This window comes from Gymnodraco acuticeps, unplaced genomic scaffold (assembly GCF_902827175.1).
Source record: "Gymnodraco acuticeps unplaced genomic scaffold, fGymAcu1.1, whole genome shotgun sequence".
Classification (NCBI taxonomy): domain Eukaryota; kingdom Metazoa; phylum Chordata; class Actinopteri; order Perciformes; family Bathydraconidae; genus Gymnodraco; species Gymnodraco acuticeps.
In genome coordinates, this window is record NW_022990682.1 from 1,296,316 (window position 1) to 1,361,337 (window position 65,022).

General features: G+C 40.0%; 4 protein-coding genes across 5 annotated transcripts; 3 read left to right on the forward strand and 1 right to left on the reverse strand.

Moving 5' to 3' along the window:
* Positions 1-16,063: 16,063 nt before the first annotated feature.
* papss1 (3'-phosphoadenosine 5'-phosphosulfate synthase 1) lies at positions 16,064-35,141 on the reverse strand. Its single transcript, XM_034230170.1, has 12 exons — positions 34,869-35,141; positions 33,684-33,798; positions 33,365-33,600; positions 32,783-32,921; positions 31,915-32,033; positions 29,308-29,421; positions 29,057-29,168; positions 26,193-26,398; positions 23,764-23,899; positions 22,687-22,955; positions 21,100-21,329; positions 16,064-17,191 (listed from the first exon to the last, which is right to left on the reverse strand). The coding sequence occupies exons 1-12, from the start codon at positions 34,926-34,928 to the stop codon at positions 17,053-17,055; spliced, it is 1,875 nt and encodes a 624-aa protein (XP_034086061.1). The 5' UTR covers positions 34,929-35,141; the 3' UTR covers positions 16,064-17,052.
* A 496-nt stretch (positions 35,142-35,637) lies between these two features.
* On the forward strand, positions 35,638-46,116 carry sgms2a (sphingomyelin synthase 2a). 2 transcript variants are annotated; one of them, XM_034230196.1, is made up of 6 exons: positions 35,638-35,910; positions 40,967-41,471; positions 42,280-42,397; positions 43,312-43,465; positions 43,977-44,143; positions 45,357-46,116. In XM_034230196.1, exons 2-6 carry the CDS (start codon positions 41,023-41,025, stop codon positions 45,540-45,542), a joined length of 1,074 nt encoding a protein of 357 aa, XP_034086087.1. In that variant the 5' UTR covers positions 35,638-35,910; positions 40,967-41,022; the 3' UTR covers positions 45,543-46,116. The 2 variants fall into 2 exon arrangements, with proteins under 2 accessions (XP_034086087.1, XP_034086088.1); XM_034230197.1 differs by having other exon boundaries at positions 35,638-35,906.
* A 330-nt stretch (positions 46,117-46,446) lies between these two features.
* Positions 46,447-52,846, forward strand: LOC117555302 (cytochrome P450 2U1). The gene is made up of 5 exons (XM_034230152.1): positions 46,447-47,114; positions 48,780-49,433; positions 50,191-50,352; positions 50,937-51,104; positions 51,216-52,846. Exons 1-5 carry the CDS (start codon positions 46,688-46,690, stop codon positions 51,395-51,397), a joined length of 1,593 nt encoding a protein of 530 aa, XP_034086043.1. The 5' UTR covers positions 46,447-46,687; the 3' UTR covers positions 51,398-52,846.
* A 585-nt stretch (positions 52,847-53,431) lies between these two features.
* On the forward strand, positions 53,432-57,462 carry hadh (hydroxyacyl-CoA dehydrogenase). The gene is made up of 8 exons (XM_034230177.1): positions 53,432-53,632; positions 54,831-54,959; positions 55,050-55,207; positions 55,483-55,609; positions 56,025-56,114; positions 56,202-56,274; positions 56,898-57,014; positions 57,196-57,462. The coding sequence occupies exons 1-8, from the start codon at positions 53,516-53,518 to the stop codon at positions 57,312-57,314; spliced, it is 930 nt and encodes a 309-aa protein (XP_034086068.1). The 5' UTR covers positions 53,432-53,515; the 3' UTR covers positions 57,315-57,462.
* Positions 57,463-65,022: the final 7,560 nt, after the last annotated feature.

Consider the following 65,022-nt stretch of genomic DNA (forward strand, 5'->3'; position numbering starts at 1 on the left):
ATGGGGAACAGTAAACACAATTACAAAACTGTCCATTAACTTCGTTGTTTTATTTTCAGAAACCGCAGAATATGGATAAACACTGAGCTGTTTAGAGTGAGGATCAGTTTCAAAGAAGTGCAATGTGTTTGTATAGACTAAAAGTGAAAATTATTTAGATGTGTCCGATGTATAACAGCCTTGCGGTTACTATATTTGTCATCTGGCACCATCTTTAAAGCTGCACTTATCGCCGTCTTTTTGACAAATTGTTTTGTTTTTCAGGCCCAAATAATCCTGTCTCCCAATAAATTATTTTTCCATACAACTGGACTCCACCGTCAATTACAAAGCCCTAAAACACTTCCATAGGAGAAACATGCTGCCGTTTCGAAAAAAGTTTCAAATATAAAAACCCAAATGTGCCAAAAAACAAGTCACAAGGACAGAGACAGGAAAACATTCCTGCACTGCAATAACTCTCTATAACAAATCACATCTGGCTGGAAGATAACTGCCTGCTCCATAGTTTCTCTTGGAATAAAATCACAATTTTACATTTATATATTCAGTTTAATATTCCACCTGTCACATACTTATGTAAATATAATACCTTGCTTTATATCTTATTGTTAATTTGTAAATTCAACATGTATATTTTCTACTTTCTTGTTTATTTCTCGTCTTTTAATTTGTATTGTATAATGCCATGTCTTTTTATGCTGCAGCAGCACAAACACTTCTCAAATTGGGACCAATAAATTACTATCTTATCTTATTTGTTATATAGAATAGAAAAGATACATTGCTATGTGAGTGTTTGTCAGCAGGAAACAGATGTATTAACCCTCTATCCGCAACGTCTTCAAACCCCTCGGTCCAATTGACAAATTTAACAATAACTTATTTTAGTCGCGGTGGGACATTGTGAGCCAATGCCTGTCCAAAAGAGCCTTGGCGCCCCCTACAAACGCTAGCTTCATCTTACTACATCTGAATAATGCCCTTTAAAAAGCAGGAAAACACTGCACCACTGACCGAAGACAAGGTTATTTTGGAGAATGGGGCAATCAAGTACTATCTTATCTTATCTTATCTCTTTAAACATAAGCAGCAGGTATTATACAAAACGCTGCAAGAAGCTCAAAACACATCAGAAAAAAGCAATGCACACAGCTGGGACCGGAGCGCTTATTGACGATAGGGGATTATAAAATTGGATGCTCACATGCTTGTTAAGGAACATTGTACAATATTAAAAATAGATGTTCCCATAACTTGCAACTAATTTCTATCTGCAAGCCTGTGGTAGGGGGTGTCAGTGATTCAGAGAGACAAATCATTATTGTGACATATATAGAGACAAAGATCTAACTGTTGGTGTTATAACAAGGTGTGATCTGATTGCATACAGATGAGTTAACAATATTCAAAGTTTAACAAAACACTGCTTTGTATTCAGCACTGAAATGGAAACATGATTTCTGTCTTCGGCACTCATGTGGTAACAGATAATAGTCAAATTCATATTTATATTCAAACCTGGCCCTGGAGAAGCTCACGTTCAAAAGCAGCGTTCATTTGTAAATGACAGTGAACCAACTGTCTTGAGGTGGTTAATTACACGTTTGGCACCTGAACACACCACATCATAAAGTAATGGCCACCCCCGGGATACACATCTGATACTGATGGTGGGTGCATATTTCCCTCACTGTGAACTATGGATGTTTTCCAATAAGAAAGGTTATGGAAAACAGCAGATCCAAAGTGTTGCACAATTCACTCTAAAGCTGGGGGCTAATTTGGAAATCACATTCAGTCTTGTTTTTGTTAAAAAAAACAAGCTCTCTTAGATTTATTTAAAAGCACTGCATTTCGTTAGGGTTTGGAGTTCCCGAAAACTTCATTAGATGCTCCGATAGTACAAAAAGGGTTTTATCTGAAACTAATGAACAGATGGAAATTGGTTAGAAATTCCTGGAAGTATGACATTCCCTAGATCAACATGCTGGGCCTGGCTCCGGGGCCAATGGTCACATCCCAATCATATTTCGGACATTAGCTCAGAGTATGTCTCAACTTATGGCTTTGAAGTATCTGAATGACAAATATGTGTGAATATAAAGGGAGGATGATGTTCCTTGGCAACAGAGAACATTCAAAGGGATGTGGAAGTAGAAACATTTATATGGAAAAATATAACTGAAATAGAGGCAAATCTGTAACTCAGGGGACAACCAAAACTAAACTAATGCTGCAGCCTCACAGCACGACAACACCTCCTTCCTTGCTACTACTGCACTGAGGGCCTATCCTAACTGGAACATACCATCTATCCAGGTATGTATGGGTTGATCTAAACATAAAGCAAGAAAACAAATACTAAAACTACATTTACTAAACATTGATTTTACTTTTATTTTACTCCTGAAATCACAATTTCTCCATCCACATCCATCCTATCAATGAGCAACCAAATGTAACAGAATGTAATTTAAGGCAGAAATACAGTATCTTACCTATCGTCCTACATCTTATCAGTGCCCAGCCCCCGCCCTGCTTATATGATATAATGAAGCAGACTTGTTTTCACTATCCCTGAGTGAGCATCTGATCCACCCCAAAGATCCATAAAATAAATAAAATACAGACACGAAAGGGTAGACTCCTTTCAACAGACCTTAATACTCTAAAACATTGATATAAATAAACATATTAAACAAGCTTGTGTTATTTATAACCTGATTAATAAAATCAGGAAAACTAAAACATCGTGCTGAATTGAATAACCAAGCAAACACAATAACAACATTGAGGGAACAGGGCCTATAGGGAAAAGGGAGAAAAGCAACCTCTTCAAAAATATTTTCATCACAGCAAGTTGACAAAGCATTCTCAGCTCAAGGTAGATTTAGTAGCTGATTTAGAGCTTTCAGAAAAATGTCACAACCCCTTGTTTTCCATGCCACACATGGCCACCCCACTATCCACTATCAGACACATTGTCATAACATTTACGACTGTTCCTTGACTGGTTCTGCAATCTGTTTGTATCTACAGAACAGGTATCAATTGACACAACGTTATGTGTTGGCTTTGTGTATTTACCAAGAGTTCAAATCAGGTCATATAAATGTAAGGAAACCAAATTCCTGGCCACAATTCAATGTCATTGGACCAATTGTTTTTGGGTAGGTTGTAAGGATAACTGTCAACTAGGCAGATTATCATATGTTTTAATACCAGTTGTACAGTTTCTCCTTATATGCAGCCATGTAACAAAACATAGTTTATCCCCTCAGTGGCGATAGTGACGCACATGCATTCACTTGGTCACACATCAACTACAACCTCACAAACAATACTCATTGCCAAATAGTAGCCTTTTAAGGGGGAAACAGTGGCTGGAAAAGGGTGGGAAAATGTTTGTGGTCTGAATGATGGTCAATATGGAAGTCCTTTTGTTGGACTTGTGCCTTTGTCGGACTTGGATTGGTTTTAGTCTTGCGAATGAAGGGTGACACAAAGGAGTAACTATCATGAACCAGTAATGTACTTAAAACCTTGCTGCAAATCTGCAAATTCCCCATTTGTAAAATGAGTCTATATCTTCTGGCTATCTATCTAACTATCTTCTCCATTAACCACATTGAGATGGATGTAAATGGTTTTGTTTTGAGGCTTTTGCTTAAACATTATTTTAAAGATTGAAAAACTAAAAGAAGAACATCTCGCACACTGCAAGAGCCTTTTCACAAAACTCAAGTCATACTTTATATTGTACAGACAAAAATGACCATTTACCTGATAAAGCAAAATGTCCCATGTTCAGCTCCAGTTTGACCAAAATGTAAAACTGGAGCGCTTTAGGATGATCAGCTCTCGCACAACCTCTTTTCCTGAAAACAAAAAAACATGTCATGACACCACAGGAAGTCAGATCTCACATCATTAAAGGGTTTTATGGGTATAAATAGAGAATTTTTGGAATCTCTGTAACCATATTTTTGGATAACCTCACTGAGGTTTTACCACGAAGTTCCTGATATTCCAGGAAGTCTCAGTGTTGTATGACAGGAATTATAATTACAAAATGTTATCATGGTATGCACGCAGCACTTACAATTCAAACATGTTTGTTTCCTGTTGAGGGGAGGCTACGAAAGACACCATTTTTGTGTGAATGAGATGAAAGGCCATGTGGCAAGTGGGGGGTTAATTATGTGGCCCCTGTACTATTCAAGGACCAAAATGACTCACAGAGGCTGTTAGTCCTGATTACTGCTGTTTTCCAGAATCCATAAAGAACAATTCCCTGTAGTCACGTCTCAGGTTCTGCTCGTTTATTTATTTGTGCTCAGAGACGTAAGGATAAAAGGGAAAGGAAGGCGGAGGAGGCAGAAAGAGATCTGGTTCAATTACAGAACAGCCTGTTTCGTTAGCACATCCGGATTTAAGTGATCCGCTGCTAAGTGGCTGCACGCTGGTAGCTGAGCTGTGAAGTTCATTGTGGATGAAAAACATAAATGCTGCATTTAATCAGGCTATTTATCCTCTCACCGGCGCTCCCACATACTGCAGGCCTGTGTGTTGTTCCTTGTGTACGCACTGGTCTCCTATTCCACGCATTGTTTCCAGAGGGAAGGATAAGGCCCAGAGTAATTACCGCAATTTGTGATCAAAGCTAGAACAATGTCCAAGACAAATACAATTGTGGCATCGGATAGCAGTTCATCTGATGATATGGGGGAACTTGAGATTGCCTGAGTGAGCCGTGCCAGGCTGAGGCTGAAACCACACCACACTGTTTTGCAGGCAAAAGCGGCTCAAAGTCAATCACAGGTACTCATTATGTCTTCATGTATAAGTAGACCTCGTGAACTCAGAGTGAACTGCAGCAAATGATTTATGATTCACTGAAAGTAATACGGGTCAACAGCCAATGGATGCTGGATGATACAAACCGGCTGCCATATAGTCTTTGAGTATAGAAAATATGAAACTGCTATAGGCTACTAGGTCATTACTAAAAAAGAATGGCGGAATATTTTTACTGGTGTCCACTCTTTTGAAACAAACGGGACACAAACATGGCATAAATAACATCATAAAAAACACGCATGTCAATCCAGACATAAACACAGTCTCAGGTTTATGCAGCTGAGGAAAACAAAAGCAGGTGGAGGCTGTGGTGAAGGAGGCTCCTGCCAGCAGCAGCGAGCAAACATCATTATACAGAGTTAGTGACAGAGTGCCAGGTCAGCACCGAGCTGAAGGCTGTGGTAGCCCAGCTGTCGGCTGACTCAGCACAATTTGATAAATGTAATGTAATGTATCTTAAACCAAAACTCATTAGTTTAGTGCTGATTCATGTAATGTAATAAAATGCCCTCCTACCAAAGCAATGATTTCAAATGTGGAAGCTACTGAACATTACTCCTTGTCTACGTTGGCAAATCTTTTATCTCCACTAGACGACAATGGTGCTACTTGGTGATTTTAACTGGGACTGGTTAACTACAGAGGATTTAAAAAACCTTTGTATCTCATTGAATGTAACTCAGATTGTTGACAGTGCTACTCGCCCTAACATTAAGTCCCCTAATAAATCCTCCTTACTTGATCTCATTCTAACTAATGTTCCCTATAAATACTCATCTGTGGGAGAATTTGCTAATGATTTGAGTGACCACTGTGTTGTAGCCACAATTAGAGACACACAAGTCCAAAAGGGTAAACCTTGCATTGTCATAAAGAGAGACACAAAACATTGTGTGGAGCAGGGTTTTGTACATGATCTGTTTGATCGGGGAAAAATCGATCTGTGTGCTGTTGTTGAAACCGCATGGTCTTATTTGTATCTTGGTTTTATGGAAATTATTGATAGACATGCACCCCTGCGTACATTTAGAGTGAAGGGACGAGACAATGCTTGGTTTTCTGCTGAGCTGTCTAGTCTCCTACATGAGAGAAACAAGGCCTGGGCAAAGGAAATCAGGCTCAGAGGTAGAATGGCTGCGATTTAGGCAGCTAAGGAATAGCTTCACATCACATATTAAAAGTGCTAAGTCGAAGTATTATTTGTCAGTTACCACAAAGAACCTGAATAATCCTAGATAATTTTGGAAAGCCATAAAATCGATATCCACCTGTGAAATCCGTAATGAGCTTCCTCCGTGCCTTACCACAGCATCTGGCACTATATCGGACAGGGCCACTATGCTAAATTGTTTAAATGAGCATTTTGTGTCCTGCGGTTCTATGTTTGATTCTGTGACTAACTCTGCTTCTGTGAACACCCCAATCCGTGACTCTGAACAATGTGATCTGGAAAACCCTTTCAGTTTTACTCCTTTTACTGTTGATGTTGTTCATGAAGCCTTATCCAAGCTAGATCCTAAGAAACCGGCTGGCCCGGACAACGTAGAACCTTTCTTTTTAAAGATAGCTGCAGATTTTATTGCTCTTCCTCTTACTTCTCTTTTTAACCTCTCCCTCAGCACAAACACAATTCCAAAAATATGGAAGTCAGCTTATGTCTTGCCTTTACTAAAAGGAGGGGAGGCAACTATTTTAAATAATTATAGGCCAATCTCTAAATTGTCAGTTCTGGCTAAGGTTCTTGAACGCCTAGTGAGTGAACAGGTAAAGGAGTTTTTATGTATAAATGATATCCTGTCTAAACATCAGTCAGGCTTCAGAAAGAAACACAGCACCATCACTGCCACAATGAAAGTGGTGAATGATATTGCGAGTATTTGAGACAATAAGCAGAGTTGTGCAGCTCTGTTTATTGACCTTTCCAAAGCGTTTGATACCGTCGATCATCGCATCTTGAAGCAGAGGCTGGCCAGTATTGGCATATCCAGCCATGCAGTGAGGTGGTTTGTAAACGACCTCGCTCCATATATATTAACAGCGTAGGTGAAAATGTGGATGAAGCTACTTTACATTTATATGCGGATGATACCGTGATGTATTGTGCAGGTCCCTCCATTAAAGAGGCTGGTGTTAAATTACAGGCTGTTTTTAACACTATTCAGACTCAGCTCTCTGAACTAAAGCTTCTTTTAAATGTTGAGAAAACCAAGGTAATGCTCTTTTCAAAAGCAAAAAAGACACCAGAGCCTGTTTTAGATATTGTAACTACGCAAGGAATAAAACTTGAAGTTGTTGCCTGTTACAAATACCTTGGTATCTGGTTTGATGATTGTCTCACTTTTAAACTTCATGTCAATAACCTGCTTAAAAAACTAAGGGTTAGGCTAGGTTTCTTCTACAGGAACAAGTCCTGTTTCTCGCTTGAGGCCAGGAAAAGGCTAGTCACTGTGACCTTTTTACCTGTGCTGGACTATGGTGATTTGTTGTATATGAATGCACCTGCCAATTACCTGAGCAAGTTAGATGCTGCGTATCACAGTGCTCTGAGATTTGTCACAAATTGTAAAGCGCTTACTCATCACTGTACACTGTATACCAAGGCAGGTTTACCATCACTCTCTGTACGGAGGCTCAGTCACTGGTACACTTTTATTTATAAAGCTATGTTGGGCAAACTCCCGTATTACAGCTGTTCTCTGGTAAAGCAGAAAGTTGCAAGCAGCTATTGTCTGAGATCGCAGGATGTGGTCTTGTTAGATGTACCAAGAGTAAGGACTGTTTTAGGTAAGACAGCTTTTATGTGCGCAGCTCCACTTGCTTGGAACGGCCTACAGTCCAAATTGAAATTGAGCAATTTTATTTCTCTGAATGTTTTTAAGGCACGTCTGCACGAGATGCTTTCTGACACTATGGGTGTTTGTAAGTGTTGGTGAATATGTAAATATGATGTCCTCTATTGTTTGTTTTTATGTTGTTTTTATGTTTCATGTGGAACTAAATTGATGCAGGTCTCCCTTGTAAAAGAGATCCATGATCTCAAGGGACCTATCTGTCTAAATAAAGGTTTGAAATGAAATGAAATGAAAGGTCCCAATGTGTTCAATTTGATGGACTCAATTCTGAGTGGTTAAACATTACAAATGGTGTTCCACAAGGTTCTGTTTTAGGTCCACTTTTATTCTCCATCTATATCAACAGTTTAGGTGAAAATGTCAATGGAGCAACCTTACATTTTTATGCGGACGATACCGTGATGTCCCTCCATTAAGGAGGCTGTTGTTAAATTACAGGTTGTTTTTAACATTATTCAGACACAGCTCGCGGAGCTTAAGCTTATTTTAAATGTTCATAAAACTAAAGTAATGCTCTTTTCAAAAGCTAAAAAGACACCAGAGACTGCTTTGGATATTGTAACTGCGCAAGGAATAATACTTGAAGTGGTTGCCTGTTACAAATACCTTGGTATCTGGCTTGATGATTGTCTCTCTTTTAAACTTCAGGTCAATAACCTGCTTAAAAAGCTGAGGGTTAGGCTAGGTTTCTTTTTCAGAAACAAGTCCTGTTTCTCATTTGAAGCCATGAGGCTAGTCACTGTGACCTTTTTACCTGTGCTGGACTATGGTGATCTGGTCTATATGAATGCACCTGCCCATTGCCTGAACAAGTTAGATGCCGCCTATCACAGCGCACTGAGATGTGTCACTAATTGTAAAGCACTTACACATCACTGTACCCTGTATGCCAAGGCAGGTTTGCCATCACTTACTGTACGGAGGCTCAGTCACTGGTACACGTTTATTTATAAAGCCATGTTGGGTAAACTCCCGTATTATGAAACTGAGACATTTCATTCCTCTGCATGTTTTTAAAGCTAGTCTAAGTGAAATGCTCTTTGAAACTATGGGTATTTGTAAATGTCGATAAGTATGTAAATGTAGCTTGTAAATATGTTGTATGATGTCCTTTGAGGCAATTGTTTTATGTTGTTATATGTTTCATGCGGAACCTATTCGCTGCAGGTCTCCCTTGAAAAAGAGATCTATGATCTCAAGGGACCAATCTGGTTAAAAAAAGGTTTGAAATGAAATGAAATTACTGAGTAAAAAAAAAGGTTCTTGAAAACGAAATTCATACATGTCTGTTTTAGGAGCTGCCTAGTACACACAGCTCTCAACGTCAGAATCATCCGTAATTCGTCCCGCTGCGATTACATTTACAGTGCGGATAAAAGTCAAAAGTAAGAGGCAAGCACTCGTTGATTAAAAAAAAAAAATGTAAAAATACACCATGTATATAAGTAGTACATTTTAATGGTAAGATGAATGGCGACGGCTGAGCCGAAGCTAACAGTGTTGTTTGTTTAAGCAACAGCAACAGTGGTGACAAAGCTAACAGTGTTCGGATTTCAACAAACAAAATGTGACTTTATTCCGTAAACATTTCTCCACTGTATCTTAATATCTATTTAAAAGCAAAATGTTGCCTTTATAAAAACGTCTAGGGTTCTGAGCGCTTTTTCACTTCATGCTAACATTGACCTTTTCCCACCTGTATCATACTGATGGTAGTCGTCTTCCCAAACACACGTAGGTCGGAGGCGCACCCTGAAGCCGTTTGGGAAAACATGCTCTTGTTTCCATGTCTAGATGCCGCAAGGCACTCCCTTCATCTAAACCTATACATTTGAACTAAACTGTGTATTTGTGATTCATCTGTTCAGCAGCTTACTCTCGTCTCTCTTGTTTTCAAACGGACAAACAACCCTAAGTTGTATTTGTTGCATCTCGACATAGGGCGGTTATTTTCAGTTTGCCCACATGAATCCGAAAAAATAATTATCTCAACGTTATAATTAACTTCCTTTATTGTGTGGACACTATTTGCCCATGTGCTATGTAAAGAGACTGTTTGGATGCACAAGAAGAAACTGTAAAAACCTCACTGTAACCTGAATACTAAACACATAGCAGCTGAGTCCTATTTCCATATGGATGTAAAGAGTTTGAAGTAAAATGCTTACCAGATTCTGCAACTGCACAAAGAATCTTACTGTGAAGAATACAAAACTGGATCATCTTACTTGAGTGTTTGTAAAGAACAGAAGTATTTTCAAGAACTTTTTATGTAAATGTGAATACGAATAATTATGAGAATCAACTGTTTCTTCACTTGTGACCTCCAAAGGTTTCTATAACTATTGCACAAAACTATATTAAATAAACTTTTAAATCATTGTTAGGGGGCTAGAAAATGATATAAACACACCCACCTCAAATGTTAATGTTTTTGTATTTGCATTTATTTATTTAAGAAGGGACCATGCATATTATAAAAATTTACTTTTGAGTCCATCATGTAAATGTGCCAGATTTGGCCATTTAAACTAATTTGTATTCACAGTCCCTGGCAGGATAATGGCCTTAAAAGAAAACAAGAGCACATAATAGAATAGAATTGGGAGGGATGAAACCCTCTTTAATGGTCACACATGTAGAGTGCATGTTAAATGTACTTTTGTCATCTGTATACAACAATATTCTAATTAACTTTATGTTGCTTACAGTGTAATTAGTTGTTATTCAATAAAGTTCATCAAAATTAAATCTGCTCTGCATACCAACCAAATAAAACATTTTGGTGTTCCGATCAATGTTGCTCTTTAATGCCAGGAGGGTCACATGGTAATGAAAGTGTGAGCCACAACAAAGACATTTCCCAATTGTTTCAATGTGCCTGTGGTGGATTTGCACAGCGTGTGTCCTATATTTCATTTACTTTGAGACATTACAGGTTTACCACATTTCTGACATGGCACATTTCCTCCCTGGACTTAAATCTCCAGTGTGGCTCTACTAGCTTGTGCCTTGTAGTGGTCAGGGTTCGGTTCTTTGGCAACACGTGAGGGGTCACCAATCAAAGAATATTCTGCTGCAATCAAACAATTACAGTGACTTCAATTTAAACTGCTGAGTGGGCTGATATATGCCAGCTGTGCACTCCTTCTACCATTGAATTCAAACTGTGAAGAGACATATTGTGGGAGAATGCTTTCAAAAAAAGAAGATTGTAGCAAAAACATGCTGACGGTCCAGATTCAATAAACCATTGAATACAACCATTGAAAAAATCAAAAAGACTAATGTTGAAGGGCTGCAGAAGTTTATTCAGTTTTAAATATCTCCAAAAACCTACGCTTCCAATATTCAATCCAATCAAGTCTGATCCAGTATTTGTTAAATGTTAAACACTCTGTCTTAAAGATGGAACCCAGAGTAACTGAGATGGCAGTCTATGACAGAGTCAAGAGACAAAACCTTAAACGGTTTTAAAACAATGAATTTGGGGCACAATAAAATGTCTGGATAAATAAATTAAGAATATTACTTTGACTCCCTGCAAAGATCATTAAATTATGTATAATCCCAAATCTTTGAAGTAAATCTGCCATTTATCAGCCATGTTGCAGTGTCTGTCTTAAAAATCTACACGTTGCAATCATTTATATTTTAAGAAACAGTTATTGATTTAGTTTGATTTGTAATTCGGTGTTCTTTAATCAGCGCACATAGACATATCTTGTACCTCCTCCTCTATATACTTATAGTCCTGCTTATTTAGCCGTTTAGGTTTGTAAATTGATACACAGACTTATGGGAATCTCCTCTTGTTTAATTTAAGTAACTTGCGGAGTTCTTCAAGGTTCAGTTTTAGTTGAGTTTTAACTCAACTTTACTCATGCCCTGTCATGTCCTCTGTAATTTGTATCTGTTGACATTGTACGTGTGTATCCTCTATGTTGGTGACAGGTACAGATACTGTTTCCTCTTTCTCAGGTGTTGCATCCCATTCTTTACGAGAGACCCTCACTGAGGATGTGATGAGCTTACAGCCCACCGTTCGTGCCTGACAGTGTATCTGTTGTCTAATAGCCTTGAATTCTTCTTTCCCAGAGTCCTCCAAGGTTACGAAACAGATGCTTTCCTTTGATGTGCTCACGAATCATCATTTGATGCATAATCTCTCTCTGTCTGTGATCTCTTTATGTTGAGCCTCTGGCTCCGAGACTGTCTAGCCTCATCCTGACATGGTGCTTTGACAAGAGAATCATAAAGCAGAGGGACTTATCCGGCTCTGGTGATCTTGTAGTAATGAGTGTCTCCTGAATCCTATATCAAAGGCATGTGTTATTAAGGAGTACAACATTATGATGGTAGCATGACTATTGGTTAGTAGCTATTCTCTGGCTACCATATTGTACTGTATGTAAACATTAAAGGAGTGTTTGTCATACAAGCTGTTCATCAATCAGACAGCATTTTGTTATAATGAAATACATTAGTAGGCAAACAATATCGTAATTGTATGTAAAGTCAGTGAACTATCATACTACGTAAATGTATATTTCCAAGCAGCTAAGGCAATACACGGTAACACTTTATATTAAGATACACACATTAACCATCAACTAGTTGTTCATTAACATGCATAATAGCAGTATATTGTCTCTTTATTAGTCATTATAAAACACTTATTAATGCCTTATTCTACATGACCATATTCTACAAGTAATAAGCCATTAGTTGACAGTTTTTCCTCAATAACCCTCTAATTAGTTCTTATTTATTGCAAGTAAGGAAGTTGTTGTACATGAGTTTGGGTCTTAATATGCGCTGCACAATATGGGCCTAATAAGGCAGTAGTACCACAAGAATAGTAATTCTCCCATAATAACACTTAAAGGTGGGGTAGGTAAGTTTGAGAAAACGGCTCGAGATACACTTTTTGTTATATTCCATGGAATGCTCTTAACATCCCGATAGCAATGAATATCTGAAGTGCTTTGACAAAAAATCCATTAAAAAACGTCATCTGTGGAAGGCGTGGTACTGTAAAAAGCACGACCAATCATTTTTTAAGTTTGTGCACAGATGGAAGAGAGGCAGGTAGGCCATCCAGTTATTTTAGCCGGGCCGGCTCAGATGATTGGTCGTGCTTTTTACAGAACCACGCCTTCCACAGATGACGTTTTTTAATGGATTTCTTGTCAAAGCACTTAAGATATTCATTGCTATCGGGATGTTAAGAGCATTCCATGGAATATAACAAAAAGTGTATCTCGAGCCGGTTTCTCAAACTTACCTACCCCACCTTTATGTGCTTTGACAACAAATCCATAACAAAATATCATCTGAGCCGGCCCGGCTAAAGTAACTGGATGGCCTACCTGCCTGTCAGCCTTCCATCTGTGCACAAACTTATCTCGAGCCCTCATTGGTCATGTGCGCGTTCGTGTGTGTTGGAGGAGGGGCTCTGTGAGGAAGTCTGAAGGAAGGGGCAGATTTTTTTCGGGTGCATATAGTTTCAAATTCTAGCGCACTCAAGCTGGTTTCTCCATTCTTACCTACCCTAACTTTAACACTTATAGTTTCATGTCTTGTTACATAAGAATAGATCATATTTGTTAAGTGTTTATGGGAGAATTACTATTCTTGTGGTACTACTGCCTTATTAGGCCCATATTGAGCATATTAAGACCAAAACTAATGTATAACAACTTCCTTACTAGCAATAAATAAGCACTAATTAGAGCGTTATTGAGGAAAAACTCTCAACTAATGGCTTATTACTTGTAGAATATGGTCATGTAGAATAAGGCATTAATAAGTGTTGTATAATGACTAATAAAGAGCCAATATACTGCTAATATGCATGTTAATGAACAACTAGTTGATGGTTAATTTGTGTACCTTAATATAAAGTGTTACCAAATGTCCTTATAATTACATGTTAGCGAAGGACTCATTCACCAGATGGGAACCAAATAAGTATTCCACTTTCGGTAAACATACATTTTTAATATATTTTAATCTTGCCAATCTAACATACCCATAAGCAGCTGAACTTCTTTATAGGAGCTATGTATTTCAGGATAAAATTGCCCTTAACCGTACAGTATGTTTAACCATATGTCCTGAAAACTCCAAAGTGTCCACAGTAGCTCATGAAACAGTTTAAAGGTCCAGCAGTCATGCAATAGCATACTGCTGATGAGCAGTGACTCTGTCCTGCACACGCCTCAGAGACTGAGGGACATTGCCTCTGTTGAATTGTAAGCATGTCCTGTATCACTGTATTGCGTTTTGCAAAGTAAAGCCTGTTTTTATCAGGACTGGCTTTGAATGAAACTCAAACCAGATGGAAGGATATTGGAGATAAAGGGAGCTGGAGTCCATGTAGGATCAGAACCTTTTGGTAGTATGGGATGAGACACGATGATGTCATTACACGTACGAAGCAGCATGCATGTAGAGCAGTTTAGACAATAAAGGCTACACTGATGAAACCTTTAATGGCTTTCTTTCATTAATTATTGTAATTTCCTCAAAGAGGCCCCATTATGCTCATTTGTAGGTTCATATAAGTATTTTTGAGCCTCTATTCTGACATGTCTCCATGCTTTAATGTTCAAAAAGCTCTTTTGGTCAGCTTTCTGTCCCCAGAGTCAGAACTAAACATGGAGAAGCAGCGTTCAGTTATTATGCTCCAAATATCTGGAACAAACTCCCAGAAACCTGCAGGTCCGCTGCAACTCTGACTACTTTTAAATCCAGGCTGAAGACTTTTCTTTTTGTCGCTGCTTTTAATTGAACTATTCATATCTTAGACTGCACTGTAACTTTTATCCATGTACTTTTTTCTTTTAATGTTTAATTTATTATCTTTTCTTTTTAATGACTGATTTTAAATGCCATTTTCTTAATCTCTTTCATTTTTTGTAAAGCACTTTGAATTGCCTTGTGTTGAAAAGTGCTATATAAATAAACTTGCCTTGCCTTTATTTTTTCTCATACTGCCTGTGCTGCTGCTCCTCTTTTCACCCTCTGTCTGAAACCAGAGCCCAGTCTGCTCTGATTGGTTAGCTGGCCGGCTCTGTTGTGATTGGTCAACCGCTTAGAGATGTCCCGCCCCTTAGCCTATCACAATACAAATAGGGGTTGTTTGGGAGACTTTGGGATTTTAGCTGTAATTTTCAATATTGATATGTCATGTATCATTATTTATCCTTTATTGTTAACCTATAGGCTTAACATTGAGTTACAGACAACATCTGCATTATTAAGACCTATTTAACTTGGCATTAAGCTCAGGATCCTATAAAAACATCCTTCACTTTCAATACCTGTTTATGACTAATGTCTAGATTCCTTACGCTCCAGATTAAATGAAGTGGTGCAGCAGGTGAGAAAAGGCATACATTTTGTAAACAGCAGTCAGAATTATATAAATGATTCTGGTCTCTTTTTACTCTGGCATGAAGCCACAGTGTAACACACTCTCAGACGGATCACACGTTTCAAAGCAAGATCAGATTATGGAGCGAACAAGCTGAAAAGCACCCAGAACTAAAAATAATGTGTGCATGCAACACGTGAGATAGCATCAGGAGGTTACAGATAAACATAGTAACAGACACCTGCATTTCCCAGAGAGCATCTGATCTCCTCCAGACAGTTTAAAGAACAACACAACCTCTCCAACCTCATTTGATCATTTTGTGTGTGAAAAAACAGCTCTTCTTTTGAAGTTGTACAGAGGACCCAGCTTGATTACCATTTGAGATTGAACACGATCTGGTGAAAGGTAGAAAAGACCGCTGCTGGCAGGTCTCTTCATTAGATCTTGGAGTTGGACTAGATTAAGTATCCAGGGTATTTCTGACAGCGCCACTCTTCTCTGTCCCATTTAACCCCGTATGTTCCACTTTCACTGCATCTGGGAGCCAGCTGCAGCTCTCTGTATACAGTGCAGTGTGTCTGAGTCTGATTGGGGTCACTAGCAGGTCTGTCTCATCCAATATGCAGCTGATTGACCAACTAGGAGGTCACCAAAGGTCCAACAAGCAGAGTCCACAAAATCCTAGAAAATGAAGTTTTGAATCTCTGTTCTCGATTGGAAAAAAGCACTTGAAGAAAGTTAGTCACAAAGACAAAGAGATTCAGAGCTATTACGTTGGCTTAAAGTTGACGACATCTCATCAATGCTGTTGAGTTTTCCAAAAAACATGAAATGATTTGCTGCCATTTCAAATCAAGTGGAGTTGTTTGAGAATGTGTTCTGCATTTAAAACGCTTTGGTGAAAATAAAAAACATTCCACAAGCAACAAACTCAAAGATTACAAAAAGGAAAAGTAAACAATCATTCTTTTGCTAAAAATGGTTTATTGGACAAGGAAGATTACAAATCTGATCCCTTGGTGGCAACCATCAACCATCTGATTATACAGTGAAACTCTTAAAAGAGAATCACCATACGGAAAATATTAGCAACCCACGAGAGAAAAAAAACACAATCATGATAATGATGAAAATGTAACAAAATAGCAGGACTGTAGAGAGATTTAAAAGCACCACAACTACATGCACAAGGGTTAAAAAGAAAAATGTACTGTTAGAACGGAATAAATAGACTAACTCTGACAAATATAAAGGTTAAAAAATGTTTCCTAGAAGCTTGGGAAGGTTCGGGTTGCATATCCTTATAAAACATATTTAATACTGATTTGTTTTGCAGACCATTACATGAACTAATGGACCATTTCAGTGCAGCATAAAGTCAAGTGTGACAAGAAGCAGGTGTGTGTGTGTCCTAATTCAAACAAGACATCATGTGAAGTCACTTTCAGAAGACCAAGGCACTCGACTTTTACATTAGATACACTGCCACATGCAAACATACAGTACAAAGCAACTTTTCTTTTTAATTTGGACATCATTAATACTCAACATTCATCCCCTTTCTATTCAAATACTGGTCAACAGTACTTTCCATACAGGTCTTGATCTTTGAATTTTTACAGAATGCTTTTCTAACCAGTCATCAGAATATACAAAGTTAGTGAGAAACACAAACATCTATTGTAAAGAAATGTTTAGTTTTTTTTAATTACTAATTCAGCAGAATACTGACCTCTCCTACTATATTTCACCATCAGAGGGAGTTTAGTTGATTAAAAAAAGTACATATTTAAAACAGTAATGTCGTAAGACTAAAAACAACTGAGCGAAGTAACATGATAGACAGTTGATGTGAAAGTGACACAGACAGAAGAGCGTGGTCTTTGACAGAAGATCAGTGGTCCCCACATGAATCCTGGTAAACATCACTGTTTATTTATGTTTGATCCACCTTTAATCCTTCTCCAGTGATTTATAGTAATCCTTCAGCACAGCCCAGGCCTTCGGGGCCATGAAGCCGTCGGGAGGATTCTCTCCCTCGCGAGCCATCTTACGCATTCGTGTGCCTGAGATGAAATCGTAATCTTGCTTGCTGCAATACGACAAAGAAGAAAAGAGTTTTGAGTAACAGACATATTTCAATCAATAAAAAGATGCTTATCAACAACAAAAAGGAGCCAACAATAACCGCCGGCTGCCTTTGAATCAAGTGCAACCAGGCACTAGGCTAGCTAGCATTTCTGCAAATGCAATCCTAAAATGTTTGGCGGGTTATAAGAAAAAAAATGTACTTGGGGAATGTGACAGCTGAAATTGATGTGGAGCAGCTACTTATCCCACTATTGAATTTGTTGAATCTGCAAAGACCCAACAATATGCTTGTAGAGGGGCACTTCTATAAGCATACACACACAAACCTGTCAACAGACCTAGTACCGTTACTACCAGGAACATTATTACATTATTTAGCTAAGTCCTAGCTGCTGTAAAGTAGAGCCGCGTTACAAGCAGACCGAGGAAACCGTCAAATTGAGTTAAGGTCGGCATGATTTAAGCTGATCCCTTCAAATTTGCCTAGTTACGCCCCAAATACCGATACTTTGGAGATCTCTACATCCAACCCAGTGAAAACAGACACGATGACTGTTTTCGTGTGAGAATATTTATGACTTAACTTTTTTTATATGCTAAACCATTTCTGGCAGCTGCTTTAATAGTCCTCAGAAATCAGTCTGTGGCTGGAGATATACTGTGAGAATACAGTACACACACACACACACACACACACACACACACACACACACACACACACACACACACACACACACACACACACACACACACACACACACACACACACACACACACACACACACACACACACACACACACACACACACACACACACACACACACACACACACACACACACACACACACACCAATAAAACGTATATAATTCATGTCTTAAAAACCCGTCAAATTCCTGTGTTCATTCAAAATACCTTGTTTGTTTTTGAGATATTCATGCCAGCATATTTTCTAAATTGTTGGGAGAAGATAAAACCAATAACAAACATCTCAAACAACTTGAAATCAACCATGAAGAAACTAATGATAACATGAGAGCTTAAAGCGTCAGCTACTCTCACTGGTGCCCTTTGAGGATGTTTAAAGAAAGAACTTATTGACTGCAGGAATTAGAAATATCTATACCTCACCCTACTGATAGACATTCGTTTGTATTCCTTATTACATACATTTTGTGTCATTCTCTATGAAAGAAAACTTCCAAAAATGCAATTCAGTGACTAAAGAAAAAACCCTGAACGTTAGTATCACACACTACTGTAAAACATTCCCACCCTCCAACTGTCTGTCTGAATGAAGGGACGAAGCTGTGATCGGTTATTAAAAAGTACTGACGGAAGAATTGTCCGAAAGCTTCTTTTCAAAATCAGAGCACAGATTTTTCCCGTCCAAACATTTCTCAAACCTTCCGATGGTTTCTTCTCCCTCCCTCTGACAGACGGCTTCTCACTGCATGTTAAGCTCAGAAACAATATGAACAACTTTGTTTGAAGCGAGCAGCCAAGGACAGACTTCATCCAAGAGCCGGGTGAAGAACTGGCACGACTTCATCACATCTTCACTAGCGTTGTTGATAAATGGCTGTCAGAGATAATCAGGACCGTTTCAGACATCTTGTTAGCAGATACGTACATTTAGCTCCGTGGAGCTGACGTTCAGAGAGGGTCCCTGGCGTTCGTGAAGTCACATTTCTAATTGCTATCACATGACAGAGCACATTGTGTTGCTCGGATACAATAAGAAGTCGTGAAGAAGATCTAGCGTGAGGTAAAAGAGCTGCAGGCAAATTCTTTTGGGAGCGTTTTTTCTACAGTGTCAAATGAGAAACAGCTTGCAGCGATACGAGCCATTACACTTTGGAGCGATATTGAGGAGTATTGCTGGTGATTAGCATTTATATTCCTCCTGATATTTGGCAAAGTGCTGTAAGCGTGCATGAGAGAAAGGAATGCCATCAATCTAACGGAGTGATGACTACAGAGTACAGACTGTGGGAATCCAGTAACCATCTTGCATTTCTTCCTCCAGCTCTAGCCCTAAGAGGATATCAAGCCGTTGGATCAATGAGATTCGGATGTAAAATACAGAATCGTGTATTTTACTGGAGGGCGGGATTTAGTGATTTAACGTGACGTTCTGAAATGCTTTTAGTTTAGTTCATTGAAGAACAACGAGGCTTTTTTCCAAGTTTTTCTTTCGCACTTGATATACTGTACAACATGAGTATAGTTTACATACATCTTGTGACATATACACATTTAAAAATATTGTTTCTTTATTATATTATTATATTTGGGGATACTTTTTGACTAGTATTAAGCGTAGCTAAGGAGGTAGACCGGGTCTTCCGAAAATCGTTCCTCCAGTCTGCATGTATGCTACTGTTTGGGAAAGCCAGCGTTTAGATTAGACGAGGACATTGGCAGCCTCTTTGTGTAGTGAAGTAGTAAAAGTTGACATGTGTTGCAAAGTGCTTTGAGGGTTCCAAAGACTACAAAGGTGTTAAAGGTGTTATAACAGGGTGTATGCATTTCCCTATAACGATGTTGCTTAACAACCGGCGTAAACGGAGCTTCGCACGCTATCAAGCAGTGAGCGCGCGATGTCCTGTTCAGATGACGTCCAATCCAACGGGATGCCATAAATAAACTACACAGAATCACACTACACACCTACGCAATGATTACATTCAGGCAGACTGTAGAACACGACCTCTTTGGACAATTTATATACTCATTGAAAACAAGCTACACAATGTAATGTACCTTGGAAAACGCCCGTTAATACTTTTTAATAGCCTTGATTTTCGCTAAATGTATTTATCAACTTTGAATCCTTTTAAGACCCCGCGGACCCCCTGATGTATGCTACTGTTTGGGAAAGCCAGCGAACCTGAAATTGCTCCAGTTTGTAAGTATGTGTAAATGACCATTTAGATTAGACGAGGACATTGGCAGCCTCTTTGTGTAGTGAAGTAGTAAAAGTTGATATGTGTTGCAAAGTGCTTTGAAAGAAAGACTACAAAGGTGTTATAAATACAAGTACATAAACCACTAGTTCTTTAAGCGCTGCCTCGCTAATTAACTCAATAATAATTTCGACTGAGAGTTACAGATGTGTAACAGAAGACAACCAAACGCTACACGATTGATTGATTTTTTAATCCCAGGAGGAAAAAAGTGGCAAAGCACGAAACAGTTTTTCTCCTTACCTGGTCGTGTCAAAATGAAAAGTGAAGCGTAGCTAAACAAAGCCTTGGTGGTGCTTCTAACCAAACTATTCTTAGCACCACTAAGAGCACGAGATGTTTCCAATCAACTGTTAATTTGCACTAAACGTGCATCATGGAAAACAGAGCAAATCTTTGATTAGTTTGGCAATATTTAGTTTTCACATTCCTCACCAAACACTTCCTCCCTATAGTTGCATAACTTGCATCAAGGCAGTGAGATTGCATGATTGTAGTTAGTCGTCGTGGGCAGTGTCTGTACACAGACTTTAATTCATGTCAGGGCTCTGTCATTTCTGAGCAACATCAAAGATTGGGATAATCTAGAAAACCTTTAAACTGGAAAAGAAAGAAAAACTATTCCTGTTACTCTTGGCTTGATGTTTTACTGTTGAAAGAGACGAAGAGAAATGGATGAAAGCTTTTAAACAAGACAAGCCTAATTAGTTATTTATCTAGATCATTTAATTTAGGTTAAGGCTGCTTCTAATTGGCCTAAATGTGACGTATTACTCTGGAGTAAGTCTACTAATAGGCTATTTAATTGAACATGAGTGAGCACTTCCGCTTTACACTCAAACGGTTCCTGGATTTCATCACCCTAATAAAACGTACAGACTATGGGAAACAAGACGTCAGGCATTTTACAGATGATAGTTATAACACAAACAAGGACTCACTTTTTGGGGTCGTAAAAGTCCATTGCTCTTTTGACCTTGTTGTAAGCGGCGACCTTAAAGGGAACGATCTCCAGGGTGATGAGGCCCGGAGCCATGGTGAGCACCTTGGCGCCATGAGTGGGCTCGTACAGATCCTTCCCCGTGTCGGGGTGCGGCATGCCGGCGGGGTCGCGGCCCACGATGTAGAAGTTGGCTCCGGCCACCATCCGAGATCTGCAATGCCACTGAACCTGTGGGAAAGAAGAAAAGATAGCAAACATCAAAATACAGCTGGGAAAGGTTTTGTATTTATGTGTTGTTTCAAAGGCTAGTAGAGAAATACTTTCTTTTTTCTACAATGTATTTTGAATGGTTTGTCCGATAGCGTCTTTTTTTTAAATAATGTTTGGATCCAGCTTGCTGTGGCTGCTTTCATATCTAATGGTGCCATTTTTAATAAGTACTCAGTAAGCAGAGCTGGAAGAGTTGGGACAGACAAGTCGGGAATCTAAGTTTTAACGTTAGCTGTGTCAGTCATTGTTAGCAATAGTAGCTGATTAGCTGTTATTTTACACACAAACAAACACTATAGGAACATGCCAAAAGATAGGGCTTGGAAAGCACTGAGTATGAGAGATGTGCAAGTAGCTCAAGTCTGTAGGGATTTGGCTTGGGAACCGGAGGATGGCCGGTTCAAGTCCCGATCAGACAAAATGTGAGTGTGGACAGGTAGCTAGAGAGGGGCCAGTTCACCTCCTGCCAAGGTGTCCTTGAGCAGGGCACTAAAACGGCACTCTGTATTTGTACTGTGTACATATGCTCACACAGTAAAACTGAATGTAATGTACCTACACTTACCATTCTCACTTGTTAGTAGTACTCAGCCACCTCTAGCCAGCCAAACTCCCTCCGGAGCTTTCCTTTAGTATAGGCACTGATGTTTTGTGTTTATCATTAATAACGGCTACATCTCTAAATTACTCTTTACCAGCTACTAATACTACTTCCATTACAGTCTTGCCCATGCAATCAGTTAAATCATGTCTTTCGATTCTGAGATTATGCTATAAAAAAAGTGGTTTTAGCTCATTGTGGATGTGGCAGGTTTCGGTGTGTCAGTAAAAAATAGGTAATTTTATTGATTCGTTTTTGACGGGTAGAACAGGTTCATAAGCATCATACCAACACTGAGTCTGGCTCTCTAAAGCTCCCATTCGGAGCAACAAATGGAATAAATTGAGGGCCTGACATCCACCAGCCTCAAAATCTGCTCCCAATAATTTGGGCTGTAACTTTCAAATGATCCTAAGTGAATGATTAAAAGATTCCCAGCCACACAGCTACGCTCTGTCACACGAAGAGGTTTTCGTACGGCAAGGGAACACTTAACAGAGCGCCTAGAGACAATTGCAAATCCCCTTTTCCTGTACACTCTCAGAAATGTGCAGACACCAAGTATATGACAGCCCCTCCCCCTGTGTGTATCTGGTATCATTACTCAGAGCTGCAGCCACATAGTGTTCCCTGTCAGTTTTGAGGAACATATTATTATTTTTAAAGAAATCTCAAGCATGTAACCGCAAACACAACACTCCGTTAAACCGTTACCTCAGTTGGCCCGGCATACATCATGGGTGAAGGGAAGATGGCCACGATGGTAGAGTCTGGGTTCAGGACGCCCTCCTCCAGCACCGCGGCGTGCTGCTTCATCCTCCAGGGCAGCGGCACGTCGTCGTCCTTGGTCCAACCTCCCAGCGGGTGCAGAAGCAGAACGGGCCGGCGGTAGCCTCGCTCGAGCAGGCGCTTGTGGGTGTCCTGCATCAGAAGAGCATGACCGTTGTGGACTGGGTTGCGGAGCTGGAAGGCGAATACAGCATCTAGAAGAAGCAAAAAGGAATGTGAGTTTGTTCAACTTTGACCATCTGTGAAAAAACAAACAAAAGGCCACAGTGTACTCGGAGATAATCAAGCAGCCGAACTACTGTAACCACATGAAGTGAAAGAACTGAATCACACCAGAGACTTTCCTACTCTGTGTCCCTTCATTTCCCCCAAGAATTAAACAAATCTTATAAGAACAATAAAAGGTAGCAGCTTAAAAATGCTGTTACTATGTAGCAGACTCAAGGGACATAATTCACCATTGTCTGTAGTGGTCAAACGGTGGTACTACAACTTTGGTATCAGTCCGTGACATCGTCGGGCCAAAAAATACTTTGCCATTCACTAACATTGGAAAAGAGATGTCTGTAAATCAGTGGACATTTATTTTAACTGAATCAACCACCCAGGACAGACACTTGGATATCCCTTTTTGAATCATTAGGGTCTAAAAGTTCATTTCAAAGTCCATTCATTTGACTGAGCCGAGACAGGAGATCGGAAAACGCTTCCTGCTCCAATGAGCAACTTTCCTAGGAATCAACGGGGGCCCGTCCATCCATACCTCCAGGGTTTTTACCGTCACACTAACACAGTAACAGTTGGACAGTGTCAGTTTGTCGCTATGGAAACATACTGAACTTGTTTTCCAACGGTTTTCTTTAATAAACGACACGCATATAGTTTCGTTAAAAAGTTTTTCGTCTGTATTTTCTCACAACTTCTACACCACTACTGTCTCTCTAAAAGTCCTTGGTTCAAGATGACTTTGCTGTTTTATAAACAACCGAACTTGGCCCATACCTGCGTTCATTTCTTTAAACTTCTGTTTCAGCTCAGTGGGCGTCAGCCGGTACTGATCGAGGTCGTCGTGCCAGTAGATCTTATCCAGAACCTGCAGGTCTCCCCCGACCAGCCAGTCCCCACTTTCCATCACCATCTGAAATGGGAATCACAGCGATCGTGACAGGGAACACAACTCAAACATAATCCAGACTTAAGACACTGCGGTCCATAAAAGCTTCACCGTGCTGGAACCAGGCCAGCGTGAGCTCTAATAAAAAAAGAAACCCGGAGTTATGACCCAGTTGCAGCTCGGGCACACTGGCATAACTCAGAGTCACCTTGTGTCGTTAAACAGTCAACAAGACTCCTGCATGCCCACTTCCCTTCATTTGGCCACGTCTACTAACTTTGTTTCAATACCAGAACAGAGACAAAATGAGGTTGTATTTCATAATAAAACCTGCTGATGAGCTTCATGGAGAAGTGTTCCCTTCCAAGAGATTCATCCCACATATCACAGAAGTGCTCAGGAAGGCTGCTATTGATTCAGGCAATATCTTCCGCCCTGGGGCATTTATGAGACCGTAGCTAGAGTTACAGAAAAGACGGGTCTGTGGGATGTTAATTTGATATAAAGTGACAATTCTTTAAAGGCTCGGTAATAAAACAAGCACGGCTCCAGCTCAGGGGAGAGAACTCAAAACAAATGATACAAATAAAACATGAAGTGTGCACGCATTGGGAAGAAGACTTATTGTAAGTAGATAACAAAAAGATGTGACTTACTTCATTTATCATGTGGAAATATGCAACAACAAAAGAATTCTCTTTGATCCAGAGACCCACACAGGCTGGTTTCAGTTTAAGCTGGCAAAGTATACATAGAAATCAGAAAGTGGTCAGCAGTAGAGGTGTCTACGTGATTTGATCAATAACAATTTGGCGCTGTCATAGGAAGCTTTTAGAAACATGTCTGAAACGTGATCCAATACGTCCACTGCTGGCCCGAGAAGAGTCGTGAAATAAGCTTATCACTCTTATTCTTTGGAGAGATCAACAGAGCCATTTTTTTACCTCAACATAAGTCAATCGAAAATATACGTCTGCGTGGATAGATCAAAAGAGAAGGTCTACACATGTGCTCTGTTTAAGCGCTATAAGTGCCCCCAGGACTTCACATGTGAAAAGGGCCCTAGCCAAATAAACACACTACACCATGGTTTCCGATGAAGGGGGCTCCTGTCTGACTGACAGACAGGTAAACAGGAAAAAGTGGATTAACGACATATAATATGGAGCAGGTCGTTTCTGAGCGGAAAGAGACGAGGTGAAAAAAAAAAAGCTTAACTTCCAGGGCAGAGGTGTGCTGACAGACTGGCTCCGGCGCGGGGAGTTAAACATGCACTTATGTATACATACACACACTCTTTAATGAGTGACACCTTAATCATGGCAAGCTGAACACACATGTTCAGCTGTGACGGGTCAGAGTGGATACAGAATGAAAGTTGAGGAAATACAGAGGTTGAAGCCTCAGGTGTTGAAAACGGAGAGTTATGGTACTAATTTATGAAACTGGCTTCCTATAACGTATTACCAAGCCAGATGTAATCAAGACCAAGGTGAGACAAAAACTATATCAGCTGAGGTGGAAAATGACTTCGAAGCGCGTTGAAATATTGAGACAGCTGCCGTCTGGATTTTTAGAGGCACAGGGCTTTAAAATGAGCCAATGAGGTTTACACATAATCTGACCCCAGAGGGTGCAATCACTAAATACCTCAGAGGTTAGCATCAGTTTTGTTTTTTACCTTTGTCATGATACACCAACCAACTGTATTAATCCTGAAAACAAAGGGATTTAAAATGAGCCAGACAGAGGAGCAGCTTTTGAAAGTAACCTTCACTTCCAGTCAACAGAGATGGATTTATAAAAGTCAACGTGATGACTATATCTGTCTGTAACACCAGACTGTTCCTGAGCAGGATCATTCCAGGACGTAATCTCGCCACCGAGTTTACCTGAGCCCCAGCGCAGTCGATAGGAGACAGATGGAAACAATTCTGGGGTATATTTGGAGAACGGTTGGGTGGAAGGTGGAAGCTGGCAGCGGTACAATCTCAAACGCAGAGACTCCAAATATAACACCTGCAAAATGAGGGTGGACCAGAAAGATCAAGTGATTATACTGGGCGTCCTGACAGAGTGTGAGAAAAGATCTTCCACCTATTCAGTCTTTCCATAAGTGTGGACGAGGCCAGCTCGGATCTGTGTTCGATCAGTGCCGGAGCCAGGGAGGCAGTTTGCTTTCACATGCCGAGTGTTTATCAAACAGCACACTGAGACACACTGTCTGCAGCTCTGCGATGCTGCTCTGTACTCTAAACACTGGGATTCCAACATATTAGCCTCAAAAAGTTTGAAGAGTTAGAATAATGATTTGTACCTTGATGTAGGGGTGGTCCTTGCACGTGGTGCCCCACTGGCGAGCGCACCGTTCTTCTTTGCGGTGTTCATAAAACTCGGGGTTGCGGAGGATGGCCACTCGCTTGCCCTGGTAGACCAAAGCCATGGCAGTCACTCCGTCTAAACGCTCTTTATCTGCAGTGGACAACGGCAGCACCACGGGCACCGACAAGTTGATGACGCCACCTAGGGAAATGAAAAACCATGAATATTTTTAGTAGGGGACAAAGCTTATTATGAAAAGACAAAATACACAAAGTCTGCAACAAACTGTTATTTTTACTATCAAATAATCTGCCAGTCTAAAAGAAAAGGTCATTAGTACTTCCCAAAGTCAAAGGTTGCATATTTGAATTGCTTATTTTACTTGATTATTGACTATCAAGTATAGTTTAGGGATATAAGTCTAAATATATTAAATCCATTTATCATGACTGGGAAGCATGTCAACTCCAGATTTTTGTAGCTAAAACGAGAGAATATAGACATTTGTTATCAGGCTGATCAACAAATCGAGAATTGGTGGAAAAATACATGGAAGTTGCAGATTTTATTATCTTGGGATTTAAGATCTAAATGGGTCTCTGTGAAGTTCATGACCACTACTGGCATGTTGGAGCAACGTGTTTGTGAGTATGCCCCCGTCATATCATGCATGCTCAGAGTGGGCAACACAATACAAAGTCCGGCTTCAATTCTGAAGCTTTTCCAATGATCGGCAATTGGTGGGAATAACACAACAAGAAGTGAAGCAGGCAACTGGAATCAAACATTGATATAAACATTGCACCGTTTCAAATATGTTCAAAAGATTGTCTCTACAACTGTTACTGGGGGAGTACATATATTCAAAGTGATTGTTAAACCTTAAGGACGGAGGTAATGTTTTATTGGGATGTAAACTGAACTTTTGTTTGTAAGAAACTCCACAGGGCCTATTTTATAATGGATAAGGATCCTAGAAAAACAATGTAAAGGATCCCAATGCAAAGCACTGTGACGCTCAGAACAGATATCCTACATAAAAGGCAGGTTAAAACGTTCAAAGGTTAGTATACTGAATAACACAGCTCAACTATTCTGATCAAGTTTCCATTCTGTACCCCTTCAGGCTAAAGGGGGGGGGGGGTATACAGCTTAACTACAGGCTACAGTGAGTTTTAAAGGCTGCAATTTAAGAAGAAGAGAAAAATCCCCTCTTAAGCTAAGCTGGAGCTTGACCCTTTCCCTTTCTATAACTTGAGCTGTGCAGTGACAGCGCTCTGTCGGAGGCTTCATTCTGCCTTCCAGGTTAATGAAAACGTTTGGACACGGCACGCTTTTCACATCACATCAGATCAAAAGCAGTGGAAACAGGAGGGAAAGTTGACTGTTGCTGCCCCCCCCCCCTTGACTCTCTTCTCGTCCCCTCTGTCACAGTGCAGAGCGTACAGCTGGTTTCAATAAAACACAGCAACAAGACTGCCAAATGTCCGAGAGACAGAGACACAAGCTTGGATTCTGGCCTGTGTTTATTTGTGCAGACTATTTGATTAGTCAGACATGCAGTTTTCAGCTTCCCAACCAGTGTTAGTGTTATAGGCAATCAATCCTTTCACTGAGATGTCATTCTGTTACTGTCAAGTCCCAGTGAGGAAGTGAAAATGGAGGTTTACGGTAACAATCAATACGGAAGCTTCTTCTTCTGTGTCGCTCTTCCTCCAGACAAACAGGAAAAGTGGAATCAAGGCTTCTTACATCAATATATATGTTTGCCCTTTGGCAGCTCAGATTCTCAGGCTAGCTATCTTCCTGAGGAAAGAGGTCAAATCATTAAGTTGTAAAAACGTGGTTTTATCTTTAAGTGAGGGGAGCAGTCGTGATATATACCGGTACAAATCTTAAAATGAAATACAGGCTATACAGAGTGCCACAGTGACGCGTCCTAAAACCCGGAAGTAAACTCCTTCCGGTTCCTTCAACAAAAACCAATGCGATTTCTCCATAGGATTTTGGAATCATACATCTATCGATCATAAATCCATCGATTAGATTTATGATTCGAAAATGATAAAAGTAGGGTAGACATGTGGATATTATCCGGCTGAACAAAACGTGATCTGTCTCTTCAATGTGTTTCAACCACAGACCTTATTTCCAGCTATTTCCCTAAATCCTATGGAGAAATTGCATTGCTTTTTGTCGAAGGAACCGGAAGTGGTAAAATGCTAATTTACTTCTGGGTTTTAGGACGCGTCACATAACACCATGGGACTGCACCAAATGTGATATATGTTGTCGGCGTTTGCGTAGTGCCTAAAAAAACAAGGCCTGTCTGAGACCTTTGGTATTCAACATTATCAGTCTTAAAATGTTGCTTCTAAATAGTTCCTGAGCATACTATATGAAAGAGACATTATGCCACCTTATCGAGCATTTCTTTAGCATGTCAGCTCGCAAGAAAAAAAAATTCAAGCACATCCAACAGTAAAAAACATACAATGCAAGGACACAGGGAAGGAGTATTTAGTAAAGTTAGCTCCATTTTTATCAGAGAAAAGTCAAAAAGAAACACAAAGAGCTACAGCTGACAGACATTTGACGTTCAATTGACACAAATAACACAGAACTCATGTGTCAAATAATAAACACTGTGAATTATAGCTTAAACTAAAAGGACGGGTTAACCGAGAACACATCTTGATGTTGTAACCGTGTTGAATTTCACGGTGATATATAATGTATGTAAGAAATGTGTTCTGATGTCAAGAGTAAACCATTTTGTGAGCACTCATCTCCATCTAGTGCCTTTCCCAAGAACAGCAGCTATGACTTTTTCCTTTAAAATAGTAAATGCCATCTTACCGTCCAGCAGACAGTCGAAGTGAAGACACTGCAAATACTCTCTCTCTCTCATGAAGCCGTTCAGAGGAGTGGCCCAGCCTTCAGCCAGCACCTGCACCCACTGCATGTCCACCTGAGGGTCACACACACACACACAGAGGTTTACAAGGGACCAACAACGTATGCAGTTCAAATTAGTCGGTGGAGAGATAAATAACACATTTACAGATCACAGAAAGGCTACAAGTAGTTATTTAGATGAATTCCTTTACCTTCCCAATCTGTACAGCAGGCAGAGTCTCTGCATCAGCTTTAGCCAGGTCCAGTTTGTTCTCCTGCGCGTACAGCTCTTTCACATCATAAGAAGCATCAACAGGAACTATATCCTGCAGGACAATCAGATACAGGTTTATTACCAGCTAGGTTCACACGTACCAGGAATTTGACTAGCTGTCGTGTTGCATACATAAAAGTAACAACAAAAAAAGCACACACATAGCGAACTATATTAAGAACACTGTAATAAAAAATATAGTTAGATAGCAATACAATAAAGCAGTAATTAACATTGAAATAGAATGCAATACATTATAGAATATATGGAGAGAGACGTGAACGTAATATTACATAATGAACAAAACAACCTACAAATTCTAGACTTACTATTCAGAAAAATTATTATTGATTTACATGATGCAGTTTGTGGTCACATCTACATTCATTCAAATATGAAACTGCACTGCCCCCTAGTGGCTCATAGAGTAATTATGTATCATGTCTAGACTCAAATAAGATTATTAATCCCCATGGGGAAATCCAGTGGTTTAACAGCAATAGGGTAAGGATGAAAAACAGGACAGCACAGATTCACACAGATTTTTAAACTAAATCCACTGAAAAGTAAGAGTAGTGGGGGAAAAAAGAGAAAAGACAAGAAAAAGTAGAAACAAAGGAGAGCTGTTAAACAGGCTGCCACTCACAGCACACTATGAGCCCACTAGCTGTGTTTGTTATAGTCACACACATATTATTTTAAGTAAAAATAGCCAATAAAAACCAATGGTAGCTGATTTTAAATTTGATACACTTATACAGGGGCGCGGGAAGGGGGGTACTGAGGGCGCTGCAGCACCCCCTAGTGGCAGACAGGGGGAACTCCTCTGTCTGCAAATTAGATTTTTTTATATATCATTTCATTGTGCCTGAGATATATTTTATATTATATATTATTATTCAAATGATCATTTAAAACTATATAATAAATTATTTAGCTTCAGGGAAGAAAAATAAAAAAAGATGTGGAAAAAAAGCGTTTTGTTAGTTTTTAGTCGGCTACTTTTAACGTGACGTTAAAAGTAGCCGACTAAAAACTAACAAAACGCTTTTTTTTCTTTTTTTCCGATTTTGTCAACACAAGTGACAAGTAACTGACATGGCACAAGTAACTGACATGGCACAAGTAACTGACATGGCACAAGTAACTGACATGGCACAAGTAACTGACATGGCACAAGTAACTGACATGGCACAAGTAACTGACATGGCACAAAAAGGTGTTTCGGAATTCTTTCTCACTAAAAAGGCTGAATCTGCTAAAAAGATTGAATTAGAAGATGCAGGGACAGGACATTATTATGCAGAATCTGTGTAATATGTAGCCAGGAATTAGCAATGCCTTGATAGCCTACTTCAATGAATGTCAATTCCACATTGTTGGTAAAGTAATATTTTACATCTTAATAGAGTGTGTGTGTATGTGTGTGTGTGTGTGTGTGTGTGTGTGTGTGTGTGTGTGTGTGTGTGTGTGTGTGTGTGTGTCAGGCTTGGAATTTCATCATTTTAGGGGCAAGGCCATTTGGCCTTCCCATTCACATTTTTTTTTAAGGGCACAAAGGCCACATGACAGGGCACAAAGGCCGTTTGGTTAAATTACGCTGGTCAATCAACATGACTGAAAAGTGTAGCACTAACGTCAACACCAGTCGTTTTACAAATGGCGGAATAGCAATAGTGTTTCTTAAACGTATACGTTAAGTTCAGCCATAAACCACATAAGTCAGTCATGTATTATATCAAAACCGCTTAGCAAGAAAAATACTAGATTCAAAGGTGACAGCTATCTGCTAGCTTGTAGAAGCAACACTAGATGTAGACCCCTTGAAGGGAAGACGTTAGCGCTATCCAAACTAGCTAGCTATCGCTAGTTTTCATGACAAAATGTAACGAGTCGACTTTAAATAGGCTAATACAATGGTAATTACCTATCAATAGTACTTTCTATAAACACGTAAATGTTAAGTCCTTTCAAATACTACCACATACTTCAGTTAAATCATATCCAAACAGCTTGGTCCGCTTGCTTACCTGTGCTTGTCTTGCTCCCGCGGCTGAGGAGGAGGCTGTCGGGCCCCTACAGGCATTTCTGACGGAACAATCACAGCAGAGCAATCGCTCTGATCCACAGGCCCGGGACTATCCTACTGCGCGCACTAGTATGACTTCACTAGCGTTGTTTACACTGGAACTTTTGACAGGGGCACAAAGGCCACTTTGGCCGTGAATTGCATTTTTTTTCACAGGGCATCACGGCCAAAGTGCGGGGCAACGACGGCCATGGCCGTCGTGAAATTCCAACCCTGGTGTGTGTGTGTGTGTGTGTGCTCACGCTTTTGAGCGTGCTCTATAGTTCCCGTAATAGCGTGCACTGGAGTCCATTGTTATGCACTGTGTGTGTGTGGTTTTGCTCGGTGTATCTCAACGTAACCCCCCCCCGTGCGTAATTAGCACATCGGACAGCACCTCAGCACCCCCACTCAAAATACCTTCCCGTGCCTCTGCACTTATATAAAACATATCATGCTGTATCCTCCGGCGCTCACCCTCTCCTGAAGCAGGTCCACCAGCTGCTGTATGCAGTCGTTCACGCTGCAGGAGTCGGTCTTCAGCACCAGCTCTGGAGCCTCCGGCTTCTCGTACTCTGAGTCTATCCCTGTGAAACCTGAGGAAATAAAGACGAATAAATGCCCAGTCTGAGCTTTGTCTTATTGGCAAAATATCAGTTTATCAACATGAAAAGCTTAGGTTTGTTGTTTTTCCATTATTGGATGGATTTGAAATGGACACTGTATGAAACTGATATCCTGTTGAAGCAGTTTGAAATCTATTCTCTCAAAAGTACTCAAAAATGACACAATAAGAAACTACTTGTCTCCGTATTCTTATATCAAGAATTACGACACAAGTAAGTTTAGCAGTTTAGAGTTTGCAGTCAGAAAATTGCCATTTGTTAGAAAAATAAAGCAGAATTATTCTCGGGATTACAGTGAAGCTACAGAGAACAGGTCAGGACTGAATTCCATCTCAATGACGAATAATGTTTCAACCAAAGACAGAATGAAAACTCGAACAAACGGCAATATGATGTACAGATATGACACACAACTCCGGAAGCACAGTGAGATCTCTCCCCTGAATGAACCATAGCACAATTAACCACAATGTGATAAGATACTTCCTCTGACAGTGATGCATCAGTTTTAGGTCACTGTCATGTCATTTCTGAGTATTTTCACATGTGAAACATTTGTACAAACATATATAAAAGTCTTGGAAATTATAGTATTTACATGTTAAATATTCTCTTTTACATTTGCATTCATAAAAGAAGTATCATATGTAATTTCAATATGACTGTGTGCACTGTCAAAGCAATATGTTAATAATCAACAGTATGAAACCATAATGCACCTCTTATCTCCCCGGCTCTGGCTCTCTTGTACAGCCCTTTCACGTCCCTCTGCTCACAGACATCCAGTGGAGCATCCACAAACACCTCAAAGAAAGGAAGCCCTGCCGCCTCATGGATCTTCCTGGCGTTGAGGCGGTCCTGACAGACAAAACACACATTGAGTTACAAACATGACTTGCTTACATAGGAATACAAAGCATGGCTCATCTGGATTTGTTGTAACTAAACAGAAATCTGTGTAATGATGGATTATATCTTAATAGAAATTAAAATAACATAATCACTGCAGATATTTTTATCTTCAATTATTATTTTCGAAACTTAAAACTGATATTGAATTGTTTCATTAATCCCTGACATGATCAGTAATGGCATCATTATCAAACAAAGATCCATTAGTCATTCCAAAACAGTCCAAACATTTTTACGCAAGGCCAGATCTCATTCAAATGTGGCTCAACAAAGATTTGATAACAAAACAACCGACACATTTCATATAGCATCAGTAAGGTCCGATCATATCCCTGTGTTATCTGTTCCTCTCGTTAAAGCGCTGATGCTCTCTCTGCAGAGTCACTCACCCTGCCGTAGGGAGAGATGAAGCTGGCGATGCAGACCAGCCCAGCATCAGCAAAAAGCCGAGCCACCTCAGCGATGCGTCTAATGTTCTCTTCGCGGTCCTGAGGGCTGAAGCCTAGATTTTTGTTCAACCCCTGGCGGATGTTGTCCCCATCTAGTGAGTAGCAGGGAATACCGTGACACACCAGGTACTCCTCCAGTGCCATACTCACTGTGGTCTTACCTGCACCCGACAAACCTTGAAAAAGCAAAAAATCTGCATTAAAAAAGCAAAAAGATGTACAGATGCAGAAAGGACAGCTTAATAATTACATAACCTACCGCTCAGCCAGACGGTGCACCCTCTGAATCCTCCTCTTGTGCCCACAACCTGCCCGCGCTTGTTTCGACTGACATGATGAGCTTGATAGGTGACATTAGTCGCACGTTGCATTCCCTGAAATGATACAGATTCACTTTTCATTCAGCCTTCTTAAGGTGCAAATATACAAGTTCAGAAAAGAAAGGATATCAACATTTTTAAAAAGAAAAGTGCGTGTGATAAAGCTTCTTTGATGTAATGGCATTTACAAATGTCTGTTTTTAAGGATTATCAAAGCGGTTGTCTTATTTGTTGTTAATCGCCTAATTGTTCTAGCTCTGTACGTTTGTCTGGTATATTACAGCTTGTTTGCTGTATCTCAGAGGACCTGATTATATCAATGTTACTAGTTAGTATTATAGTGTAATTTTTTTAAATGTCAAGTGCTTAAGTGTCATATAGAGAACCAGAAGCTGTACCACATATGTCTAAGTATGTATTAAAGAAGTTACAATTAAATTAGATCTGATTTCATACAAATTAGGCAGTGGTGTAATGTATTGAAGTACATTTACTCAAGTACTGTACTTAAGTACGATTTAAGGGGGGGACTTGTACTTTATACTTCTACTCCACTTCATCTTGGCAGCAGATATGCTACTTTTTACTCTACTTCATTTATTTAACAAAATTAGTTACTGATTACTTTACATATTTAGATTATAAACAAAAAAATATCTAAAACATTATCTATTATATATAATGATACGATGCCAATTATTGTGTACTATGTTGTATGCAGAACTTTTTTGTTGTAACAAAGCATTCTTCCACTCTTTAACTTAACAATACAACTCTGGCAGTAGGTCACCTGGGATAAGCAGTTGAAAGCAAACAAACAATTGCACTGATGTAGGATCCACAATGTGTAGTTGATGATATCACTGTTAAATTAAATTAAACAAGAAGTTAGTGCTCTCCTATTAACTGTGTAGGGCAGCAGTTAAATCCTTAGCCACTCTCCTGTCTCGGTGCTATTAGCAACCAAGGATTTAAATATATTACTAGCATAACGGTTACTATAACAGGAATATTTTTAAGATATCTTATTAGCTGGTAGTCTGGCCAGTTAGCTTATTAGTAGCCGGTTAGTCGAATTGATGAATGGTGTCGAATAAAAAAAACTTAGCAAAAGAAAAACTCACCCAGTTTTCAGCAGCGTTGGCTAGCTTCTGTTTCTTGTTCGAGTTGCCACACGTTTCCATGGCTGCCAGCAGTCAGCGCCTGAGTCAACCGGCTACCTCTTTATTTCAAAACACACACAAAACGACCAAATGCTCGACTTTTGATTTTATAGTACAGGTATTTTTAATTGTTGGTCACTGTACAGGTATCTCCAGTGAATGGAGGACCCCGGCTTAGCACAACAACCGGGAAGCGCTTCCCACCCAGCCGCCACGTCAGCGTCGACGCAATGACGTATTTCCGCAGTCAGTCGTCATAACGGGGCAAACTAAACTGATCTGATGTCAGTTTTGCTGCGTGATCGTGTCTCAGAGCCGTGGCTGGCTAACTGACTTACTGATCTGTGACCAGTACTTACAAAGCAAAGTATTCGTAGTTAAAAAAGATCGAATGAAGTTCTTATTTAAAATATTGAGATATATCTTTTGTAAAATTTATGTTTTTAATAGAAAACTGTATTTGTTTGACACAAATTGCTATAAATGTGTGAGAATACTTAAAATGATTGGAATTATGTATAACTAAATAAGCAAGGAGGTATTTTGTATGGGATTGTTATGATGTTTTATTTCACTCTTACATAATATAAAAACGGTAAAAAAAAATAATATTTTTTTTAAAGAATCGTATGTCCATAATAAACGCACATACGAGGATTCTAAAAATAAACATTTAGCTACTCCACCTAAATGCTCAAAGATGTGCAACTCGCAGAACACCTATTTTACATGCGGGCAGAGTTACAGGCTTGTGCTGATTACAGGACTCTCACTCTGAATTAAAGGGGATGGGAGGCAGGAGGCTGGAGGCTGGGTACTGAGGCTGGCTGGATGTGAGAATCTGTCGGGCTTCGGGGAGGAGCGCTCCCTCAAAAGCGAGCGGCACCGCCGGGTAATGTAGCAGTCCAGTGTGATCCGAGCCGAGCAGCGAACAGGGCGCAGCATCAGAGATCCAGGGAGCTGCAACTACAGGAAGAGGCGCTAGGAGGCCCGACCAAGGCAGGTAGGATGCTAAAAAACTGTGCAACATGTGTATAGACACATTATCTTCATGTGATCGTCGGTATATGTTGGGGGTCATGTCTTTAATTGCTTTATTGTTGTGTCATCCCCAATATGATGATAGCCTCCAGCGAGATTGTATAGGTTACTCTTGACATTCAACTTCTTTCTTTTTTATCAGTGTTGCTACAGATGATGAAATTACACTGTCGATATGAATTCTAGGAGACATAGTCAATATTTGTATTTGTTGCATAAGGCTCAGTGTCCGCATACATTCATGCGAAAAAGTTTTATTCGGTGAATCAGGAGACATCATCTGGTCGACTAGCCTCTAGAGTCTACGTGGTTTGATGATGTCAGGTTAACACTGAATTTTGTTTGGCTATTTTTCAGTTGCATCATTTGACGCACAAAGATAAACACAGGCTTAAAATGTTATTTCTGATACATAGGATATCCTGTATTGATTGTGTATGCTTGTGTTACAGTTCTTTTAATCCTTGTATAATAATACAGTTGTCAATTACCAACTGCAATAGCTTTGAATGAAAAGGAGAGGGCTTAATTACAGGATGAGCAATGACCTTTTGCCCCACCCAGTAGCCTCTTATGGAACATGGTGTTTAACACTGGTCTACACCCCAAAAGTAAACTTCAAACCCGGCTGTGCTGCACACATCACAAGTGATAGACTTCTGACCTGTAATAACTGGGAGGCATGGGAGACACCCAGTCCCTGACATTACCGCCAGTATCCGCCCCACATGTGGTTGTGGCTCCCAGAAAAGTTGGGGCGCCTCCAGTTAGACCATTTTGGCTTGTAGGCTATAAAAGTTTCACCGCAGAACTACAACACATACTTTATTCTGTCAGAATATGTGTTTGTATTGAGGAGCATCTTTACACAGTTAGCTCCTGTTATACAGTTTGCATGCGATCCAGTGCAGGAAGTCAACAGCTCTGTGGTAAAACCAAAGGTTAAAAATGCACTCTATTGCCATGATATTCATGGTATATGAATACAAAAGATTGTAACAAATATGATTACGTTACTACGACTGTCAATCATAATCTACTATTACTAATCAGTGAAAGAGTAGTACATTTACCGAAACACTGAACTAGTCATACTTATTTCCATTTTGTGCAACTTTATACGACTACTCTACTACATTTTGGAGAGAAACATTGTAATTCTGCTTCATAGTCTACATTTATTTGACAGCTATAAATATATGAGATTAAGAGTAGATGGAGTATAAAGTGAGAGGCTAAGCCTGAATCAACTTTGAAATAAAAACACCTTTATACAAAAAGAGCACTTTTCAATTGTGTTACAATACATACTGTACATCTCTTTACTTTGGCAATTATTTCAAAGCAGGGTTTTTAAATGTTGTATTTAGAATTGTATTATTGTGCAACTTTCATTGAAGTAAAGGATCCAACACATTCTCTCACCACTGCTATGAGGTTAACTATTTTTGAACAGCACATCTTGTTATTTAAATGAAATTATCCTTTTTTTAATATCACAAAACGATTGAAGAGATTGTCTTTTAATTGAAATAAATAGATAGATAAATGTGGATGTTGGCGTCAAATAATTCAATCAATTGAACTTTACTGGAAAAATGATCTGTTTCTACAATTAAACCAAACATGACAATATTAAAACCTATGATGTACTGCTGAACAGTGATTAACCGTAATTACATTTCAGAACATGTAGTCAACTCCTCTCTGTATGTTATAGGCTCCCAGAGGGATGGGCCACCTCTGGTTTGACTTATATTTAACCCTCCTTTTGAGGAAGGACAATCCGCAAGATGTAAAGAAGAAAATGAGTGGACGGCAATAGAAGTATGTTATTATGAATGTCCCGAAATGGAGTCAAAGCCTTGGAGCCCCTGGAGTAAAATACAGCCTTGCAGGCAGCTGGGTGGCTTCTCTTGAAATAGCTTGAGCGAGTGGAAGCAGCCAAATTATCCATTTGGGCCTGTGACCATGTGGAATAGGGGTTCCTGCCAGTTTTCCATCACCACCCAACCTCTTTAGTGCTGGGTGCATGACTGGTGGGAAAACACTGACTACTGTACACTGGGGAGGAAGAGACCGGGGGAAAACTCTGGTGACCGGCCTGTACAGTGCACATGCAGTCTCACATGTCTCCCATCTGCTTTATCACTGATCTTTAACATGTAGTATTCAAGGTTACAAGATAACATATAGGACATAAAGAGTTGTATGTTTTAAAAGGAAAAATCCACTCCAACACAGAAGGTATTGTGCCTCTCCGACAATTTTGGAATGTAAAGTCAATATTTACAACTACTACGCCCTCCACTCGCCTAAAATTAGAGACTGTCCTCACCAGACCAAAAAGTATTGGTCATTTGTGCAAATACATCTAAAATATCTCTATGTTTTCCTTACAAGTGCCCTCATGTAGCGGTAGGACTATTAACTGAAACTGACTTTGACACCACCACTATATTACGTCTCCTACTCGTAATACAACAGTCAAAGTTTCTGGTATACAGGACGACAATCTTTAAGTCACATTGACAAAATATTTGATAGTTCAATCTTATCCTTTAAAATCCAAATGAGAATCAGAAATTCTTTATTAGTCATCCAGAGGGGAAATGTACATAGTTACAGCAAAGAGACAATACGGATAAAGACCAAATGAAACTGTATTTATTAAAGTGGCCAGCACAAATGAATATACATTTTAAGTGGAATAATAAACACTTTCCAAGTACAAAAAAGTAAGTAGCAGCATTATAAAATTAAGTTAAAGAAAGTGATGAAGTAACTGCCAGATGACGGTATATCTGGCAGCTTTTTTATTACTTTTTACCTACCTTTTTTAGGGGGTTTAAAGTCCCCTTATAGCTTTTTCTGGAGCTTTCAACCTTATCTCAGAGACTTTTTTGTCTTTTAGCATTCTGACTCTGAGGTGGGACTTTTTCAACCAAGTATCGTTTTTACCCTGACCACAATATTTCCATTTGGTTATTCTTAAATGTAACCAAACCTTACATTTTTTACACTTTATTTCAAAGCAGTGTGTCCTGCCATCTCTTGTTTAAGGCACTGAGAGTGTTGCACCTCTCACCAAAACTAGCATCAGCTTTGTTGAGAGGCACTGATGTCATGCACTGTCATAGTGTTTCATTAGTCACAGTCTGTGGAGCAGCGGCAGGATTTGTCTCTAGATGACATTGTCACCACAGTCTGTCCCTCTCATGTTTGCTTTAAGGACAGACCATTTCAAATTCACAAGGTTAAACTGAGCTGGTCAACATAAGAGAAGTAAAACATATTTGTACAAATAAGAAACTCACATACATTAATGAGACACTTTGCTATTCCAGCTAAGTGTGACTCAACAAATTCATAAATGTCTTTGACATGTAGTCCCACAGTTGCAGTATAACTAACCACAGAGCTGCAATATGATCCCCATAATGACATAAGAATGATGGCGCTGTAATTGGCTTATATTGTTTGTCTGCTCTTCTGCTTCTTATTGTTGATCTTATTGGCCATCTTGGTAGGTATGTATATCTCCTATGACCTCTTTAACTCACTCAAAGTCTGACCGTCAGTGTTCTGTATCCATCCATCAGTTGCATAACAGAGGCTAGATTTGCTATGGGTTAGTAAGAGGCCATCCTATAATAATCCTTTAATAATATTTCCCCAAAAATGGATTCTGAGGAAACTGATACTTTCAGCAGCGCTCTTGGATCCAGCCATACCCCATTTATAACCTCCATTGTTTCCTAGTGCAAGGTTTGCCTCAAAGTAGGCTTTCCGTACTGTTTGTTTCCTGGATGACATTCACTGTAATGCATTTCAGGGCTAATAGCAGAATCCTGAAAATCCATTAATGGGGCTGTAAAAGAGACTAGAAGCCTTTTAGACATGAAAGGATGAAAGTGATCACAACAAAACATTACAAACATTTCCCAAGCTCCTCCAATTTTCTCTTATGAGCATCAATACAAATATTGAATTGACTCAAAACAATCTTTATCTTATTTTATTTAGTTTTGCCTTATACTCAATTTTAGTTTTTTTTTTTTACCTGATAATATATAATACATGTATAATATAAGGCGTGTGGCGCGGTGGATAGAGCCTTGGTGTTGGGGTCAGGGGGTCACAGGTTCGAACCCCACTGCAGTCAGCATGTCGTTGTCTCCCTGGGCAAGACACTTCACCCCAAATTGCTCCTGTGGGGATTGCCCACAGTATTGAGTATGGAAGTCGCTTTGGATAAAAGCGTCTAACAAGCGACATGTAATGTAATATAATATAGTATCTATCTTTGCCCGACTGGTTTTATGGACTTTTAAGTCACCATGTAAAAGAAGTACATAAAGTGCTCAGATTTTTATTTTTATTTTAATCAAAAATCAAGTCAGCAGAACACACTCATGTGCAGAGACATATCACGTAAAATGATTGAAAGCTCCACAACAAAAGCAAAATGGACCTTAATGACGAAATGACTTCCTAAACTACTGTTTAATGTCAAGAATAGCCTTTACGTAATAACTAGTTTAGGTTAATTAAGTTTATTTATACATTTGTATTGTTTGATGATGAAGGTATTTGACCATAAAACCACTGAAGTGACCATAGCAACTGTTTGTTGAGGACAAATGGAGAAAACCAAAGCATTGTGGTAGAAAGACTTTAGAAGGCCCAAAATAAGGATCGGGCTGAACGTCCAAACAGAAAACTGTCACAGTGGTTCTGGTGAATGTTATGGGAAAGGAAAATATAACACACAGTATTAGCTAATGGAACCACATCTTAAAAATTGTTTTACACCAAAAAAAGAACATTTCAGCCAGTGTAAAGACGAATGAGCATCAATAGAAACCCCATCACTTGCCTTGCTAATCCCTAAGGAATAGTGGAAGCAAAAGAAAGTACCATTTACTTATTTGACGTTCCATCTTTCAATTGAAAAAAGTGTGTTTGTACTTTTCCTACCAAGAGAGTATCCAACCTTTTGTTTTCTCTCTCTGCAGTTTAAAAAGCCTCAACCAACAGCAGCGGTGCCTGTGGATGGACAGAGCAGGCACCCATGGCGTCACAGGAGCTTGTGGGGACGAGAGACTCTTCCTCTGATACTCTGAACCTGGGAATGGAGGGTGGTTCTGCACCTAGCAACGGTAAAATCTGTCCTGTCCACACACCGGGAGCAGATGAGGAAAAGAGGGGTTTTCGGAAAGGCATAGGGAGGCATAATGACTACGTGAAGATTTCTGTGTCGGATTCCAAGGTCAACCGTCTGCCCATGGAGTGGTGGAAGACAGTAATAGCCTTCTTTTATGCTGGCTTTAACTTGGTCCTGACCACAGTCGTCATCACGATCGTCCACGAGAGAGTCCCGCCCAAAGAAAGCAGCCCGCCCCTTCCTGATAAGTTTTTTGACTATATTGACAGGGTCAAATGGGCATTCACAGTGACAGAGATCAATGGCATGGTGCTGCTGGGAATCTGGATGATCCAGTTGTTCTTCTTCAGATACAGGTAAGAACATCTGGTACTCTCTATTTTACAAACTGTTTCTTTGGAAGCAAATATATTATTTTTCTTAGTGTCAACAAATCCCATGATTCATAAAGCTTGTAAAAAAAACAAGAAACTATTCCTAATAATTAATTGAACAGGCCTCCATTGTTGTCCAATAAATAATAAAAACATTTGATCGGTGTGGGTCTTTTCCGAGGATTTGTTGGAAAAATACAGAATACTCATGAAGACAAGGGTCAAAGAGACACATTTATACAGTGGGCTGAAGTTGTGATTAGTTTTTGTATTTGCACAAGTGTGGTTAAGAGTTGCAACATATCTGTATGTCTCTCTTCCTGTTACTCAGAAAATGCATCCATTAGAGTCCATTGATGCTTCCACCATCAGGGTGTTTTGTACTTCACACAGTGATGGTTTACTTTCCTGTATGTTCAACATAAGTACTTTAGAAAGCAGTCTTTATGAAACACTCAAACCACACCCTTACCACTGAGGTAAATGTTTAATTAAGTTAAACTTTTGAAATCATGTCATCCACATTTGTCCAAAAAATAGAAAAGCTATTTCTGACGGGCTCAGCAAAGCAAGCAACATTACCAATACAAATGTGATGCTGTTAAAGCGTATATGATTTCGATTGTCATTATGTGGTCCGGCTAATTCAATTCAGTCTGCCCAGCTGAGCAGGAACTTTGAGCTACACGTTTACTCTTTAGACTGTGCAAGATCTCCAGAATGAAGTAGTTTTAAGTAAATATCTGCCACAAAATAACACAATGTCCACACTCATTGTCTGTTTGTATAGGTCGATAGCAGGCAGGCGGTTCTTCTTCCTCATTGGCACCCTGTACTTGTACCGCTGTGTCACCATGTACATCACCACCCTGCCTGTGCCTGGCATGCACATGACTTGTGCTCCTAAGGTGAGTAGCATGAAAAACATCAGATCGGGCATCAGCTGTCCTTGCTCAGCCGTGTACTCTCATGCACCCTCTGGGACTCATTTCGAACAGCAACACAAGAGAGGCAGCTATAAAAACGTGGACCTTTTTGCCGCCTCAGGACACCAACAATATTGAGGTGCATCATTGTTTGATCAAAAACATGCGCTCCGGGCTGCTGTTTGATGGGTTGTGTCGTGCAAAAAGGATCCAAAGCTGGACAGTTTAAGAGTTGTTTTGTTCACAAGAATTTGATATGTTTTGAACAGTGTATGAAACCTTCAGCTACTTGTTTGAAGTGAGTTATCCACAGTAATGTGAGCTGCAGGAGCATAAGATGTAGTTAAGCTATACTTATTTGACTTTCTCCAATTCCTCTTAATCTTGACTACATGTTAATTCAATTCAATTCCAATTATGTTGCATCAAGTTGTAAAGATTGACCGACAATTTGCGAAATATTTGATTATATTTCCTTTCTCGAAGACGGATAGATAAGAAGTTTGCCACCACGTCTGTAAATATAAAAATGTAAAAGCTATTCCTTTAAGTTTAATGGAGTCGATGTATTTGCATGCAAATAATAGGGTTGCAAATACCCACGTTGTTAAATGCACTTATAATAGGTTGCAAGGGAATTCATGTATTTTTGTATTGGGAACAGTTGTGATAATGAATTGGGCCTGATGTTTATTGTAGATTTGCTTCTTTAATTTATTTTACATCACTGTAAATGTAATCTCTTGGATTCTAATTGTTTCGATTTAATCAGGCACTTTTTTTGCAAATCATGATTAATGGCAGAAGTACAGTAGCTAAATAAATCCATGACGAAAATAATCATTAGTTGGATTCGTAATGTCACTGATTCACTGTTTCTCCCTGTTCTCGATCAGCTCCATGGAGACTCCCAGGCGAAAATCCAGCGAATCCTGCGGCTGATTTCGGGTGGAGGTCTTTCCATGACCAACTCCCACCTCCTGTGTGGAGACTTCCTGTACAGTGGACACACTGTGATGCTCACCCTCACCTACCTATTCATCAAGGAGTGTGAGTACCCAAAGCATCACTTGTTTGTGAGCTTTGTTTTGAATAATTTACGAGACTTTCCTGTTAATAATGTATGAATGATATTATCTAATCCATTCTCATCCTATTTAGCGCACACAATTATACTACTCAGCAATGAACCTTCTAGGAACTAATGGGATACAAATAACTATTAATACAATTTGAAAGCAGATATGAATGATTATGCTATCTTCTAAAGCTGTATATAGCTTGATTTATTGTTCGGAGAAAAGGCAAAAGTGCATTCAAAAGTGTTTGTAGTGTTTTAAGGATGACATATTACAAGAAGACGTTACATTTTTTAAGTTATCTGTATAACCATGTTGTTTTCGTTAGCCTTTCTGTATGTTGCGTAAACTCCCAGTTCTTGTCACATTGCAGTGAAATGCTACAGACTGCCGTTTTTTAGCAGTTAAAACATGGACACACGGACCACAAAAAGAGGTTGTCATAAATATTACCAACACACTTTCCTTCCCTCTCTTTAAAGATTCGCCGCGGTCGTTTTGGTGGTACCATCTGATGTGCTGGCTGCTGAGTGCCACGGGTGTGGTGTGCATCTTGGTGGCACATGAGCATTACAGTGTGGATGTGGTCGTGGCCTATTTTATCACCTCCCGCCTGTTCTGGTGGTACCACACTATGGCCAACTTACAGGTGAGCACTGGGGGGCTGTTTGTGTGCATGGTGACGTGCAAGAGAGTAAAACTAGGAGCTTTTAGAGCTGATGTCTCCCCTCTCATTGAACCTTGTCTCACATCAATCATTATGCATGGTGGGCTTTACTGTCAGTCTGGCTGTAATTTGTGTACAGAGTTAACCTCAAGTGTACCAGTTAAGAGCGACATGTCAGCTTAATAATATATTACAGTTTAGGTTTAAAGAAAACGTTCTATATGTTCCATATAATGACATATTTAGAGTAAGACTAAGTATATTTTTAGACTGTGTGTAAAACGGGTGTGCTTCTCAACATGGTGAGTTACGCCCTCTACTGGTCAATGTTGGACAGTTGATATGGGGTATAAAAGGTGTATATAAAAATGTGTTATATGTTAACAAGCCTAAAATATCATTTAAAATAAATAAATCACAAGCTTGGCAGCTAACTTGTGTACAAATATGATGTTGGTTTCCGGCTAATTTATTCAAATTATTTTAGTTTTCATTTAAACAAATATTTACAAAAAGTCTGAAGCGACTAAGGGTACTTAGAAAAGCGCTATATAAATCTAATGTATTGTTATTAGTATTTGCAGTTGCAACATGTCAATGAAAACGGTTATAGGAAACATTCAATTAAAAACAAGAATACAACAAACAAAAACAACAAAATATACTCATATCACATAATTATTTGATATAATGAAACTTTAGTCGCCTTCAAAGAAAGTACATTGGACGCATGTTAAGAAGGAATTTTTAATTGTCAATATACACAAAAGAAATGATTACATCAAGCAAAACCTGTTGCAATGTACATGTTAGTATTATATTAATACTGACCTAAATTGCAACTAAAGCAACTATTATTATTATAATAAGTAAATTATATTAATAGTAAAAAGATGTGTCTGACCTGTTCAGTGAAAGCTCTTTGAGATGCATCCCTAGTATGGAACATATGGCACAAAAATATTTACTATTACTGATATTATTCCCTTCTCTAACTTTCGCTATGACATCCACATGCAATTGCACAAAATGCAACTTTGAAGTTATGATAAGGCGCAGCTTTATGACAAAGATATGTGAATGGTTTGTTCATCAGAATCACATTAAGCTGAATCCCTTGTATTGAAAGTATTATACAAACATTTTATTTGTTTGTATTTACCAATGAAATGACTAACTTCTATTTTCTCGACAGACTCTGAAATGCTCGCCCAACAACTACCTCACCAACACCTGGTGGAACCCACTGTTCAACTTTATGGAGAGGAACGTCCAGACCTCGGTGCCCTGCTCTTACAGCTGGCCTTTCACCTGGCCTCCTGCCTGCCTTAAGAACCCCTGCAAGAATTACTCCATGGTACAGAGCCCACGGGAGGAGTGACACGGCCCTGAAGCCCCTGTCTACTGGACAGGAACATAATGATACCAAATGCATAGCTCTGAAAGAAATATTTCTGCAAAAATGAAGGATAATCATATCGTCTCGGTGTGTTCTTTGTAAATTATTCATGAGATAAAGTACTGCAGAGTCGTCAGTGTTTTTGTAGCTCAGCTCATAGTGAACTTCGGACATGAACAGACAGTTTGTTGCGACAGACTCGCAGGTTTGTTGGAGTATTTGCAAGACTTGATTTCAGAAATGCTACCGTAGCTCTTTCATACTGTATGTGTTGTTGGGGTTTACCTCAATATGATATCAGTGTCCTCAAGTCACAAGGTGCCTTAGTGTGTTTAATGTCATAGGTGTACACAAACTTCCATTTCTAATATTTGTGTATCTGTTTTTTTCTATAAGTATTTTATTATTATTATTACTATTATTATTATTATTATTATTATTATTATTATTATTATTATTATTATTATTATTATTATTGTTTTCAATTTTATATTCATTTTAGTCTTCTTTAGTGTGTATATGCTAGCTGTAGTCTGGACATTGTACTATTGTATTAAAGTTCCACCATACCAAGGCTTTTTTTTTTTTTTTGTTGATTTAAATCATCAGTCATCCTGTCCTCCATACCTGTGTGCTCGTTGTGTGCATAAATGTACAAAATCACTCCAAATCACATCACAGCAAAACCTATAGTTGGGCGTTAATTGTTTTAAAAACACATTGGTGGTCCAGAGGTTTATACATTGTTTTTTCATGCAGGTGCTTGAGGTTCAACACCCAGGGGAGGGACATATGTTGTCTTCTTCTATACTGATGTTAAATCTGGAGAAATTGTCCCCACCACTTGTTTATAACAAAGTGAAGCCCATGGCTTTAATGTGTCGTCAGTATCGATGTGCACCAATCACAGCCGGGCACAGCGCTGTCAGCCAATAGGAAGCCAATGACAGTAAGACGTTGACACCAGCAGTTTCATAACAACACAGGAAGCGCGTGGAAAGAGCATTTAAATACAAGTTCTGCTTCGTTGGCATGCAATTCATGATTTCACTCGGACTTCATGAACACTCCTGAACATGGGATAGGATTACCACTTCTCCTATTTCAGTTTAAACAACTTTAACAACATGATTTCGCTGTCATGGCTGCAGAACCTAAGCTTTGTTCTGTCGCATGTCAACACTGCAGCTCTGCTAGTTATGCTGCTAGTTTTTTATTTAGTACATGTGTATCAGAAACAACGGAACCTCCTGGCAAAAATCCCGCCAGGTCCGAAGCCCTGGCCGGTTGTGGGAAACTTTGGCCACTTTCTCATCCCCTCTTTCATCCAGAGGAGGTTTGGACAGCAGCGGGACAACACCAACAGAAGCGCTATGGACGTGTTAACGGAAAAGGCCAATATCTATGGGAACATATACAGCATCTTTGTAGGGAGTCAGCTCATGGTGGTGCTGAATGGATATGATGTGGTGAAGGATGCTCTGTCCAACCATCCTGAGGTGTTCTCCGACAGACCTGACATCCCTTCTATCTCTATCATGACCAAACGCAAAGGTACATTTTTCAGCTTCACTACACATAACGCATTTTAAATGACAGCCACATCCAGTGTATTCTTTATTTAATCAACCTAGCTGAAACGAATACATTCTACCACGTCCTGTTATGGTTTGTGCTTCAACTTGTTTGCATTTTGGAGGCTGTAGTTTGTGCTGCTGTTGATTTGTAGCCCATTGCCTCATATTTAGATGTATTTCCAATATTAGTTAGATATGTCACACGGGCTGGGACATCTATCTATCTATCTATCTATCTATCTATCTATCTATCTATCTATCTATCTATCTATCTATCTATCTATCTATCTATCTATCTATCTATCTATCTATCTAATGCCAGATATAAAGGATAGGATATATGCAAATAACTTGCATATAGACTCTTATTTCACTATTTCACTTTTTTAAACTATTTTTATATTTACTATTTACTTGCACTATATTTCTGTTGATCTGTTTTATTGTGTTGCACTGTTGGAGGAGCCTGTGACCTAATATTTTCTTCGTCATAACTACACTGTAGCTAGTATGTTCGTATGACGAAATAAAAAAACCTTGAACCTTGAGGATAACATGTCTCAGATGTATTTTAATCCTTCAGTCACATGCCTCTGTCCATTGAAAGAGTTATTGGTTGATAAGATGTGAAACCATTTTAATCTGTCAATTGTACTTGCCAGTTTGTCTCACTGTGTACATAAACACATTTAGTATTCCACATTTTCAAGGTTGTTTTTATCTAGCATAGATATTGGTAAGAGGATGTTACATATTTATCAGGCCTTTATTGCAACTGTGGGATTTGGAGATGAACATGACTGGTTTTAAGTCCGAAGCTAGTTGTTGGTAAATACATTCTTGTTCTAAGGCTCCCTCCAAAAATTCCTTTACATAAAACATGAAATAGTGCAGATATAATATAATAATTAAATATATATGTATCGAGAATGTATATATAATGTGTGGGGGAAACTTCTGTAGCAATGGAGAGTCAGGACTCAGAGAGACACGAGAAGAGCTGGAGCTTTGATGGCAAACACTGGCGGTTTATTTGGAGTTACGGCCGGAGAATTGACAAGATAGGTGGTGTGTCACGAGTTGACACAGCGGTTGCCAAACCAATTCTGAAGAACTCTTCTGCAGCTCGAGGTTTTAACTAGTTCGGAGTGTAATAATCAACATTCTTCCTCAGCGAGACTAAATATTATGGACCCTGAATCTAACTAGAGCTCTCGTCCATAGGAACGAATGTATGCCAGGGAACCTACGTCCCTAATCAGTAAACTACCTCATGGCGGCTTGTGCTCTGTCATAGACTGGCAACAACAATGCGCCCAAGCTGCTCCTCCTTAAGAGAGATAGCAGCAATACCCAAGGCCGTAGAACTATGCCGTGGGAAAAGAGACAGTGAAAGGAGAAAACGATGAACTGGGTCGAAGGTTGAATACCTAAGCAAATGATTCCCTAACATAATGTAATGTTGTGTTCGACTGGTTTACAGTTGTGATATCATAAATATATACATTAAGTGTGTACAAATATGAACTAGTAGTACAAGTAGCCTACCAACAAGTTTATTTGTATGTATGTTGGACTTTAGTCTTCAAAAGAGAAGGATACAAACTGACTAAAATGCTTCTCTGGTTTAACTGAACTTTAGGTATAGTCTTTGCACCTTACGGGCCAGTGTGGAGGAAGCAGCGCAAGTTCTGCCACGCCACTCTCCGAACGTTCGGCCTGGGGAAGCTGAGCCTGGAGCCGTGCATCCTGCAGGGCCTGGACACCATCAAATCGCAGCTGCTGATCCTGAGTCAGGAGGGTGGGGCTGATGCCGGAGTGGACCTGGCCCCGCTGATCAGGAACGCCGTATCCAACGTCATCTGCTTTCTGGTCCTGGGACACCGCTTCCACCACGAAGACCGAGAGTTCAGCAAACTGCTGGACCTGATGGACCGAGGGCTGGAGATCTGCGTCAACAGCGCCGCGGTCCTCATCAACGTCTTCCCTCTGCTCTACTACTTACCTTTTGGGGTCTTCAAGGAGTTGCGGCAGGTGGAAGGAGAGATCACAGTGTTTTTGAAGAAGATTATTGTACACCACCAGATAACATTAGATCCTGCTCACCCCAGGGATCTGGTGGATATGTACCTGAAGGAGATGTTGGACCAGCAACAGAGAGGAGAGCAGGACAGCAGCTTCACAGCAGACTATCTCTTTTATATTATAGGAGATCTCTTCATCGCTGGCACTGACACCACCACCAACTCTCTTCTGTGGATTCTGCTCTACATGGTCTTATATCCTGATATCCAAGGTAAAAGTAGCTACAGTCCTTTTCCAACAGTTTGATTGCTCTTTGTGTCGTTTGCTTTTCCTCTACAGGGACATGGGATTACAGCTGTGCAAGCATCACCTGCTATATCAAACATATCTCCAATCTGTATGAGTTTGAAAGTTATAAAAGAGTGTTATCTCTTTCTAGTTGTCTATAAGAAAATAACATTTGCTCAGAATTCCTCTAGTATATTTTCAATGGTATTTGGATGAATAAAAAAATAGATCAGCGTAGAAAACAACGAATGATAGGCACACACAAATCACAAATCAACACACTTGACTTTATTTCAATCCATGGTGCAATTATTTTATGATGTGGGAATAAAGATTTAAATAATATAAACTTTAATTATTATTATTATTGTAGAGATTGAACGTTAATAGTTGGGATAATGAGCGCTTTGTTGTAAAACTGTGCAAAGTGTTTAGGTGTATAAAGACACAGATGTTGTTTTCTACATAAATCCTCTTTGGGAAGAAAAAGGAATGTGAAACCTGCTGTGGGAACCCGCGGCTCAAATACTTCCCTTTTTAGGACAACTAATTTGCTTGATTATGCATTGAAACACCCCAACACTTTCACAATCACATTTATCAGCACATCAAAACATGCATTTGACTCCCACTTTATACAAAGTTTATTTACACTATCTTGTTGATTTAACTGAGGGGTAAATTAATGATCCAAGAGTGGTACGCTTAATTCTGAGTTGCTTCTATCCTTTTCATTCCAGACAGGATGCAGGCAGAGATAGATGAAGTGGTGGGCACACAACGGGTCCTGTCTCTGACTGATAAGGGAAGTTTGCCTTTTACTGAAGCCACCATCATGGAGGTGCAGAGAATGACTGTAGCTGTTCCCCTGGCTATCCCTCACATGGCCTCCGAGACAACAGGTAAACTCAGATAACACCTGTAGTGACTTTTTCACCTAATCTACACTTAAGCCACTGAGGGATGGGAACGGGAGAACTTTGTTCGGACGCGTGTTCCAGACGATAAAACAATGTCCATACGAGTCGTATATCTTTCAACCTATCGATCCATTTATTTGTGTTCAATATGCATGCCAGTCACGCTGAATACAAACAGGTTTAACATAGCTCATCTCGACACGGCTTCTCCAGACACGGTCAAAAACTGTTAGCTTCCGTCCCACACACCTGAATCTGATCACCCGGTGATTATATATACACACACTCACAAGTGAATGCTCCATCCTGTGCTCAATGTTGGAACTGCATTATACATTCAACTTGTGCGGATAAAATAAAACAAACAAAATACATTATGGCTCCAACAACAACTCTGAACCCTTGTATATCAGTAAATCCTCTGTTATTGCTCAACTAGTCAGGTTTCTCAGTCTCAATATAATATTTTTATTTCATGGATATTATAAATAAAGAGAGCTGAATGTTGGTTTGTTTTACAATAATCTGAACAGCATTTGAATTGAGTGTTTTAATTTTTTTTTCAGAGTTCAGAGGCTACACTATTCCCAAAGGAACCGTTATTGTGCCCAACCTGTGGTCTGTCCACAGAGACCCCGCTCTGTGGGACGACCCAGACAATTTCAACCCGGGGCGCTTCCTGGACGACGAGGGAAAGCTGCTCAGGAAGGAATGCTTTATACCTTTCGGGATTGGTATGTCACTGCTAACTCATATCTGCCAAATAACTGAAACACAAGTCTGTGAATTTATTTGAATTATCCGTGCACCAGGCCCTAATGATGTATCCGTCCTGTACCCTTCAGGTCGCAGGGTGTGTATGGGGGAACAGCTGGCGAAGATGGAGCTCTTCCTGACGGTCACCATCTTACTGCAGGCGTTCAGATTCAGACTCCCAGAGGGGACGCCCCTCCCTTCCCTGCACGGGCGCTTCGGCCTGACGCTGGCCCCCTGCCCATACACTGTGTGTGTGAGCCCCCGTAGATGAAACAGTGGAATATTTGGTTATAACAATCCAATCCAATTACATTTACCTATGTGGGTAAAGGTCTCCTGGGGAGACAATGTCATTTTTGTAAAAAGTGTGTTTTGATTGGAATACAAATATGTCTTCATCCAATCTGTTATTTTTTGGATTGTTCAAGCATTATTTAGGTCCATAAAATGTCAATAGCAATCAAAAATGACCATCATGCCTTATGGTATGTGTTGCATTTACATTGCTGTGTTCAGAATAGCTGCTAAAAAGGTGGATGGATATTATTATGGTAGAGGCATTTGGTTTTAAAATACATATTCTCAATATATGTTATTGTTTTATGATGCACACCACTGCTTTATAGATATTGGCACATATTAAAATGTTCTTAAGTAGGGCATTAGGGAAGGAAAGATTTCAGTTAAAAGAGTCAAAATTGATTAAAGAGATTAGTTAAACGAAAGGCGGTAAATAAGGTAAAACACTGTATACATCTGAAGTGGTTTTATTATATATATTAAAAGTGATAGTAAAATAACTTTGGCATGCATTGCTCATTCTTATGTACTTTTACAAAGTAAGGCTTGCTTTCAATCATTTTGTATCATGCATCTTGGAGTCCTGGCACAGGAATCAAGTAAGTGTATGTTATTCAGTGTGCCATTGTGAATGTTTGGAACAAGTCTAAGTACACCGTCTGGGATTACAAAAATGTAAGTTAAATAACTTTACGGTTATAAAAAAAATGCCGACCTGAATGTTCTTGTTGTGCTCTTATTAACACACATTTTTGTTTGAGTGAATAGTTGTAATTTGGGGAGTATCATTGGATTCTCCTTTCAGTGTGCAGACATGGACACTGGTTCCTTGTTGCTGCAAAAGTCTCAAAAGAATCTTGACAGGTCTACATCATGGACTTCCTGCCAAGTCCAGCAAAAGAGCAGTAATTCTTGCACTGGAGGTATATTTACTCCTATTGATAGTGTAATCATTAAAGTCAATGACATGTTTTCACTAATGTATTTTTATTAATGAATTAATATAATTGAATTCATTAATTACAAACATCATGAAGGAGAGAGGCGCTTCAACAGGGGAGTGTCTGGATGGATGGACCCTACAAAAAGTCCTGGTTGGTACTGTTTTTAAAAGAACAGATTTTAAAAGTGCCTTTTTAATGAGTCTACTTGTTTGTTTGTGGGTTCAACTTAAAGCCACACAAGGGTGGGGCATGAAATCATTTGTAAAATGAATTTCTACTGTATATTGTAAATAAATGTGTAATTGTGTCTTTGAGAATGCTGAAGCCCTGCTAAAAGACGCAGATCCTGCCAGCGTCCAGCAGGACATGAGCCTCAGGGCTATATTAAATAGGCTGATTGGGGTACAAATACATAATTGATTTGTTAGTGACCGTTTACTGTTGTGGTATTTTGTAAATAAACATACTCAAATTCATCATGTTTCACAACTTCTTTCCGACTGTAGTGGCAGATTAATCCACTATAGGGGAATTACAATTTGACCCAGCAGCAATGGGGAATGAAGTTATCAAAGAAACATTTCCATAAATACCTAAACATCCAAAACAGCATAAAGTGTAGCCCGGGTGTAAATAGCATTGTTCGCTATGGACACCCGGGTGTAAATAGCATTGTTAGCTACCAGCACCCGGGTGCAGCATCTTCCATTACAATGTGAAGTTATCAAAGAAACATTTCCATAAATACTATAGCCTACATCCAAAACACTATCTAATGTGTAGCCCGGGTGTAAATAGCATCGTTAGCTATGGACACCCGGGTGTAAATAGCATTTTTAACTACGGGCACCCGGGTGTAAATAATAAATATTATATTAATTAAAAATAATTTGACATGGGAATCCTATGTTTTAATGTTTGAGCAGGGGGGCCTTTTCGTATATGAAATATTTTTACATTCTGTATTGCTGATTCAAAGGAGTTTTAAAGTAACCTTTGTATGCTGAATATTGTTCTTTTGGTAAATCTGTAATGACACCTGAGGACTGGATAATCTGTGTGAAAGGTCGTGGAGGCGCGATCACGTGACCGCCGACCTTCCTCATGCTTTCCACTCTGGCAGTCCTGCAGCAGTTTGACACAACATGGCTTTCTTCACACACCACATCTGCAGGGGTCTGTCCTCCTCTGCTGTGAGACATGTTGTCATACAAAATGTGACGATTATCGGAGGGGGGCAGATGGGTGCGGGGATTGCACAGGTAAGCGACAAAATGCCTTTGGTGTATGTATACGTGTGTTAAGACATGTAGCTAGCTGTTAGCTTCATAATAGCTAGTGAGGCAGCTACTCTTCGGGGAGTTGGAAATGTTACCAGTCGTGCATTTGCTGAAACAACCTTAGTTTCATCCTTAAAGTGTATTTTCTTGTAAAACTGAAAGAAAACTATTCCATTAAAGCTACTTTGTGTCGCATGCAAGTTGTTCTGTATCAAATAACCTTTCAAAATAAATGCCTGTAGTTGTCATTAAAGTTTGAGTTCTTCAGTATGTGTGGCTCTTGTCTCGCAGAACAATCACCCATTGATCCCAAAAGGAAGATGTGTTTTGAAATAGCTCAGTTGTCATTCATTTGTGTTTCCTTGTGGTGTAACGAGACAAGACTGTATAAGTTGCAGGGTTCACTTTTAGCCACAAGGTGTCGCTCGCCGTGTGTTCTCCGGTAATCAGCTGTTGGAGAATTTGACCTGTACCCCACAAGGGTATACTACTTCCAAACTGTATAAAGTCTACCAATTTACAGTGTTTTTGTAGTTCTTATACTCAAGCCGAATGGTATTGGTTTTCAAGATTAAAAATAGTTATACATTGTGCCATCAATCTCTTCGCTGAATACCCTCTTCCTCAGCTTGACATTGCACACAGAAGCTTTCCTCCATGTTGTCATGCATATACAGACTATTATTGGTGTTCTTTGTGTGATAGTGAAATCAAATTAATTTCCCAGTAGAAGTAATCAAAGCATAAAGTAAAACATTGGGACTAAAATATTTAAAACATTCTTTTGTATACTTAGCTTTCCAAGATTCTCCTCCAGCTATTTCACTAATATTCCTGCAATCTGTTTCTTCTCTAGATTGCAGGAATACTTTTCTAGTGTGAACACACTTCATCCTTATTTGTATATGTTTTGGCAGGGAAACAGAACAATCTGATTGTATAACACCTTATAACATAAAGACTGGTTCACTGTTCTTTTTAAGTGAAGTACAACACACCTGAGTCCACAAACAAAAGCATGTATCTCCTTTAATGAACCATCAACAAATAAAACCAAAACAAAGTACTTTGGTTGTACAAGCAAATCAAAATGTACCAATTCATTACACAAGGTTCAAGTAAAAGTTTACTCAGGAATAACCTTTTATTAACCCATCTTAAATTAATTTCTTCCTGAAAGGTCGCTGCCTCTACTGGCCACGCGGTGACGCTGGTGGACACAAATGAAGACATCCTCAAAAAGGCCGTGAAAGGGATTGAAGGGAACCTTAAAAGAGTGGTGAAGAAGAAGTTTGCTGACAAGCCAGAGGTGAGACATGTCAAGCCACCACACCAAAATAAATAAATAAATGAAATGTGTGTCATTAATACGAGGTATTGCATTTTGGTTTTGTTCCAGGCAGGGGAGGAGTTCCTGCAGAAAGCCATGCAGAACGTGTCCATCTCCACAGATGCTGGATCAGTTGTTCAGGGCACAGATCTTGTGGTGGAAGCCATTGTGGAAAATCTGAAAGTGAAACAGGATCTGTTTGGTGGGCTTGACAAGCTGGCACCAGCGTAAGCACATCCCCTCTGTGTCACTCATTAGTTATACATGTTGCTTATCAAACGCATGTTTTCTACTGCTGCTGTCAGTATTCAAAATGAATGAACCTTTATTCATTTAAAAATCCAACACCCCGTTTTGGTCCAAGGGAAGTTGGCACACATACATTTGGTGGCCTTTGTAAAAGATGATTTAGTTATGAACTACACATGTTTGCTTTTATTATGAACTGCTGTCCATATTGTGTTTTATGAACTTTCTGCTTTTTTGCACACGTTTCTTTTAGACACACCATCTTTGCCAGCAACACCTCCTCTCTCTCCATCACTGACATCGCCAGCTCCACTAACAGGCTGGACCGATTCGGAGGACTTCACTTCTTCAACCCCGTCCCTGTGATGAGGCTCGTAGAGGTACGGCACTTTCAGTTTTATGAAAAGATAATCTATGCAGGTTGGGTTGGGCGACAAATATATCACCGTTTTTTGTTTTTGGGGGCCATTTTTGTCCTTTTTATATTACTTATTTAAGGGTTTCCTCAGCACCTACCTCTATACTTTGAGACCATTATTATGGATACATTATACATCTGTGAACAGAGCACATTTTTTAGAAAATACAACAGTTTCAAGGGTTTATTTTTCAGCTTTATGATGGAAGAAAATACAGAGAATTTAATCATGCCCAAAATAATGCAATAAGGTGTTATTCTACGTCTAAGCTCAGGTTGGAAACACCTGTATAATGCTAATTACACTTTATTTGAATCCCATTATGCTACCAACACTTTATTAAAATCAAAGTTGATAAAGCATTCATCTTTCACAGGTCATTGCAACCTCAAGTACAAGCCAAGAGACGTTCGATTCCCTCCTGAACTTCAGCAAAATGCTCGGGAAGACATCCGTGTCCTGCAAGGTGAGAGATTCTGTCTGATGTCATTATAGTCTTATACAAATAAATGAAACATCCCCACTCAGCAGCTTCCAACATGTCTCTGTTCAGGACACACCGGGATTCATCGTGAACCGCCTGCTGCTTCCTTACATCCTGGATGCCGTCCGGATGTATGAGAGAGGTACGTACTGAGTACTGCACCTACATACTTGGTTTGTTTATAGGGAGGTTTATCTATGAGCAAGTGTCCATAACTATGTTTCTTTGGGAAGTGAAAACACAAGAGTGCAAAAGAACCTCAGTCCTTCTTTATGTAATTAAAAGGAGAATATATTTTGGTGTAGCACTGTATCACACACTATAAGATACTATACACACCTACAAGATGCTAGGCTAGTTATGAGTTTGCAGTACTGGTTTTCTAATTACACTCACTAAATATCAACATATAAAATGTATAGTATATTAAACAAACTATTACAATACACCTTTCTGGCATTTCTCTTTTCTTCCGCATTAAGCCAATAACATTCCTAGCTAATTTTAACTTAAAAATTGATTTAAACTTGACAAAGATAAATAAAACCCATCTAAATGCTCATTTGAGTCTTTCTACTATTTCAACATTTTATAACCCTAAATGGGAGTTATAACTAAAAATATCCTTGCTCTACTCTCAGCGCTGGGGTAGTAAGTAATGAAGCTCTTATTTAGTATCCTTTAATATAGTTATATATTATATGATCGTTGTTGATGGATATCTGCATATTCTCATGGTTCTTGTACTGCTGTCTTCTCCCTCAGGTGATGGATCCAAAGAGGACATTGATATTGCCATGAAACTTGGATGTGGTTATCCCATGGGACCCTTTGAGCTCTCAGACTACGTAGGACTGGACACCATGAAGTTCATCATGGATGGTGAGGAAGACTATGTAGAAGATTTATCGTTATGAGATGTAACTAAAGAGTACATTGAACCTGTACTGTATACACCTTTACATTTGTGGTACTTTATGAGTCTTTTCTCGTCTTGCCTATTGCTACTTTCATCTACATTTATTCGATTACTTTAATTTAAGAAACCCTTTTTGATCTTTAGGTTGGTCTGCAGCGAATCCTGACAACCCGATGTTCGCTCAGAGTGAAGTGCTCAACAAGCTGGTTGCAGAGGGCAAGTTCGGCAAAAAGACAGGAGAAGGATTCTACAAGTACAAGTGATTTCCTCACTAGAACTTTAATAATAAAGCCATCTAACAAGGACTAATGAGAAACAAAGTGTGCCTTCTATGATAAACGTCGACTTTTGTCTGTCGGTCCATCTTCTTCTGAATGATGTGTGTGGAGATTAAATCAGATTTTTCAAATACTTTGTCTCTTTGTGATTGCTTCTCATATCTTCTAGCCTTAGTCAAATTATTAATGGGATAAAATATCACTGTTAAGACAAGATACAACTTTTATTGAGGCATTCAGTGTTACTAACCAGGTTGCATTGTTTGTGTCTTTGAGTTGTAACAGAAGTCTTTAATTAATAACTTTCTCATTAAACATTTGCAGAGCATATTATTTTGTATACCCACAATGTTACATCTGTTAGCTAGCAGTCTTCCCAGTTTTTGTTGCCGTCCTTCGAAAGCAGCATTCTGTCAAGGGGGGAAACCGATTGAGGGAGTTTTCTACATCGGAAGTCTCATATTAGGTTTGGTAGACAGCTTTTCACAAAATAAGTAGTGCAGATTTGTTCTTCATTACTTACATTTAAATGTGTTAAAAGTAGTCTTTTAAGCTATCAGTGACTTAATAAACAAAAGCATTGAGTGGAGGACTACTCCATCACACCGCTTATGTACTCTTTATATAAAAACCTTAGCACTTACAAACTATTGTAGATCTAGTATGGTTACTTCTGTCCATTTGAAAGGGCTGTTTGATGAGATGTATTGTTATCGGACACATGGGGGATTTAGGTCTTGTAAATAAAATGACAAACACTTTTTTAGATGCTTTTGGGAATGTTAACCCTCTTTAATGTGTCCTGTTAATCCAACAGGACACAAGGTGGTGCTGTTTTACCTGAAATTAAGACATGCAAGAGGCCCAATTCACATGAGTCTATAAATAGACTTCCTTTGATCTTGGCTCTTTAATCAAAAATGTTGTTTACTTGAATGTAATTGTTACCTTACGAGTTTTTACAGAATTGAAAGTGTAAAGCAAATTTTAACAAAGACAAGAGAAGGAAATGGATCTCACCCTTTATATAGACCCAATTAATAAAAGGTTTGAATGCTGCATAAAGTAGGTTTCTCTTTTAAATCACAATAATACTGTGTAAATGTGTTCAGTGCTTCCGATTACTTGTCTTTCCACAAAAACTAGAACATTAGATCAAATGTGTTTTACATGATTTACACCATCCATACATACGCAGCACTAAAGCCTGTGCATATTTGCATCATAATCTCCAAGGATGACACACAGACTGCTACATCTGGCACTTCCAGCTCAGGTCTTTCCACCACACGAGTGATTCAATGAGCCAATGGTGCCTTTTTATTTTTCTTACAAAAAAAACATGTTGAAACAGTTCAAATATGACCACTTGGGAAGCAAAATGCTACACCAAGATAACAGTGACCCAAAATCAGATAATAAAAAAAGGAATTCATCAAGTAATACTAAAATAGAGCATTAAAATCAAAATGTTACAGAGATGCTTGCATGGAATAAACGACATGGCTAAAGACCACACTAGCTACCAGAGAGAAAAGACAAAGGTCCATTGCAATAAAAGAAAGACTGCCAAGTGCTGGGGTAAATATATATATCTGCTTCATTTGTCATGTTTTAGAACAATAAAATATAGGCCTCTGAGCCATAACTCTCGCCTTTGTCCTAATGTTGCCTGCAAAAATACCAAGAAAATTGACATATCCTGACAGTTTTAAAAAGTACACATACTGAGCATTATTTTACATCTGAGCAAGACTCGAGGTCACTATTTGTTACAAATAGTTATCAAAAGAAGCCTTAAGTTTCAATTTTCTGCAAGATGCTTCAACAAGAAAAATGGCTTTCCTGTGTCCAAAGCTTATTTTCATATATACCACTATATAAAAAAAAAAAAACAATATTAAAAAAAAAAAATTAAATCACTAAAATATACATCGAGAAATTGAAACAAGGATTCAAGATACAAAAAAGCATTCAAAATAAAATTCAGTCTAAAAAGCAAATCAGAACGTTGATGCTTTTTTGCACCAGCTGGTCAGCGACAAATTAAAAATGGCGTCTTGAGGACGTTTCGTAGACAAGATGAGATTCCTCCGGCTTCCTTAGTGCAGTCTAAAAAGAGGTGTTTGGTCGGTCGGGCGAAACCCCAAATGGTCTCAAAAATCCAGAGAGGGAGGGAGAGAAAGGGGGGAGGTGTTGAGGGAGTGAATGTCGGCCTAATGAACTATACAAAGGAACCGAGGTGACAAATAACTTACAGTAACTCAGAAACAGGTGTGAGGGCGGTGCCGTGAGGAAGTTTGTGCGTACATCAAAAAGATGCTGCTGTTTTTCAGTGCAGTGCCTTGTGATAGTGAAAGGAGACACAGACGTCAAATTGATGTGGTTTTTTTGTACGGTGAGAGAACGTGATTGGTGCTCCTACTAATCATGATTGTCTTGTTCAGTTCAGTGTCTCTACAGCAGGCGCCTTCAGGACGGGAGTGGAGGGTTTCTGGTGGTGACATGTGGCCGTGTTGAAGAATAAAGGTGAGGTGGGGTTGGGTAAGGATGGGGTTTAGGGGGAAGGGTGGGGTCCTCTGAGAACTGGAGGCTTCAGTTTGGATATTTAGGGTCTTCATGGAAATCTAACAGGCCTCCATCTCTAGCAGAGGGCCCGTAGCTGCTGCCTTCGCTTTGCATGTGGAGAAATTGTTCCGTTTCCCTCCTGGAGAGAAAAGAAAAACAAAAGGATCAATAAACCAAACGATGAAGGAACTGTTGTATACACCAAACAAAAGGAAAGAATTCGAAACCCTGGTCACACTCATGTAACATTAACCCAAAGCAGACGTATGAGGGTGACTCAGAGTGTCTCACCATGCAGGGAGGGACAAATTACCTGTCATTACAATCAACACCATCAATCATTACTTGTCTCTTCGCAGCGTTACAGCTGATTGAAAGAAGGCTTTTGCAGCAGTGTTGAGCCAAAGCTCTGAACTACAGAGGGGTCAGAGGTCGGTGACAGGATGTGGGCCGGGCTCTCTTTGATCTACTCCGACATGGGGGTTGCCGTGACCCAGCTGGCAGCGCTTCGCTCTCCCCTGACTCACTCATTCCTCCCCTCGCTCTCTCAAGGCGAGCACCCAATTGTGTAGCTTCTGGTTGACATTTAAGCCGCGCCGCAGGTGGGCGATGGAAAACAAGGCGAGGAAATGCCCGCCCCCCCCCCCCACACAGGGGGAGAGAGGTGGGAGAAGGACTCCGAGCTAGTACTTAAGTAAAGGTAGAAGTGTAAAAATATTCTGCTTCAAGTTAAAGTCCTCTATTCAAAATGTTACTCAAGTTAAAGTACAAAAGTATTGGCATCTAAATATACTCATAGTACCAAGTACTCTCCATGCAGATTGGCCCATTTCAGAATCAGAATTATAATCATTGATGTTATTATGTTTTTGTCAAGCTTGTAAAGGTGGAACTCATTTTATTTACTGCTGGGTAGAATGTGAATATATTGGCAAAGGTACTACGTAGATGTAAACGTACAAAGTAACCTAAAATTGAAAAACCTAAGCAAAGTAAAAGTACCTCAGAATGGTACCTAAGTAGATGTACACAGTGACTTTACACCCCTGCATGAGGATCACTGCATTGACCCAGCTGGTTCAAACTGGCAGAGTTCCCATGTTGGTAATTATCTGTATGATTGCGGTTCAGGTGCAGATTAACGCGGCGGTGTAAATAATGTCACCTGACTGCTCCATCTACTTCACAGAAATCTCGGCCTCTCTCCCTGACGGGGAAATTGTTTGTCGAGCAGCAAAAGTGTTCTTTTCCCTCTCGTGAGCTAACATAACAGAGTTAGCTTGAGTTATTGACAAGCCGAGAGGAGTTATTTTAGACCCGAGCAGCATCAAATAGAATGTGTGATCAAAGTGGAGAGGCAGAGGTGCATGGATGCCTCCTGCGACTAAAAAAGATGGATGTTTTGTGAAGACGAAAAAAAGGAAAGAGAAGCGGTATTAGTTTGCTTTTCCCTCGTGGCAAAGGGTGTGTTTTTGTAGGAGAGAAGTCAGCTGCACACACACACACACACACACACACACACACACACACACACACACACACACACACACACACACACACACACACACACACACACACACACACACACACACACACACACACACACACACACACACAGCACACACACACACACCACACACACACACCACACACACACACACACACACACACACACCACACACCCACACACACACACACACACACACACACACACACACACACACACACACACACACACACACACACACACACACACACACACACACACACACACACACACGTGGCTAAAAGGGAACAGGACAGAGACCACCTTTCCCGAGCAGAGCTGACCCTGAGTGGGGACTGAAAGGAGCGCGGCACTCGGAGAGAAAGAGAGAGAGAGCCCCTGTCGCTTTTATTTACCTCCGCCGCCCTCGCTCTTTTCATCCCAGGATCTCAGAGCGGGGCCCGCACACCCGGCACTGCACCCTGTTTCCTGGGGAGCATTTTTCCTTCCCCCACCACAGACATGAAAAGCTCTGGCCTTCCTGCCCGGGGAAAAGGCCTGAGGGGCTGCGGGCGAGAAGTGTGTGTGTGTGTGTGTGTGTTTGTGTGTGTGAGTTTCAAAAAAGCCTGGTGGTAACAGCAGGGGTGTGTACTTGCGTGGTGGTTGGTTTTCGGGGGGCACGGGGCCAGCTCTTCACAAGGTCCAGCCGACACAAACACTGGGATTCAGGAGCAACTTGACCCCTCCTCTCCTCCCACCCCCTCCCCCACATTAGTGCTCAGGAATGCCGGCAGGACTTTTTTGCAGGAAATGAAATGCTCCTCTGTTCAGAGGGCTAGCGAAGGTTTAGTCTCCCCCTTCTCTCTCTCTCTCTCTCTCTCTCTCTCTCTCTCCCCCCAATTCCTTTCCCTCTACGGGACGGAGGGAGGCAGGAAGGAGGGGAAGGAGTCGGAGAAGCTCTTGCCCAGCTTTTGAAGTGTGGGAGGTTAAGATAACTGGCCCAACCTCGCGTCTCAATCGCTGCTTTCACCTCGCCAAGGCCAAATCAAAGCGGCCGCAGCTGGGGCCCGCCTGCCTTACAGCCCCCTCACCTCCAAACCCAGCAACCCTCACCCCTCCTCCCTACATGCAGCTCTGGGGTTTCTTTTGGTGCCATTAAAAAGGAAAACACCGATGACAAATTACTCCAAAAAATAAGCCAAGTGCAGAGAGGTGTCTCCAGCTCAGGCAGAGGAGCAGACTTTAACATGGCAGAGAGACCAGGGGAGATTTGGAGGAGAAACGAGAGGGAAAGGCTGAAGAGAGAGAGAGCAATGCAACTAAAGAGAGATGTGTCATCTTAAAAGAGGTCAGGTCAACTCGGGTGTTATTGTTTTTAGATTTTTTTTTAATCAGGTATGATAACATTGTAACATTGTTTTTGTTCAAATCTGAGGTCAGGGTGACATTAGAAAGATATCTGACGGGGCAAGAAACAAGTGCAGTCACATGATTGGACTAAGTCACATTATTTAAAGTTGCCCTATAATGCTCATTTTCAGGTTCATATTTGTATTTAGTTCCTCTACTGTGATATGTTTACATGCTTTAATGTTCATAAAGCTCTATGTTTCTCATACTGTCATCTTTTCACCCTCTGTCTGAAACCAGAGCCCAGTCTGCTCTGATTGGTTAGCTGGCCGGCTCTGTTGTGATTGGTCAACCGCTTAGAGATGTCCAGCTGCTTCGCCTATCATGCTGTTGGAGCGCTAGCCAACAGAAGCACGAGTGTTACGTAATGCTGTCGCTTTGTCGAAGTAACAAAGGAGTCCAAAAAAGCATAAAAGGGCATCTTTAAAAAGATAAAACACAACATCAGCTAAAACCAATGAATGTTTTGATTACTTCAAGTAATTTACAAGAAGAAATGCCAACGTTTGGCAATTCTATTTCTGACCATTGATCAATGAATTAATGAAGTAACAACAACATCACGGATTAACATCATGTGTTCTTATATGTCTTTCAAATGTGTTCATGTATGCTGGAGCAGCTGCCGCCTTTTCATTTCAACCTGAGATGACTGGGTGCCAACTCTTTGTTACATCATCCTCTGAGGTCAGTGGAGTCTGGCTCAGACTAATATAGTTGTGCGCTTTATTAAGCGTAATTGTGCACACATTTAGATGAGAGTCTTGTGCGGTGGCGTGTCTTGGCAGTGACCTCGGCCTGCATCATACAGCTGGCTTTAGTGACACCTTTTAAATGGAGCCACCGCTGTACACACTTGTGCCAGCGCAGCTCTTAAAGACACAAGCAGAAAATGAAAAGGAGCAGACCTATAAAAGAAAAGAAAACACCTGGAAGACAAAGCCATGTTTGAAACAAAATGCTCTGCACTGTCAGCACTTTCTACGGCTGGGAGACATTCCACATAAAATAAATCGCCTCTTAAAAAAAAAAGCTTTGAAATGTTTAACCTCCAATCAGAAGGCGGGCTCGGGGGAGGTTGAGTCTCTTCCACAGGGGCTATCAGAAACTAACAGGTCAAGTTAGAGTGAAGAGAAAGAACAGGAAAGTGTGCAATGGAGAGAAGGGAAGCACTTTCCTTGATTTGTAATGACATGTTATTGTTGGCATGTATCCTTAACATGTTTAGTGTTCTTACTTTTTATAATTGTTTTTACTTTGTTGTAACACCTTACACAACATGCTTTGGCAATACTTTGTTTTTGATATGGTCATGCCAATAAAGCTCCTTTGAATTCGAACATTTAAAAGGGTGGGGTCTACTTGTGGTCAAAAGGGGAAAAGGGGAGGGGGAGTTACCCAAACCCCAAACCTCAGGCATGTGTGGGTGAGACTATGGGAGTGCAGGAGGGTGTGGGAGGACGGGGGAGGTGGGGGGGGGGGGGGGGAGGCGTTGCCCACATCTGAGGCGGCATCGCTGGGGGCCCGGGCAGCTGAAGTCTGGCCGTGTGCCCCCGCTCTGTCTGAGCCGCTGCAGGCCGGGGGATGTTGGGAGAAAGGGGGGAGAGAGAGGGAGCTGCACATTCAAAGAGTCGGCTCAATGACGGCTCCCTCTGCTGTGGTCTGGCTTCAAAGGGGACCCGCCGCCACTCTTATTCCCCGACAGATGAGAGGGGCCGGAAGAGGAGGAGCGACGAGAGAGGGAAGTTAAGAGCCAGAAGACGAGCCACAGAGGGAGAGAAAGAAAGACTGAGTGGAGGTTTTTTCCTTCTTTAACAATGGCCAGAGTCAAATACAAATAAACACTTCTTCATTCAGTTCACTTCCGGTATGTGCCTCTTTGCTACCTGGGGGCCTTTCATTTACAGATAAGCATCTCACGAGCGTTTATTAAGACCACAGATCTCCACCTCTGCCGAAAAAAAGCTGCAGTGCCTCCAGGATCCACGGGGATGAGAAAGAGAGGGGGACACGCGGAGAGAAAGAGAGGAAGTGGAGAAGACATCACAAAATGCTAAGAGACTGGACCCTCATACTGTTATGCAGCTGGCCAAAACCACAACACAATAGGCCTGTGACTCAATCAAAACAAATGTCTAGCCCTAGTCTAAACAATGGGAACACTAGCTGCGTTTCTCACAAGTCACCGAAGATCTTGAAGGAGTCACATTCAGAGGTGTAATGTAACTA

Excerpts from the sequence above, each read along its gene's own strand:
- papss1 (XM_034230170.1), bottom strand. The coding sequence starts at position 34,928 with ATGGAAACGTGTGGCAACTCGAACAAGAAACAGAAGCTAGCCAACGCT. Across the intron at positions 33,601-33,683 it reads GTGCACCGTCTGGCTGAGCG|GTTTGTCGGGTGCAGGTAAG; the intron begins GTAGGTTATGTA and ends TGCTTTTTCAAG. Across the intron at positions 17,192-21,099 it reads GACTTTTACGACCCCAAAAA|CAAGCAAGATTACGATTTCA; the intron begins GTGAGTCCTTGT and ends GTCGTATTGCAG.
- LOC117555302 (XM_034230152.1), top strand. The coding sequence starts at position 46,688 with ATGATTTCGCTGTCATGGCTGCAGAACCTAAGCTTTGTTCTGTCGCAT. Across the intron at positions 47,115-48,779 it reads TATCATGACCAAACGCAAAG|GTATAGTCTTTGCACCTTAC; the intron begins GTACATTTTTCA and ends ACTGAACTTTAG. Across the intron at positions 49,434-50,190 it reads CTTATATCCTGATATCCAAG|ACAGGATGCAGGCAGAGATA; the intron begins GTAAAAGTAGCT and ends TTTTCATTCCAG.
- hadh (XM_034230177.1), top strand. The coding sequence starts at position 53,516 with ATGGCTTTCTTCACACACCACATCTGCAGGGGTCTGTCCTCCTCTGCT. Across the intron at positions 53,633-54,830 it reads TGGGTGCGGGGATTGCACAG|GTCGCTGCCTCTACTGGCCA; the intron begins GTAAGCGACAAA and ends TCTTCCTGAAAG. Across the intron at positions 54,960-55,049 it reads AGTTTGCTGACAAGCCAGAG|GCAGGGGAGGAGTTCCTGCA; the intron begins GTGAGACATGTC and ends GTTTTGTTCCAG.
- sgms2a (XM_034230196.1), top strand. The coding sequence starts at position 41,023 with ATGGCGTCACAGGAGCTTGTGGGGACGAGAGACTCTTCCTCTGATACT. Across the intron at positions 41,472-42,279 it reads TTGTTCTTCTTCAGATACAG|GTCGATAGCAGGCAGGCGGT; the intron begins GTAAGAACATCT and ends CTGTTTGTATAG. Across the intron at positions 42,398-43,311 it reads ACATGACTTGTGCTCCTAAG|CTCCATGGAGACTCCCAGGC; the intron begins GTGAGTAGCATG and ends GTTCTCGATCAG.